Genomic DNA, 72,089 nt, shown 5'->3' with positions numbered 1-72,089 from the left:
ATCGTCTCGATAAGAAACCTATGGTTAAAGGAGAATCGACTCTAGCAATACAACTAGTATCACACAGAGGTGTGGGGATTAGGTTTCCCAGTTGTTAGAGTTCTCCTTTACATAGTTTTCAAATCAAGGTTTACAATCCAAGTTACCTTGGTAACAAAGCATTCAATAATCACCGTTATATGAAAAACCTGATTCAACCAAGCTAATATCTTTCAACCGTTAGATCGAACTTAGCTTGTTACACACAAATGAAATGTACCCTCATTTAGGTTTATGTAACTGTACCCAAACATGTACACTCATGTTGGCTCAAATAGTTAACCGAGATTAGCCATATGTTTACTCTCATATTAACCTTATTCATCTTACCTGTAACTAGTTCAAATGACTCAAATGAAACTAGTTAAAGTGTTGTTCAATTATATAGAAGACAGAATTGAAATCAAATCGGTTTGATTCACTCGAATCAATCATGAACATTATAGCCACGGTTTGCAAAGATTGTATTCCTTAAGATTTAAATGTTTAAGTTCATGACCGATTTGAAAAAATAACCAGCTTAAGTATGCATACGGGTATGCGTAATTAAGAAACCAGATTTGAGTTTTTTAAGTTTCCAAACTCAGCAGAAATTCTCGGTACGAAAACTTCCGCCAGTATGCGTACAGGTACGCCTACTTAATGTGACTAGTTTAGGATTTTGTAATTCCCAAACTCAGCACATATTTTCGATTCGAAAACTTCCTCTAGTATGCGTACGGGTATGCATACTTAAGGTGACTAGTTTAGGAGATTGTAATTCCTAAATACAACAGATATTTTCGGTTCGAAAACTTCTACCAGTATGCGTACGGGTACTCATACTTATGTTGTCTCCTTCACCAACTTATACACACATATGCATACACTTGGTTCCCGGTTTATGGATTTATACACTAATGTACAAACACACTATATATACTTATATCCAAGGATGGTTATATCATCAACTCTTAATTTCAATCATTGAAACTTTTTTAGAGGACGTTATATAGTTTTTGTTCACAAACTATTTTTCGTCAAAGCGATTTTCAAGTTATTGAAATTATCATAATAAATCATTCCAAGGCAACACCAACTGATTGTATCACACAAACCATGTGATATTATTCAGACTTTAGTCACGAATGTAAGATGAACATGGCTAAAGCGAAAGCTTTCCAACACATATTTCGAGAAATATATAAGCGAGATAAACTCAGCTCGAAATCTCAAATGTGCATAGTCGAAAACTATATCATAACACCACTTATGTCTCAATATAGGAGATATAATAGAAATAGACTTTCCAATTGATAGATTAGTTTAAGTCTCCACATACCTTTTTTTGATGAAGTTCCACAAGCTCCCCTTAGAAGTTCTTCGTCTTCAAATGATGAACGCCGAGAGATCTAAGATCAACTACACTATCTATGTCCTAGTCCGAGACATCTATAAATAGGCTAGAAATCAATACTTATAGTTTTGATCACTAACATTGACAAACATGCTTGAGATAGAAACGCATGCGAGTTCGACCGAGCAATGCTCTTACAAAAGGTAGAAATTCTAAGTCCCATGAGGAGCCAAACTCCAAGAGTTTATCTCTGTTGATACTTTCTTAAGAGATTTTGATTTTGGAGGCTTTTTATTTTTTAAACTTGAAAGAGAGCCATTAGGAAGCATAACTGTACCTTTGGATTTAATACTCAGTTTCGTACCAATTCCTATAATTGGCTTAGACGATGACGGTTTTGTGATGCTTACCTTTGGATCTTCCAAAACTGACTGTGAAGTGGCTACCTCCCCTTCTTCATACTACTTCTTTAATACTATGAAACATGTTATTGGATTTAAAACCAGGGGGAATGTCGGGATCAAAAGATGAGGTGGTTGCACCTTACACGCAACCGGTTGAACTGAAGGAGTCTCTAAGTTGTTTTTTTTCTTCTTTTTGCTAGCGCCTTTCTTCTTTTTGTAAGAATTACACTCACCAAAAACTTTTTCTTGTTCAATTTCCCTCTCAACATTCACACACATATATGCGTGATAGACACATTTTTGTGTCTGAATTGTCCTCAGTGTCTCTATTGCTAGTGCTTGATTTTGTACTTATTATGGTGTTTTTATGTTTGTGTAGGTGTTTTTGGAGAAATACACTTGTGTGGAAAAAGTTGCTCAAAAAGTGCTATTTGGACCCCTGGAGGACATTTGTTATACGGACCCCAGTCTTCTCCATATTTTTCATATCACTTTTATTTAAGTTTCCTATATTTTTTATTTAAAATTAAGTCTAAAATCTGCTTTCACAAGTCTTGAACGAATCTTATTACTACAACAACTTTGAAAACAAATCAAATTTTTGGCGCCGCCGAAGCGGACTTGTCTTTAGATTTTTTTTTTTTTTTTTTTATTTGTTCTTCTTTACGTTTTTGGGTTTTTGTCTTTTTCTTACAGAATTCGGAATTTGGAGCGAAAGAAAATTTTGCCAAAGCTTTTGGTGAATACTTAAAGACTTCGAGTAAAGGCAAAGCGAAAGGAGCGAAAGAAGAAGATTTTATTTTATTTTATAAAAAAGAGAGAAAAAAAAAGAGACATTTTTATTTTTGTAGATTTTTATTTTTTTTTAGACTTTATTTTTCTTTTGCACTTTATATTTTTGGACTTTGGACTTTAAATTTTGGGACATTATTTTTTTAAACCCTACGGAAGAGTAGTTTAAATATAAATTGTTTGCAGAGAAGGACGATGATTACAATATCACCTCGGCCCCTCGGGTTCGTACATGACATAGGAGTCGTGGCCCGAGTCGACTACAAAGGTTCATCCCCCGTCTGGTACGGGAGGTAAGTTTGTCGAAACACTCGCGAATCCCCTGTCAGCGAGTTACTGTCTTCCTTCGTATGCATATATGTTGAGGACTTGAAAACGGCTGCTTTAATTTCCTAGTAAAGGGCAAGGACTGGCCATACAAGATAAGGGTTCGGATTTCATCACCGTTCTCTTCTTGCCCGCCTTAGGAAAACGACACCAAACGCGAACCTAAGCCTAAAATTTTGACTAGAACGAGACCGATAGGGTAACGAGCTTAACAGGAAAGTCATTCGAAAAATATTGGTTACTCTTTTAAGCATACTTCGAAGTTCTTGACGGTTTCTGTAAGTTGAATGCGTGACTGCGCCGCCTTGTAATACCGGTGAGGCCTTGGGTATCAAAGCTCCACCGAGCTTCCCTCGCCTCTATTCAACTTACTTTACTCGGATTGATTCCAGAGGGGTTTGCTTAAATTGTAACGAATTCCCGTTCGAAGGATTAGAAGCTGGTCTAGAAACAATCTAAGTGGAGCCATCATGCTTTTTGTTTGCTAGAAATCAGTAGGTTTGCTGTGGTGGAGTCAGCCTTTGTGTTTGCATAGAACATCCCTTCCTTTTAGGACTTTTCTTTTTGATTTTGTTTTTCTAGTGTATGCCCGAAGTTTTTAAACGGGCTTGGAAAAGAAACACTCTAGGTCGTTTGATTAGTGACAAACCTAGTAGTTCTTCTTGTGAAGGCGGGGAGCTCGAAGACTCTTCTTTTGAGAGCCCCGTTTTTGGAAACTTCAGTTTTGAGAATCTGTCTCTTCGTGAGGAAAGTACCCCTAGTACTCCTAGTCCTTTGGTAGTGCCAGAAATGGCAACTTTGAAAGCTTTGCTAAACCCAACTAGGACCTCTCGTCCGTCTTGTATCAAGTTAGCTGAAACCGAGGCAAATTATGAACTGAAACCTGGGACTTTACAGATGCTCCCAATGTTTTTAGGGAAGGAGAATGAGAACCCCTATTTTCATGTTAGGGAATTTGAGGAAGTTTGTAGTACTCTGAAAATTAAAACCTAAGTGATGATGCGTTGAAACTTAGGTTATTCCCCTTTTCCTTAAAAGATAAAGCCAAATCTTGGCTGTATAGTTTGGACTCTGAGTCAATTGAAACCTATGACCAACTTACTTATGCCTTTATACATAAGTTTTTCCCAAGGCATAAAACATCGTCTATTAGGACACAAATATGTACTTTTGCCCAACAAGAGGGAGAATCTTTATATAGGTACTTAGAAAGGTTCAATGACTTGATATCTCAATGTCCTCATCATGGTTTGGAGAAGGTTAGGTTAGTTCAGATCCTCTACGAGGGTTTAGATTATTCAACAACAACCATGGTTGAGTCCTTATGCACAGGTGGGTTTGAGAATAAAACTGTTGATGAAGTGATGACATTTTTGAATAAAATCGCCGATAAGACCCAACAATAGGAAAATAGTAGGGAACCCCAGAAAACAACTCTTCTAAGTAGAGGAAATGTTAATAGGGTAGAAGGATCTCATGAGTCAGATGCCAAAATAGCAGCTATAGCCAAAAGGTTAGAAGCCTTAGAATTAGGTCGTTCTAGTGGTAGTAGTGGAAGAAATGAGCCTTTTTGGGAAGGCCATGCTGTTGAAGAGCAAGCCAATGCTCTTTATAACAACACCAGGTTTGATAACCGACCGAAGTTTGACCCATATTCAGGAACCTATAACCCTGGCTGGAGAAATTATCCATACCTTTCTTGGTCCAAGGGCCAGAATTAAGGTCAGTCTAGTAATGCTCAGGTTTCCCCGGGTTTTGTCTATACTAAGAATCATTCAGCACCGGCACAGTTTCATAACCCTTCGGATAAGAAGATTATGAGTTTAAAAGAGTCTCTTGCTTTGTTAATTCGTAACACTGTGCAGTTTTAACAATCTGTTGCTCAAGTTTTAGAAGAAAATAAGAGAATAGGTCAGGCTAACTCTCAGGCTATTTCCGAGTTGAAAACCCAGGTTCAGATAAATGAGTCTTTAAGAGAAAGAGGTAAGTTTCCTAGTCAGACTCAACCCAACCCTAGAGGAATTAATGAAATAGGTGAAAGACCATCTGATCATGTGAATGCTATTAAAACCCTTAGGAGTGGTAGAGTGATAGACAACAAGATTTCCATGCTTGATAGTTAACATGTTGTAGTTCACCCTTCCGAACCAGAAACTGAGGAGACTGATAGAGTCTCTAAAAAGACCAATGAGGGTCATATTGAGTCTGACTTTGTCCCTAGATCCCCATTCCCACAGCTCCTAGTTCCAACTAAGAGGGAGTCCAATTTTAATGATATATTAGAGATTTTTAAGAAGGTAACTATCAACCTTCCACTACTAGATGCAATTAAGCATATTCCCTCTTATGCCAAGTTTCTCAAGGATATGTGTACGCGAAAGCGAAAGCTTAATGTCCAGAAGAAATCCTTTCTAGCTAGTCAGGTAAGTTCTATTATTCAGAATACCGCTACTCCTAAGTATAAGACCCAGGGTCCCCTACCTTTTCTTGCATAATAGGTAAATACTGTGTTGAGAAAGCGTTGCTTGACTTAGGAGCTAGTGTGAACTTACTACCATATCATGTGTACCTTAAGATAGGACTTGGTGAGATGAAACCTACCCATATGACACTTCAGTTAGCTGATAGGTCCGTTAAAATTCCTCGTGGTGTGATCGAGGATGTTCTCATAGAGGTTGACAAGTTTATTTATCCAGTGGATTTTGTTATCCTAGATACCCAACCTGTCCCTGACCCAAAGAACCAAATACCGGTAATTTTAGGTCGCCCGTTTTTATCTACATCTAATGCGATCATTAACTGTCGAAATGGTATTATGAAATTGCCTTTTGGTAATATGACTATTGAGCTGAACATTTTTAATATTAGTAAGCTACCCTCTGAACTAGATGAATCGAACATAGAAGAGGTGAACATGATAGGAACATTAGTCGAGGAGTCATTACCAAACACTTTGTTAGAAGATCCATTAGAGAAATGCCTAGCTCACTTTGGGATTGATTCTGATGATGATAATGTGATTAATGAGGTGAATGCTTTGTTAGATTCAACCCCTTTGTTAGATACTAGTAATGGATGGAAACCTAAAGTCGAACCTCTACCAGTTTCTAAGTCTACCCTAGTTCCTTCGTTAGAAGAGCCTCCTAAGTTGGACCTAAAACCATTGCCAGAATCCCTAAAATATAGGTTTTTATGCACGTCTGAGACTTTACCTGTGATTATTTCTTCCGTCTTGGATAGTGACCAGGAAAGTAGGCTAGTAACCGTCCTTCAAAACAACAAGGAAGCTTTAGGGTGGACCATAGCTGACATTAAGGGTATAAGTCCCACTGTTTGTATGCATCAGATCTATTTAGAGAGTGATACCAAACTTTCTAGGGAGATGCAACGTCGACTAAACCCTAATATAAAAGAGGTAGTTCGAAACGAGGTCCTTAAGTTGTTAGATGCAGGCAATATCTACTCCATTTCAGACAGTAAGTGGGTCAACCCCGTTCAGGTTGTACCCAAGAAATCCGGTATTACTGTAGTCCAGAATAATAACAATGAGTTAATCCCGACCCGAGTGACCACGGGTTGGCGTGTTTGTATTGACTATATGAAATTGAATAAGGTCACTAGGAAGGACCACTTTCCCCTTCCCTTCATCTACCAGATGCTAGAGAGATTAGCTGGACATAGTCACTACTGCTTTTTAGATGGCTATTTTGGATATAATCAGATCGTTATTGCCTCAGAAGACCAGGAGAAAACCACTTTTACGTGTCCCTTTGGTACCTTTGCGTATAGACACATGCCTTTTGGGATTTGTAACGCCCCTGCGACTTTTCAGCGTTGCATGATGAGCATATTTTCTGACATGGTAGAACGGTTCTTAGAGGTCTTTATGGATGATTTTTCAGTGTTTGGTTCGTCTTTCGATGAGTGCTTGCATCATTTGTCAATAGTGTTGACTAGGTGTAAGGAAAAAAATTTAGTGCTTAATTGGGAGAAATGTCACTTCATGGTTCGTTCAGGAATTGTTTTAGGGCATATCGTATACTCTAAGGGTATAGAGGTAGATAAAGCCAAAGTTGACCTTATTAAGACTTTACAGGTCCCAAAAACCGTAAGAGATATTAGGTCATTCTTAGGGCATGCAGGTTTTTACTGTCGATTCATTAAGGATTTTAGCCTAATTTCTAGACCTCTTTGCAATTTGCTTGCAAAAGATGTTAAGTTTGTCTTTGATGATGCTTGTTTAGAGGATTTTGAGAAGCTTAAGAATTTACTCACTACCTCCCCCATAATCCAGGCACCCAACTGGAACCTACCCTTTGAGATCATGTGTGATGCTTCAGATTATGCTATTGGTGTTGTGCTAGGTCAGCGAGAAAACAAATTACTTCATGTGATTTACTATGCTAGAAAAACTCTGAATGATGCCCAGTTGAACTATACCACAACCAAGAAGGAACTGTTAGCCATTGTGTTTGCCTTAGAAAAGTTTAGACCCTATCTCTTAGGTTCTAAGATCATCATATATACTGATCATGCTGCTTTGAAATATCTTTTGTCTAAGAAGGATACAAAACCTAGATTGATTAGGTGGATCCTTTTGTTGAAAGAGTTTTCTCCAGACATTATAGACAAAAAGGGTGCCGAAAATGTTGTAGCAGACCACTTGTCTAGGCTAGTTGTTAGTTCCCCTGATGATTCCCTTCCTATAAGGGATAGATTTCCTGATGAACAATTGTTCTTTGTTACCCAATTACCTTGGTATGCGAATATAGTGAACTATCTTGTTACTGGTTGAATTCCCCAACATTGGGGTAAACAAGATCGTTCTAGGTTTTTAGCTGATATGAAGCACTTCTTTTGGGATGATCCTTATTTATTTAAGTATTGTCCAGACCAGATTATTAGGATATGTATACCTGAGAGTGACCAGTCCAGTATTATTTCCTTTTGTCATGATCATGCTTGTGGGGGTCACTTTAGTGCTAAGAAAACTGCTACTAAGATATTGCAGTGTGGATTCTATTGGCCTTCGTTGTTTAAAGACTCCCACAGTTACTGTGTGACTGGTGAACGTTGCCAGAAATTTGGAACCATTTCCCGTAGGAACATGATGCCCTTGAACCCTATTTTAGTTGTGGGGGTCTTTGACGTGTGGGGTATTGACTTTATGGGTCAGTTTCCTAATTCTTTTGGTAACTTATATATCCTTGTCGCTGTAGACTATGTCTCTAAGTGGATTGAGGCGGCTTCGTGTAAAACCAATGACCATAGGGTTGTGATTGAGTTCTTGAAAAATAATATACTTACACGTTTTGGTACACCGCGAGCTATAATTAGTGATGGAGGGTCGCACTTTTTTAATGGACCTTTTAGGCTTTTGATGAAGAAATATGGTATTGCACATAAGGTAGCTACTCCGTATCGTCCACAGAATAATGGTCAGGTAGAAGTTTCCAATAGGGAGATAAAACGTATATTAGAGAAAACAGTTAATCCTAATCGGAAAGACTGGTCTTCTAGGCTTACTGATGCCTTATAGTCTTACCGAACTACGTTTAAGACCCCCATTGGAATGTCACCTTATCGACTTGTGTATGGCAAGGCATGTTATTTACCTGTTGATCTAGAACATAGAACTTATTGGGCTGTTAAGCAGCTAAATTTTTCACTTGACAAGGAAGGAGCCCATAGGAAACTCCAGCTCAATGAGTTGGAAGAGATTCATAGAGATGCATACGATAGTGCTAAGGAGAATAAGAACAAAATGAAACTTGTGCATGATAGAAATATCTTAAGAAAGACATTTTCTCCAAGTCAAAAAGTTCTTCTGTATGATACCCGCTTGCATCTTTTCCCTGGGAAGTTACGTTCTCGGTGGACGGGTCCTTTTTATTATTCGCACTGTCTTTCCTCATGAAGCTGTTGAGATCGAGACACCGGATGGTAGTAGTTCTTCGAAGGTTAACAGTCAGAGATTGAAACCCTTTTTAGAGCCCTTTCCTACAGGTGATATTGAGGAGGTCCCTCTGGAGGACCCTGTTTACCCTTGATTGACCATCGAGGCGATTGTATGTTGTTGTATATTAGTTTTTGATTTCTCTCTTCACCCACGTACTATCTTTCCGACTTCTCTCTTTACTAATTCCTCATGTTACTTTACTGTTTGGTATTGCTCTTTCATTAGAAACATTGAGGACAATGTTAGATTTAAGTTTGGGGGTGGGGAAGAAACTTTTTGTTAACTTTTAGTTGCAATAAATAAACTCCAGATCCTAGAAATTTATGCTTATTAAGGTTGGCACTAACCAATCTAAGTGGAGGGAAACATCTTGGTTATAGGAGTTGAGGAACCAATCTGATTAGATGGAAACATCTAAAGAGTCTATTCATAAAAGCACAGAGCTCAGGTGTGTTAGAATTAAAAAAACATGGTAGTTTCGCCATATCTCGTTGAATCCTAATCCTTCTGTTTTTATTTTTTTAAGTGATTTGGTGGGGCACACGATTCAAGTTGTTACCTTTGCTAGGGTGGAATAGAGTGATTGAGATACCAAAAAAAAAGAGACCAGACCATTAGACCAACCGGAATAAATTCAATAAAGTCGACCACTGGTGCCCTTGTATATGCCAGTTGTGTTGACCTAGAGTTAGGTTTATCGACCACTGATCCCCATGTATAGCCAGTTGTGTTGATATAAGTCAGATTGGTATCTCAGTCCATTAGGATAGGTTCACCTTGGCAGAGGCCTTCAGACAGTTATGGGAAACACCGTTCACTTTTAACCATCTCTTTATCCATCTTCTTAATCTTTCCATGTGATTGGTTGACTTCGGTTGTGATGTACGGAAACTATCTGAGTAGAGCTCTGTCACTTATATATGAATTTTAGTATGCTGAGTGCAAACTCGTGTACAACAATTGAAATTTCGCATCAGGGTACTTCCTCCTGTAGTTAATGAGAGTATGCCAACTAAGGAGATTCTTTAGTGCTTTCCAAGGTTCTGCGTAGATAGCTAGGGTCTGGAGTAAAGGTTTTGTGGGAACACCTCTGGTAAACCCTCCGGAGACAACATTCCGCCACTAGGGCCACCTAGTGGTTTAACGGCTTGCTGCACGTGCTAAGTGTAGTCATTTTTATTTTCTAGATTAGATTTGTTCGAGGACTAGCAAATAATAAGTTTGGCGGTATTTGATAGACACATTTTTGTGTCTGAATTGTCCCCAGTGTCTTTATTGCTAGTGCTTAATTTTGTACTTATTATGATGTTTTTATATTTGTGTAGGTGTTTTTGGAGAAATACACTTGTGTGGAAAAAGTTGCTCAAAAAGTGCTATTTGGACCTTTGGAGGACATTTGCTATACGGACCCCAGTCTTCTCCATATTTTTCATATCACTTTTATTTAAGTTTCCTATATTTTTATTTAAAATTAAGTCTAAAATTTTCTTTCACAAGTTTTGAACGAATCTTATTACTACAACATCGAAAACACATCAATGCGCATGAATCAACGGTAGTAGAATATTCTTTGGGAACAAATTAACTATCAGTTGCTCCACTATTTCAGGCTCCGACTCTCTCTCAACAGATGTTGAGAAGGATAAAGGAATAGAATCAAGTATTAATTTATCCTCCATTTCACGCTCGAACCCTTTTTCGGAATTTGCAATCTTCTCAGAATCTTTTGATATTTCCTTATGAACTTTAGAAACCCAGATTTCCTTTGATATTTCCTTATGAACTCTAGAGGATGGGTTTTTCGGACACTTACCAACTGAACGACTAAAAGTTGAACAATCTAGACATCTTGGAGGTTTCAAATAGTATTCAACTTCCACCTTAAATTCTCATCCACCAAAAGAGACATGAATAAAATCAGGGTAATCAAAGTCAATCCCAATTTCTACACATATTCTTGCAAAACTCATCCTAGTTCTACCAATAGTGTGTTTATCAGCGATGAAAGGTATTCCTAACCCACTTGCAGTCGCACTAATCCCTTTGGTGTTCCGCAGATGTAAAGGGATGTTCTTCAAATTCAACCAAATTGGAATAGATTTCATCTCTTGAACAGGTCGCTCAACAAAAAGATGCCAAGGACGAATCAAAAACAACTTACTGGATATGAAAACATAACCTTTCTCCATTGTTGTCAATCTATCTTCTTAAAGGTCAAATTCGATGATGAAAATGGACTCTCCATTGATGGTCAAACGAAAATTACCTTTGAGATTCCATATCTTCTTCAAATCTAGCTTTCTCAACTATTTCCAAAGAAGCACGACGACCCATGCACAAAATATCCTACCAGAAAGGATTCACAAGCCCTAATTTCTTCCACAAAATTTGAAGGAGGAATGGGAATTTTCTTACCTTCGGTTGTAGGTTTACGGTAGAAAAGTTTGTGATCAGAAATATCTTCACAAACCCCTTTCTAATTTTGGAAATATAGATAGTGATTTCCAATTTGCAGCTTTAGTTTTTTCAGATGTAGCTCCGTTTAAACTGCCAGAAGATTCAACAGAACCAATCAAAGGAGGAAAATTATTCTTCCCTACGAATAAGGTAAACAGAACACTTTTCTACTGTATCATCTTGCTAATTTTTTGGAGATGAATAAGGTAAACAAACCCCTCCATCCATGGATGTGAAGACGAAGAAGAAAGGGGATTTGAAACCCTAAAAAATCGCCAGTCAAACTTGGCCTCAGTGGTCAACTTAAAACCAGTCTTACAATATGAGCGCATATCTAATGGCTAAGGATTTCATCCACACTTGTCTCTGCATGTGTAAACAATTGGGCTCGTGGCTGAGACAGTACTTTTATTATTATTAACAACTACAGTTGGTGGGTCAGATTTTACATTTTTCTTTCCGTTTACCGACTTGGTATGTTTACAGATCAGTCGATAGGTATGGATACACGGCTAATTTGTTGTTAGAAATGGTTCAAAGATATCGAGGAAACTTGGAAACAACTGTGTTGATCGAGATCCTAGATGAAATGATGACAACTAAAAAATATGAAGTGTTATTTTTCTTATGTGGTAAATTTTCGTGTCAGGGAATGAAGTATGTGTCTGAGAGTGAAGATACTTAACAAGTTGATTCATTTTAAAATCGGTGAGGTTCTTATAAATAAGTTATAAATTCACACACCAATATGTACGATGGGTAAGTTCATACAAGACACGACCACACAAAAAAGAAAGTCCGACTAATTTTGTAGAGATGATGGAGAAAACCGATCAAAATAGGAAAGTTTGAAATGGATATCCATTCCTCCAAGTTTCACATGTGACAGAGAGTTTGCGCCTCTCATGTTTGTGTTAGCAACAACAATCATAGAAAGAATTATTTATATTATTTGTTAATTGTTACGGTTATAGCTAATAATCATAGAATTATTTAAATTATTTGTTAGTTGTTACAGTTGTATTATTTTAACTGTATGTTTTTTATGCTTCTTAGTTCTGATAGTTTGGGAGGAAGCTCCTATAGCGGAGATTTTTGGGTTAGTCCATGTATGGGACAAGTGGTGGTGCCCCTGGGACCGTAGATCAGTATGGAGCTGTTTTTATGTGTCCACGGATGGGCCCCATATCACTTACTCTCTCCCTTTCTTCGTGTCCCATATCTGAATCATGTTTTTTGCCTCTCCCTTTCTTCGTGTCCCATATCTGAATCATGTTTGTTGCCTTTGTTTATGTCTCAGCTTTAGTGTTTTCGGTTTTGGAAGAAGTTCTCACCTGACTAGATGATGTTGAGGAAAATCATGTTGTCAAGCAATTAAACTATGGATGAAAAAGTTGAAAAAATAAGCATTTGAAATCTGACTTGGGCCGACTTAAAACCTCGAGTTAGTTTCAGACTCTAAAATCTAGGATTAATTACTTAAATTACTTAAATTATTCAAAGCAACTTGATTTCTGGTATGAGATTTAAAGCTCTTTCTATAAGCAAAAATCTAGGATTAATTACTTTGTCCATTATGACAAGAACACTCAGCTTTTTCATAATACTGTCAAACTCAGAAATATGTACAACATCATCCATACGATTAAGGATGAACAAGGTAATTGGTTGGAGTCTAGAGAACAAATTGGTGCTCTGTTTGAAGCTCATTTTAAAAAGATTTATCACTCTTCTCATCCTTGATCTGCTGATATCCAAGAAGTTTTAAAAGATATTCAGCCAATTATTTCTAATGAAGTCAACCTCTCTCTTGTGTCCATCCCTACACCGGAGGAAATTCTGTCCACCATCAAAAATATGGAGCCATGGAACTCTCCTGGCCCAGATGGTTTCCTTGCAGGATTTTTCGGTGATAATTGGGATATTGTTTCTGTTCAGGTAATTGAGCATATTCAAAAAAAAATATTCAAAACTAAGTTCTTACTCAAACAGTTGAACTGCACTTTTATAGCCTTAATTCTTAAAGTTTTCAATCCTTCTTCGCCTAATGACTTTAGACCTATTAGTTAAGCAAACTCAATTAACAAAATTATCTCTAAGATCTTAACCAATAGGCTTAAACCTCTGCTAGATTCGCTTATTTCCCCTTTTCAGTCGGCTTTTGTATCTAATAGGCAAATTCAGGATAACATCATAATAAGTCATGAGATTCTACATTCATTTAAAAGAATGAAAAAAGAACTAAAAAGGTTATATGACTATTAAACTTGATCTGTCGAAAGCCTTCGACATATTAGAATGGCCATTTATTATTGATGTTTTTCAAAAACTTGGCTTTTCAAATGATTGGTATCAACTGATGCTTCAGTGTATCAGTACTGTCTCTTATTCGATTCTTACAAATGGTTCTCCGGGAGAAGTGTTTTCTCCTTGTAGACATTAGACAAGGAGACTGTCTTTCTCCCTATATTTTTATCTTTTGTATGGAAGTCCTGTCACAGATGTTATTAAAATCATAATTGGATAATCTTATTCAAGGCTTTAAACTTAGAGCCAATAGCCCTTCTATCTCGCATCATTTCTTCGCAGACGACTGTACGCTTTTATCTAAAGCATCTTTACTGTATGCAAAAAATATGTTGCATATTTTAAATAAGTTTGCTAAAGCTTCGGGTCAGGCTATCAATCTGGAAAAATCGGGTTCTTTTACAAGTGCGAATATGCATCACAAACACATTAAAATTCTATCTAGATCCTTAGGAATCAAGTTTCTGTCAAACACAGAAAAATACTTAGGAACCCCCCTATTTGTTAATAGAGACGAGACTAAATCCTTTCAATTTCTTATTGATAAGTTCTATGCTAGACTTGGTAACATGAAGAAAACTAATCTCAATGGTGCTGGTAGAACTGTTGTTACTAGACATGTTCTGTCAAGCCTTGTTGTGTATCATATGTCTTGTTTCCCCCTTCCTAAGAAGCTTACTTCAAAGTTTGACTCCATTTAGAGAACTTTTTGGTGGGCTAAGAAAAATCCTCGTAAGGCAGTTTATTTTCGATCTTGGTCTGACATTGGTAAATCTAGAAAATATGGTGGTCTGGGTATTAGAAATTCTTATGCTCTGAACAAAGGTATTTATATCGACAATTGCTTGGAGAATTACTCAGTTCCATGGACACTTGATTTCAAAATTTCTAAAAGATAAATATTTTCCTAATCAAAATTTATTAGAAATAGATAAGGTTGCTGACACCTCCTCCTGGATTTGGAAAGGCATTGTAAATTGTCTAAGCTTTCTAAAATCCAATATTGTTTGCAAAATGAACAATGGAAACTCTACTAGAATTTGGACTTCTATATGGCTTCCCTGTTCTTATGCTCCTCCTTTATCTATTGAGCCTAATTATAACGATTATACTTTTGTTAGTGAGCTTATAGACCCTTATCGTAACACATGGAACCTAGATATTCTGAATTCCTTGTTTTGTCCTGAAAATGTTATCAAAATTCGTTCGATTCGCCTGAATACTTCTTATGAGGATAAGATTATGTGGGCACACACTAAAGATGGTAATTTCACAATTAAGTCTGCTTATAAAGTGTATATAAATGAGTTTGCTACAGCTGAAGAGTCTTATTTTTGGTCTAAAGTTTGGTCGCTGAACTGTCTTCCAAAAGTTAAGTTCTTTATTTGGAAGGTTTTTGCTAGTATGTTGCCAGTTAATGCTACTATGAATGCGTATAACAACACTATTGATCAATCATGTCCTCTCTGCAACAATGATTCTGAAACTGTCCTTCATCTCTTTTATCATTGTCATGTTGCGTCTCACATCTGGTTTGCTTTATCTCTTCAACATCTGATATATTTTGACTTTTATCATTATTCTGTGGCCTGATGATTACTTTCTGAAATGGTTTGATATAAGACTAGGTCAGTCGCCTTTCCCTGTTGGCTGGCCTAGTGTATGTGCAATTATTATGTGGTGTATATGGAAGCTGCGATGTGTAGTAGCCTTTCAGAAAGTTGAGATAAATCTTGACAGAGTTATCCTCAGCACTAAAAGAATGTTGAATACTTATATTCTTCCTCCCCTTGCGTCTGTCTTTCGTGTGGATACTAAAACTCCCACTTCTGAGGTTGATCATATTCTATTCATTGATGGCTCTTATAAAAACTTTAACATGGGAACTGGTTTGATCTTATGTGATGCTGCAGGAAGAATAGTTTCTTGTAATTCGAACTTTGGGATTGCTCCCGATGCAGTTAGTGCTGAAGCAATGGCGCTGTTTTTGGCTGTATCCTGGCCAATGGAGTTGAACCTGTCCAAAGTTCTTCTTGTTAGTGACTGCCTGCAAGTAGTAGATTTTGTGAATGTGGATAGTCACTCGGCCGGATGGAGATGCAGTGACATTCTACAAGACTGTTGATGCCTTCTGTCTAGTAGTTCTGCTTTTAAGCTTGTATATATTAGGCGTACTACGAATAATTTTGCAGACCGGCTTGCACGTCGGGCTAGGAAGTTATGTGTTAAAGAAACTTGGGTTTCATGCCCTCCTTTTTTGAACTATCTTGAGAGGCAACAAATTTTGAATGCTTGTAACTTCCTTCTTTGGCAATGAAAAGTTTGTTTCTTAGAAAAAAAAAGTTTCAGACTCTAAAAATATATAATAAATAACGAAAAAGTTGAAAAAACGGACTAAAATCATTCTTGGGTCGAGTTAAAACTTCAAGTCAGATTCAGACTCTAAAAGTATATAATAAATGAAACAGGACGTTCGATCCTATTTCCTAGTGCCTGTATTTTTAAATTGGATCCACTATTCGTCAACAATGAAGGCGCAAAAGTTTTCGTCCATTACGTGATGTTTGATTAATAAGGTGTGAATCCAAAATCCAACGCAATTTTTGTGAGAGTGAATCGAGATTTGAAAAAAAAACACAAATAATCAGTGTTGAAAATCCACTAGTCGATCGTCATAGATCAAATTATAGAGAACCCCATAACATGCATTTGTTTCACTCGCATATTAGGAGAAAATCACTGACTAGTAAGACATTATTTCTCCTTATAATCGACGGACTTGGTACTTCCTGCAAATGTCTTAATATGGGTGGTACCGAAGGAACCTGGCAAAATGTGTTATTGAAATAACAAATGGCTTTTAGTAATCTTTTTTCTATGGTTATCTTTATATCTCTTCTTCTTTTAAATATTGTGATTGGATTTAGTTTTAGCAACTCACTTTCAATTTTTTGTTACTAGATATATATTTTATTGTTGTTTTTGGTATTTATTTAGAGGCTTCTTCTATGTTTTTGTTGTGGGTTTTAATCCTTGTGATGAAGCTCAAGAGTTGGTGTCCGGTTCTCACTAAGACTACCACAATAACAGCAACAAAAGCAAGAACTCCGTCAACAACTAAAACCTCAGTAACAACAATTGAATCAGTTGTAGACACCAAGATCCTAATAATCGCAACTTCAGATACCAAGACAACAATTTCAGACACCAAGACTCTGATTCAGATGCAGACTCGGAACGATATAGCCTTTTTCACTCCGATTCTAACCGATCCAATAATTCTTTGTTACTTTAGTTTAGTTAGTTTAGTTGATTATATTTGGTTAGAAAACCGTGCGAAAGGTTGAACTGTTTGCTAATCCATATAATTCTACATTTTACAGCTTTTTATAGATTGTTTTTGTTTCAGACAAAACATATACGGCCGCTAAACCTAATCCTGTTGCATGATTCTTTGAGTACATAATGATATAATTTGAAGTAAACTCAGATCCTACAATAAGTATTTGAAGAGAAAATCTTGTGATGTTGATAATGTATTGGTTTATGAAGTTTTATTGAACGATGTGACCTATAATGACGATTGTAACAATACCAATTTCAAAACGGAAGTATTATTAGTAGCTGAACGTGCCTCTTTTTTGAAAATAGAAAAAAATAACATTCGAATAAGAAATCACTAACAAGCTAATCCATACAAAAATTTATAATAATTACTATTGTTTTTGTGGTTTACTAGTTGGTATGTATGGTAATAAAGACCGGTCAAGTTAAAGCAATTTTTTGTTTGGTTATACATTTGCATTTGCTAACTTTATACCGTTAGTCGTTTGAACCTAGAACTAAACTGAGATGATGGAGAATATTGATACGGACAACAAACCGTAAAATTTAATTCTCTACTAAGTTTGAAGTGGATGTTGCGCATATAAGCGATAAAGATGAACCCATATTTATTAAAGGAAGTCATATACATCAACATATAGATCTGCAAGGTTCAGATATTAATGGAAACCCTCTTTTATCAACAATGAATTTAACTCGGAAAAATACTTTCATAAATTAAAATGACCCTCCCGTAGAACTCATTATTTTCATTTTCAAGTAATGATGAGCTAGTGACTTTTTTAAACAAATTTTTAGAACTGTAATTCTTTTGTTTAATTTGATTTTATTAGAAATAATTTTTTCCCTTAATTCGTTGCATAGCAATTTAATATGTCATAGTCAATGATTCGTTATATGGAGTTTTGATACTATGTGCGTTGATCCTATTGCCAAAATTGCATCAATATTTGTCCTCCCATGTCCAAAATATGGGGCTTGTGGCTCAGGTGGTACTTTTCTTCTCAGACATTGATTGCTAATTTTTCCGACTTGCTTGGTGAGTTTCACAAAACCAGGTTACACAATAGATGCGAGCGTACACGGTAACTATGTTGTTACAAGTGGTTCAAATGGGGTGATATGAAGGGAACATGGATAAGTTGATAGAGATGATGTGAAGACTGTTAAATAAAATGAAGTGTTGTTCTCGTAGAGCGGCTAACTTGCATGAAAAAGAGTCAAGGAGTAAAGTGTGTGTGAGAAATTGAACATAAACAACATTGGTCTATTTTAGAGCTTTTTTTGTTCTTATAAAAGGTGATTCGCACTATCACATGCAAATCAAAGTCAACTATTGTTTGGTGGTATATATTCGCTCAACTTTATATTAAAAATCCATTTGGAACCAAAAATTAAACTGAAATGATGGAGAAAACTGAGGACAACGGAAAGCAAAAAACTCAAATCATCCCAGAAACTTCCAAAAATGTGGTGTTAATGTAACATGGATGCACCTATCGTTCTTAAATGAAGTCGTATGTGGATGTAAGAGCATTTTACGAACGTATTTATTTAGAACGTTTTTAATAGTTTCTTTGTATAGGCATAGCGTTTATGTCCATAATCTTATATTTTGTTATCAGGGTTATCTTTTAGTATAAATAGGCTATTAAATTATTTTTTTAGGAGGGAGACTTTATTACTTTATTATTGTTTTTTTAAGAAAATAAGCGTTAGACTATCAATGTGTAATTCGGCTACTAGACTTAGTGAAAAATTGGGAGTACAACAACCTCGCCCAACTTTTTCGTTCAACAACCTGTATAGACTAAGACTTAATAATATTCCGAGAGTTACAACTTAATGATACTCAATCAAGTTATTTCGGAATCACAAAGTCTGAGACGATGAACTAACTAATAGATATTTCAGAATTATGACTCCCGAAGAGCAGCCTAGATTATTATTCACCTCACCATAACTTAACTAATAGATAGAACAAGTTATTTCGGAATCACAAAGTCTGAGACGATGAACTTTGTAATTACTTTATATCTTACCTATCGGAGATAAACTCGAGAAAACTCAGAAATAAGATAAACTCAAAATGATAGAAGTGTAAGATCAGGATACACGAACTATCAAAGATAAAATAATCGGACTTGGCTTCACGAATCCCAAGCGAAGTCTTTAAGTCGTAAACCTAATTATGTTTCACTGATAAATCTGGAAACCTAAGTTAAGAGAAAATCGACTCTAATATGCAACTAGGACACACAAAAGTGTCGGGATTAGATTTCTCTGATGCAAGAGATTCTATTTATATAGACTTTCAAGATCAGATGTTGCTTACGATTTAAGCTGAGATAGCTTTGTAATCAAGCAAACAACATTCACCGTTAGATGAATTTTTGACTTGAGGTTTAAGCTAAGGTAGCTTAGAAAATAAGCAATCATATCCATCGTTAGATGGTTTAGCTTGAATTTCACAGAAATGAAATATACATTCTTAGATAAGTATGAATCGTACCTAAACGTATACAATGAGTAGGCTCAATAACTGTCAACCAAAGTTAGTCATATGAACGTAATAAGCCTTTCGTCATTTACGTAAAACACTTTAGATCTAACTTGATAATCAACTAAAACTAATTGGCGATCAAATATATATCTAACATGTGTTTTGGAGAGTTATTTAAATGGTCGATATCTCATAGACATATTTTCGAATGCATCTGGATATATTCGACTGGGTAAGTATGCATACTGGGTACGTGTACTACATCCAGTTCATGAGTTGTAATGCTAAGGTATGCATATAGGTATGTGTACCCTCACGACAGTTATAGTTCCGGGACTCTTGTATGCACACTGAGTACGCATACTCACTTGAGTTCACGAGCACATACGTTTTTGTACGCATACTGAGTATGTGTACCAAGGTGTCTTTAGACGAACATAAACTGATTAGTACGTCAACTGAGTACGCATACTAAAGTTCCGGGTATTTCCTAGTCTTGCTGGTACATGTAATAAGTACGCATACTACAACTCCGGAACCATCACAGTTACGCCAGTACGTGTACTAGGTACGCATATGGTCTTGTATATAGAAGTCAGTATTTCTGTAAAACTCTCGATAATCGATTTGAAACATTCTCGGAAGACGACAATGGTAATCTCACACATACCACTTGTTCCATGTAATTCTCAAAATAATTACTTAATCAATACAAAACATCCCAAGTTAACATTAGATGATTGTCTCACAAGGATCTTATAAAATGTTAATATTAGATGATTGTTTCACATGATTGAAATGAATCAAATCAAAACATTCCTGAGTAATGGTAATCTCACACATATCATTGTTTAAGGCTATTTTCAATTGATCATTTTCAATAATAAATTGTTCGAGTGACATATAACTTAACTCATATTTCGAGAAATATATTTGGAATAAAAACAACTTGAAATTTTCATTGTGCAATATTTTAAAGTCTACTTAGTCATACGACTTAGTCTCATTTCATATAGAATAAAATATATCTGAGTGAATCGATAGTTTAGTCTTCACATACGTTTTGTCGAAGAAGGTATCCAGAGTGCTTCAGTTGATCTCCAATCTAAAGTCTTGATCTTCTTCTTCAAATGGGGAATGTGGTGAAGTCTGATGCTCAACTACACCCTTATATCCTAAACCGAGCCATGACTATGTAATAGACTAGAAATCAATATATAGTTTTGATTAACAAAATTTGAGAATAAGCTTGAGATAGATACACTTGCAAGTTCGACAAGGAAATGCTCTAACACCTACACTCAATTTATCAACGTCTTGTTGATTTCATATTATTCCATTCTCCAGCTTTCTATCTATTGTTAGTTTATGCCTTCACATTGCTAGAAAAACCTCATCAATTGGTGCTAGAAACAGGGGTAATATTTTCTAGAGTATATCAACATGAAGACGTTGTAGTCGATGGAAATATTTTTCATAGACTTGTTATTCATGAGGAAACACCATTTTCAGTTTATGAGAGTGAAGAAGAACTTGTTGTTGTTCGTGAGGGAACACCATTCTGATTGTGTGAGAGTGAAGAAGATAGGGTTGTTGTGTATTGGAACTTACACCAGTTTACGATAACTACCCATAAGTTCAAAACGAAGTTGTTCTTACATATGCTGGTGTTGATACTTTTATCGGGGAAGAGACACGCATCGTAATTATTCATGTAAACTAAACTCGTTCGATTTATGAGAATCATACTAGTTTAATATGTCAAGCTTTATGTACTATTGGAAGTCCTAAGTTAAGATCATATTCTTATAAACAAATGCAACATGTTGTCACAAAGAAACCAGTGGGGGAAACTATACAAGTAAAACTCGTGGGCGAATTTTCCTTAACACCGGGAGGAATATTATAGCAGAAGATTTGGCAAACTATGTAAGTATTTTACTACTATGTTATGAATATTCTATTCATGCAACAACTCAAGATTCTCATATGATAGAATATATTACGAGTTCAGACTTGGATAATAGAATTGGTTGTCATAAGGAACCTTGTCCCCAAAATTATACAAGTAGATTTTGAAAATGAATTCTCTCGAGCAATGGTAGAAAATTCATAGATGAAATAGTTATCTAAAAATCTGGATAGTATCATGTATTATTCAAGTGCAAGTGCAGCAGATCCCGATACTGATATTCGGATCGAATAATTTTATATACAATGGCCTGCAACAAGTATAATATGGGAAATGATTATCCATCGTGATGAACGACATGCAGAAAATCACATGAGTAAAATCCGATAGATTTTATGGAAGGCTAGCCGAAACATTATGGAGGTATATCTACTGGAAACACTTGGAATTGAGATGAAAAGAGTATTGTCATATCTTAAATCTCACAAGGAGTCACTATATGGTGCAATCAAAGGGGTTTAATCTGCAACTAGTCGAGGAGTTTCCATCACAACTAGAAGGAGCATCAAGTGCTGAAATCGTTTCTGATTGGAATAACTCATATGCTCTCGACAATTGTGATATTGTTGTTGTTAGAGCATTGCTCGGTCGAACTCACAAGTCTTACTATCTCAAATTGGTTGTCAAATTTAGTTGTCAAAACTATATATTGATTTCTTGTCTACATTCGGTCGGTCTCGAATTAGGACAGAAGTGTGTAATGAGATTAGGATATCACTGCGTTCTACCGTTTGAAGGCGAAGATCAACATGAGCTTTGGAGAACTTCAACATCAAAAGGCAAGTGAAGAATGAACCACATATATCTCAAGTTTTCACCTTTTTATCTTTGAGACATTGTCGCATGACTAAATTGGACATCAGATGCATAATAATAATTTCGAGTCAAGTTTATCTTATATATCTTCTCAGAAATATATAAGCTTAAAAACATTTTTTTCATATTGATAAATTCATTTGAGAATAATTTATTGTTTATAACCTAATTATGATTCCGGATTTAATCATTAGAAAATAGTCAGGAACAGTGATACGTGTCATTCATGTTATTCAGGAATGCTTCATATTGATTATTAGAGAGACATAAAACTACTGTTAATTTGGATACACGAAAATATGCATACCAGTGCACATACTGGGACAACTATTATAAGTCCAATGTCGCATCACATGTACCCAGTACACACATCGGCGTAGCTAGAGTTCGGAATTGACTTTTTGGTAAGCATACCCGGTATCCATACCATAAAAGTCTGTTGATCGTGAACCAGGAAAGGACCGGAAAAGATCCGTTGGTTTCAAAACTGAAAACGTTACGCATACCCAGTATGAAAACCATAAAAGATCTATGAGTTCCTGAACTCGTTTTTATCTTAAGGTTATCCATACCTGATACAGGTACTATGGAAAGAACATTGCAAAACAGGTTTAGTACACGTACCCGATACACGTACTTACCTTGTCGAATATTTTCAGATGCATCAAAATTATTTCTATGAGATATTAAACTCTCTAAAAAGATTATCTGACATTTTCGATCATATGTGTGATTCAAGAAAAGTCTCAACCTTTTATATGAAAATGGTTAAGCTTATCGTTCAATTGGATAGTTTCGGCTAACCTACATGAACAAGTCATTGTACATGGTTCGATTATGGTTCAACGTAACCAGAGTGTATATTCTACCATGTTAATCTCAAAGTCAAGTTTTTCATGTAACGATGGTTATTGATTTCTTGGTTCCAAATATATCTTAGCTTAATCCTAGAGCAACCTTGACCTTGAAAGTTATAAAAGGAGAACCTCAAACAACTAGGATCTTTGAATCTCTGTCATTATTCTTTTGTGTCCTAGTTATAAACTAGAGTCATCCTCTCCTTCAAACCCTTTTAGGATTTAGCGACTAAAAAGACTTCACCTGGGGATTCATCAAGCCAGGTCCAACTATCTATATCTTGATAGTTCGAGTATCCTGATTTCGTTTTGATTGTTGTTTTGCTCACTCAAACAAGATAAAAGAAATCACAAAGTATCTTCGTCTCAGACTTTTGTGTAACCAAGAGTTTCGACTTGTGAGGTGAATAATAATCTAGGCTGCTCTTCCGGAGTCATAAGACCGGATTTTGAGGTTTGCTAGACTTTTTCTATTATAATCGATTTCCTACCTCACCTTGACCTTTGATCAGAACGGAAATCACATATAGGCTTATCTGTGGGAGGAAGATTGGTTTAAATTATTCAATTGAGTTGAAGAAACTCTTATACTGTAAAGGATGTCAGCTAAGGGAATCATTTGCTCAGAGTCCTGCTGGGTAAGGAGTGTGACTGTAACTGAATTATTGTCACAGTTTAGTTTAGTCTCAACTACATTCAAGTCCGAAGTTCTGATAGTAGGATAGTGTCTATAACGGATTAATACAATTTGGTGTTCAAGTCTGGACTAGGTCCCAGGGTATTTTCGCATTTGTGGTTTCCTCGTTAATAAGATTTATGGTGTTTGTGTTATTTCTTTTTCTGCTTTATATTGTTTATCTTTATAATTGAAATATCACAGATTGTACGTTAATCAATCAACATAGATATATACATCCTTGTTTGTTGGATACGACTTGATTGATTCTCAGATATTGATCTTTGGAATCGACCAAGTACTCTCATACATAATCAGGTTCACGGATTTGGTTTTGTAAACTTTCTGATTGTGAGAGAAAGAGATATAAGCTTTTTATATAATTCCTTGATTGAGATTCATTAAGTTGAACTCTCAGAATCGTATCCAGTTTAGTCCATACAGGTTTCCTAAGAAAAAGTTGGTGGTGTATTTTGGTACCCCGACGTTTTCAACTGTTGATACTGTTAGAGCATAGCTCGGTTGAACCCACCAAGCGTTGGTATGTCAAGTTTGGTTTTCATATTTTAGTGAACCAAAACTTATTTAAAGAGTCGCTTGATTATGTACTAGAGTCAACTTCATATAGGTTAGCTTGTAAGTATTAGGATATGAGACATTACAAGTATTGGGAAGACTTGAAGAAGTAAGGAGCTATAACGAAAACATCATCCTTCCACTTGAGGTTAGTGATATTTGACTTGAACTGTTTCATTCCCTAACATATCTTTCAAGTCGTGCATATTAAAAACATAACTGCTAAGCATGAATGATTACACTCTAGTTAGACGTAGTATTACGGAATACAATACGAAGTATAATGCTTATATTTTGAACTTCGTATATAAGACATCGACATAATCGTTTGAATGCTATTGTGATTATGTATGGGTATGATGTGAAGATTCCATCCTAGGAAACAATGTTTTACATTAGTTTAAAGGAAGTAAATTCATGAACTTGTTTCGTGAATCGAAAGGGAAATCGCTAGGCTTATTGGTATTGTTATTCATTGCATATCTTTTGAACTACCAATATGTGTGATTAGTATAACCGCTCATGACTTTTTATGTTCTTGGTAAAACTATTCAAGAGGCCTAACTTTTGCATTGGTATGAGTTTTATTAGTGAAACCGATCTTAAGTAATCACCTGAGATGGTATGATCGATTTAGTGTTATTGGTATGACCAACTCTAGGCAAAGGGGAACCGATCCTATGAAGAGGTGCAACACGTTTTTGGTAGATGGGGGAACCGATCCTATGAACATGTGTAACAAGTTTTTAGTGAAAGGGGAACCGATCCTATGGACATGTGCAGCAAATACAAGTAGTTACCATAAGTATGTGGGGAACGGATCCTAGTACCTAGTCAACCATAAGTATGTGACTATACACAGTACTCACATGGAGGTAGAACCGAAACTTATTTTGGTAGAACCGTGAAACCCATGATTTGTGATTGAGTGTTCTTAATCAATCACATAGTTCTTGAAAGTCAGATGAACCAATTCTAAACTCGTTTGGAAGTGTAGCAAAAAGGTTTCAAGACTGTATGTATGAAAGAGGACTTACAAAATAAAGATGTCAACATACTTTGAACATGTGCAGTAAGGATTATCTTTTATTTTTCAAAGGTATTCCTTAATAGCTAAAGGAAAATCCCGGATCGAAAAATAAGTTGATAATATTTTAATTAAGGTTTTTAATTTTATTATTGAAAAATGAAAATTGGTAACGTGCATTTACTAATTGGAGATTTTCTAAGAGATTTTCGGTCAATGTTTGGACAAAGTATTTCCAGGACTTATGGAAACCGAATCTGGAATATATTGCATATCTTGAGAATATTTTCGATTTTGGAAATTCCTTGGTGTCCAAACTTCCTTGGATTATAAATATCAAAGTTTGCATTTCTAGCAAACTTATCCTCAAAGCCAGCAAAACTACCTAGTTGTGTTGTTAATGGTGAAGCCGCCTATTCGGAGAGGAAAGTAACCTAATCAGGCTAAATCTCTCACGGCTGCTCAGTTTAAAGACTTCTTTGGGATTGAGAAGCTCTATTAGTACCGTTGGTGGGAAACTAGATAATTGCAGTATATTATTAGTTTTCGATTGATTTGATTGACTAAAGGTTGTTGAACTTTTATTGCACCTAGTTTGTTTATGCTCGAGAATCTTCTCTTCTGATATAAGATTCACTCAAACTAGATCGAAGTTTCGACAGGGATCTTTAGACTGTTTGTAGATCTAAAGACGTCTTGTGATAATCCATTGTTAACAGACTCCTTTCTGTGCGTGATTGATCACAAGAGATTCAAGTTAATTGTGTGCAGGTGTTTATTGAAGATCCAAGAAGATTTGAAAACAAAGAAGACTTTGAAGATTTCTGATTTGGGTTCATAATATTTGGTGTACACAATACTTGTTTCGATGAAGAGGATCCAACTATAATCAGTTTATTCTTGTGGTAGATTGGATTGATTAGTTGAGTAGATCGGCATCAATACGTTTCTTTGTGATTCAAAGTATTGATTGAAAAATCTAGACAATTACTTCGGTAATTGTTAGTAGATAGATCTAAGGACCCGACAAAGGAGTTTATTGAGATAAACGGAAGACCCTTTTATCGAACTCACATCACTTGGTTGAAAAGAATTGATACCAAACAGATGTGTTGTTCCTTTACTGTTTGGAATACGAACCAAAGGAATTGTTCCAAGAACGTGACTTATTAGAGGTAGGAGGCGTGGGAATACAGACGGAACTAGGTGAACTATAGGTTTAGTTGCTTGGTCTCAACTATAAGAAGTTGGTTTGATTTTGTATAGTGGCTTAACCCTGAGAGTATTAAATTATGGACAAGGTTCCGCGGTTTTTCTGCATTTGCGTTTTCCACGTTAACAAAACCTTGTTGTGTCTTTTACTTTTCTATTTCCGCGATTATAATTGTTTTTATAGTAATTAGAAGTAAAATACACAAACGTTAATTCCTATTTACTTGATAGTAATCCTATTGCGTTTGGTTAAGTACGAACCTCTTATCAAGTAAACATATTTCGTTGTTGTATTGTCTCGATCTCGTATCCATAGACGATCACACGAAGTGTGAACCGATTAGTTGTATTGTCTCGACTCAGTTTATAGACAATCACTTTCGGAGAAAGGACTTATAGGTGGAAAAGTTGTAGATTGAGGTATATTTGGGTACCGTCGTATTTTCAGATACGTTAAAATTATTGGTACGCAAAATCTTCTGTTGGAAAAAGGATTTGAGAGAAATGTCATCTCCAGGTATGTTTTCTTTTGAGAATTGCGAGCCTTAGTCCTTTAGTTGTGTTCTTGAGAAACTGATGTCTTAGACGATTTCAGTTTATTGGTGCATGTGATATTATGCAAATTCAGCTGTCAGGGTGCTTATTGTGGCTCTATTTACATTAGGACGCGTACTTTTGTTTGCTACACAGAAATTTGTTGATCAAGATCGAAAAGGGATTACAGTTTGTTCTTGGAAAACTTCTAACTGGATTCTAGAAGATTTATGTTTCGATTACATGTTAAAGTCAGTGAGTGCTCGAAAATTAATAACAACCAAGTTGTTCGTCTCCAGAAACTATGAAATGAGAAGCGACTAGTAAAGAAGTTTGAAAATGAGCTACTTTTCAATCATGCAATTCAACTTATTGTAGTGGAATAATATATCATGTTTTCCTTAGAGACATCAAGCTGGATTATCTTATTACCAAAGGCAATGTTTTAATCGAAGTAGAAGGTGGAATGCATAAGATAATGGTTGCGACTAAAATGGTTATCACTATCACCACCACTATTCACGTGGCTTTTTTTTTAATCGAGAAAAATCAAAATAGGACATTATGGTTACTGGTTTGACATAAACAAGGGAGAATCGATCTGAGTGTGAGGAGTGTATCTCAGTCCTAGCTAGTGAATCTTCATAATTCATTCAAAGAGCTTGTTGTGTGGAGGAAGTGTTGGTGACCAACAAAGGCATCAACTAGGTCAAGTAACTGTTTTGGATAAAAACATTAGTAATATTAATGGGATGAATACAATAGAAACACATGCCAATCAATGACATAGAGGGTTACAAGGGAAACCAGGAAGAAACTTGTTTCTTGCGTGCCATGGTTCAACATCTAGCACGGACCAGAAATTAGCATGTTCAGAATATCAAGATACCGTAGTAGAGTTAATGATTGTTACTGGGATCATCAATGACGGTTTGGGTTTCATGTTTGATCATGGGAAAACAGTAAGGATATTATAGAGTGCATTGAAGTTGGGAAACATTTGTTGTTTATTACCTTTTAAGATCTCTAAGACTAAGGCTTTTGTTTTCGATGGTGGGAAGGCAGAGTAGACATCGTAGATGCATGAAGAATCCATAAAGCATCTCATCAGAGCTTAGATTTCTTCAACTGGGGTGGTTGATCAGGAACATTTTATGAATGTCTTTTATTCAGGACGTTTTTAATAGTTTTTTCTATAGGCAGGTTATTTATGTCCTTAATCTAAGATTTTGGTATTAGGGCTATCTTTTAGTATAAATAGGCTATTAGGTTCTTTTTAGGAGGGAGACATTATTATTGTTTTTTAAGAAAATAATCGTTAGATTATCAATGAGGTTTTCGGCTTGGATCCCTAGACTCAATTTACCAACGTCTTGTTGATTTTCTATTGTTTTATTCTTCAACTTTTTGTCTATTGGTAGTCTGTGCCTTCACGTCGCTAGCCAAACCTCAACATATGGGTTCTAAAATTGAAGTGAATTTATATTCTTGTGGTTGCATGACCACAAATGAATTACGCGTAAGCAAGTAAGAAAACACTACCAAATTGATACATTTGAAAGTTCTTTAGGTTCTTACTCGCCAATTAAAGGTAACTTTTTATTTTTAGTAATTCAAATAAATTTAGCTTTATACCCTTGTAACTATTTGAAACCTAAATTTTTGCCGAGATGATGGATACCCATTACCTCTCAGAATAATGTATATGAGTTTTGCAGAACTGGATCGCACAATAAATGCTTAGCTACACTCTTATTGGGATATGGTTCAAAGGGGTGATATCTAAAGAACAATGTATTGATTGAAATGAGCTGTGGACTTACTAAACAAAATGAATTTTCATTCTTTTGGTGTGGTAAATTTCCATGCCAAGAAATAAAGTATGTGTGGGAAAGAAACCACCAACAAGTGTGTGAGAAAGAAACACCTAACAAGTTGATCCGTTGATCTTCTTCTCTCTTTTTAGAATTAGTATTATTGTGGTTCATATATAAGATAAAGACTCATCAGCTCTAGTTAAAGAAAATTTTTGTTTGCTCAGCTGATTCACTGACTTTAGAGCATTGGTCCATCTAAAACCCAATTAATAGTATTAGATCATTTGAAACCAAAAATCAAGCCTGAGATGGTGGAGAAAACCGATAAGAATTGGAAAGCATAGAATTTAACTTTTACTTAAACTTTGGATGTTCTTGATATAACAAAGATGCAATCATACTTCTTAGTGGGAGTCATATGTGTTGGCCGATTGTAGAAGAAAGTTTATGGACAAATTACCCCGGGCTGTGAAGTATTCTTTAATCAAAATAATACATAGAAGATTACTTTCGGTCACTGTTTTCCAAAAAATACAGTAATGGAGCAATTGATCTTCGCTTTTTCCTTAGAAAAATTAATCATTTTTTATATATTGCATTACCTTCATTGGTGAAGACTATAGTTTGTGTTACCTCCCTAGTAGAAATAAAATTAACAAAATCTCTTATCGTTAAAAATTGCGTTAATATCGTTAGCTGACTCAACTTTATCAAAGCCTAAACCGTAAGAAAATCCAATCAAATTGTATGAGACATAGAGATTGGAAAGGAACCATCGAATCACACTGTACGAGAGATAAAGATAGGAAGGGAACCATCGGTTTACTAATGGAAAGTGAGATTATTAATCTGGTTTAGGAGAATTAAGGTCTGGAATTTGTGTTTGGATTTTGATTTCTTCCTCCTAACAGTCAATCGACCAATTTTAATGTTGTTGTGGTTGCGAATTTGATCGATTCATGAAGCTAAAATTGGGTCATCAAATAGCATGCGAATTTGATCGATGAACTTCTCCTGCTCTCGGTGATTGATTGATGATGAGGCTGTTGGCTGATGAGACAGAGTATGGAGCTGATAAGGCTACGTTCTTTGATGCTGGGAACGGTGATGAAATGATGGATGTTGTCATTTTCAAGAAAAGAGAAATGCAGAGAAGATGCTGCTCGAGATTATCCGGTGAATAATGGGGTTTGGGTTGCTGCCATTGTTGGAAGAGGAAACAGGGGCTAATGGTGATGCTGAACTTGGTGATCCAAACAGAGAATGCTGAGATTTTATCTCGTTCAAATATGATAGAGGAGAAGAGCTTAAATACGAGCAGCGATGATCCCTGCTTCCGTTGATTGATCATCACGAAGACGTTGAGCTGCTACTGCTGACTAGAATGATGCGTGGGAATTGAAGAGAACAACGATTAGTGGTTGCTTCCGGTTTTGGTGATGGAGCATAGTTGTTGATGATGCTCTGTTCTCGAACTCAAATAGAGTAATGAAGCTGTAATGGTGGTTCTCGGTAATTCGGATATGGCTGGAACAAAAGAAGAAGCTTGGTCACTGGTGAGACCCGTCTAGCTTCCGCTTTCACGTGTTTTTTTTTTTCTTTTGTTCACAAAAAAAAGAAGACAGAGAATCGAGAAGATGAGGTTATTTTTGGTAGATAAAGACCACGTGTTTGATTTTGTACAGCTGTACACACCCGGTGACTCAGCTAACTGATATTTGGACTGAATTTTTAATTGAACTTTTTATTTTTATAAAAGAGTTAATTCAAATTATAATCTTTATCAGGGGAGTACCCTAAATTACCTCATTTTCATTTTACCTTTAAGATGCACGTTTATCACCAATTTTCCCTTTTTACCTTGTGTGGTCACAATGTAAATGTTCATACTTCATGCATTAAATTCCAATCTGTTCGCTCTAATCAAGAAATAATCACACAACGAAAAAAATGTTCCCACGCCGCTCATTTGTTTTCTACTTTGTATGTCTTGGTCAATCATTTGATATATGGTTGAGAACCGGTCTTAATTACAAAAATGCGTGCTAATCAAATCGCTAAAAATTTAACTAACACTTGTCTACATATGTGCACAAGATCTAGCCCGTTCCTAAGGTGGTACTTTTCTACATAACTGCAGCTGGTGAGTCGGATGTTAGATTTTTCTTCTCCGTTTACAAATGTGGAATGTGAGTTTTATAAAGGGATAATTGGGAAACTGCCCCGAAATAAAATGCCACGTAGGAAAAATGTCCCGTAAACAAAATTTATAGAAAACTGTCCCACCGTTACATTTTCCATCCACTCCTCGTTAAAAAGATGAAATTGTGCAAACATGCGAGATATATGTGTAAAAACAAAAACGTGACCTTGTAATCCAACGGCTACAGGTACGCCATCTACATCTCAATGTTTAGTCGTCTTCTTCTTCGTTCTTCTAATCCCTTAAGCAGGCAACTGAACCTTAAAAATCTCCAAATTTGAGGAACCCAAACAAACTACATCGTTACAAACCATGCAACAACTTGATTACATGTTTTGCAGAAAAAACCCCAAGCCCTATAAACCCTAAAAATCTAATTACATCAATTGAACCACAATCATTACAACAGAACATTCAAAATCAGTAATTCAATTTTCTACATCCACTGCAGCCAATTTAATACCCTTATTACATGTTTCAAACTACTCTTAAACCTAAAATTGCATGTTCCAAATAAACAAACTGTGGAAAATGGAATTCTGTTTGACTTCTCTTCTTCTTAACCTATACCTAGAATTCAATAATGATTTTAACTGTGGGTATTGATCAACGGCTGATTTAGAAGCTGGAGATAATGAAGACGTCTGATGATGTTGATCAGATAAGTGTTATTGAATTAAATGATCGAGAAGAAGGTAAGCATTGGAATCAAGAATTGGATATGTGATTTGTAATGAACCGATATCATTAATTAGTATCATCATTGTCATCACTAGCAGGTTTAGTTAAGGTTTGAGGAGGTAAAGGGTAGGAAATAGATGTAGTAGAGGAAAGGTGGTGAATTATCAAGGCGTGATGATGAATAGTTGTTAATTTTTAATCATTTGTTTTAAGGTTTAATCAAGAAGGAGATGCAGGACGTGGAGAGAGGAAGAACATGCTGTTATTTATTCTCGCCAGACACGACACCAAATTCTGGATTTAACAACCTAGAATAGCAACATTCCTAGAGCAGTTGCTAATTCGCAACTACAAAAATCAGTTTCTAATTCTGTTGCGAAACTCGCAACTGCTTATCTTCAGTTGCTATTAGCAACTGCGGCAAATTCACGCATGCCACTCATCTGCGTGCCAAGTAACACCTACTGTTATTTTTCTACCCAGTCAACTTAAACCATTTTGAATCAGATATATGATTCCACCCTAACACCCATAATTTCTCTAACCCTAGACTTCAGAAAACTTATCCCTTCTCTACTTTCTATTTTCATTCCTTCTTTTCGGCAGTAGGAAGAAGAAAAAGAAGAAGACGAAGAGATAAGAGCAGTAGATGGTGGTGAAGCAAAAGATATTGGTGCTCAGATCGCACCTGTCGTTAAACTTGAAGAAGTTTACAACTGTGAAGAAGTTCTTATCTAAATCTCAATAATTTAGTTTTCTAATTCGAATTTGATTTGATTTTTATGGGTTTGATTTTTTGTTGTTGATTGTGTGTAGAAAAGAGAAACTATACCGATTTGATTAAGATGAAAATCAATAGAAAGAGGAGTTTAAACTTTGAAGATTCTTAAACATAAACATACTGAGAAAGTTGGGTTGGTTATGAGACAATTCAAGATCTGTGCTAATCATCTAGGTTTGTTGTTTTTTGTTTCCGAATTGATTTGGTTCTACTTGAGGTGTTGATTTGATTTGTGAGATTTATTTAGGTCTTTTTTTTTTGTTTCTGAAATCCAGAAAATAGTGCGGCTGTGTAAGAGAAAGCTGAGGAGATTGAGAGAGTAAAATTTAGTGGAAATTCAGAGAGATCGAGAAATGAAGATGTTAGGGTCTGTAAAGAGATTAGGGTGTTGTTTCCAGTAAGAGAAGATCTGTTGTTAACGATGAGTCTCGGTGGTTGTTAATTGAAGCAATGAATCAACAAATCAGAGGAACATGGAGAAATTAGGGTTTCAAAGGAAGAATTGAAGACACCAATAATGGGTTTGTTCAATATCAAGAAAAGGAAGACTAGTTGATGGCACCAGTTTGCTCTAGAATTAAGGGTTCTGTGCGATTCAACATCGGTGATTGATGGCAGAGATCAAAAGGGTATTTTCTGTTCGAGTCTCAGACGAGTTTGAGAGAAATTCAGTGAAGAAGAGATGCTGGTTACAGCTGGGAAATGTTGTTTGCTGCTGAAGAATTCATGTTGTGTTGCAGGAATTTTGGGTTGCCCTTAAATTTGACTTTGGTTTGTGTGTGACTGAGTTCTGATGGGAATTGGTGCTGGTAGTTGCATTTGAGCAAGAACAACACAGGGTATGAGTTGCTGCTATCGAGATCTGCAGGGGTTGAACTGCAAGAATGGTTGCAGTCTCAGGTGGTGCTGTGTATGCTGGAATTACAGGAAAGTTGGTTTGGCTGCTGCTGGGAAGTTTAGTCAAGAGTATGGAGATGTAATTTCATCTGCAATGAAGTGCTGATGGTGCTGTGACAGTGAGACATGAGCGGAGTGATGCAGTGGTGAGATGAACTAACAAGAGCTGAGGGCAAGCTGTAATTGCAGCTGCACTGAAGCTGAGTGAGCAACTAATACAACTAAAGATGCAAGTGCAGTGATAGTGGATATGGAGCTGTGAGCTGTAGGGAATTACAGGAATAGACGGGTGGTCTTGCTGTTGTATGTAGCTGGAGAGAATGATGAATTGAAGCTGTTGCAGGTGATTTATAGATGAAAGCAGCATGAGATGAGTTGCAGGCATGTGCAGCTGCAAGTTGAAATGATTTTGTTGGTCCAAGAAGAGAATGGAAGTGCTGCAATAGATGTATGTTAGGATGCAGATGAAGCTGGTATGGAACTGGTGGTGAAGAAGCGAGTTGGCAAAGAATGTGACAGTGAGCTGAAATTACAGAAAATGGGTTGTTGCTGCAGTTACAGATGGAGTTTGCAAGCATTTCATCTTCAACTAACAAAGAAACTACTTCTGTTGGAGTCACCCTTCAGCTCGTATCACCTCCTGCACCTCAGATGTATATTTTCCCCATGATTGCTATTATGTTTTCCTTTCTAGCTCTATTATACATATAAGTATGTGTTTATTCCACTTGTTTATGTGTGCATCTGTACAAGTACAGTGTGACCCTTATATGTGCATCTCTACAAGTATAATATGACCCTAATTTGGAGAACTTCTAATAGATTAGAAGCATTAGAAACGTGTTAACGTGTCTAGATTAGGGCAGTTTGCGTATTTTTATTTTGTGCATTTTGAACTACGATCCATGAGTATTATTTTTTGGAGCTAAATGGCTTCTTATGCTGCTGTATAACGATTTTTTTTTTCATGTTGGAATTCGTAGAGGGATGCAACTCAAGCTGCCTCAAGTTTTGAAAATAAGAACCATCTCCCAGAAAGTTTACAAGATCAGATGCTTTCCCATCTGTGTTTGAAGTTCAGAACTGACTCCGAAGGGTTGCATCAGCAAGAGACTCTTGAATCCCTCCCTAAAGCCATCCGTTCTAGCATTTCACATTTTCTCTTCGATAATCTCGTTAACAACGCGTACTTGTTCCGCAGGGGGTCAAATGACCTTCTTTTCCAGTTAGTAAGTGACCAGGAACTTTTTGAAATTTCTGTTTTGCTTCTTGAATAATTCTATTTACCCCATCATCTAAGACTCTATCACTTTGAAGGTCTCAGAAATGAAAGCGGAGTATTTCCCTCCGAAAGAAGATGTTATATTGCAGAATGAAGCACCGACAGACTTCTATATACTAGTTATATGCGCTGTGGTAACCACTGAACTCATCCTGTGAAATCCGCTTTGTATTTACTTACAAAATAGAAATTTTCCATTTACTCTTCAATGTCGGATCCGTTTTTTATCGAGTACCATCAGTTCAGTTTTCATTTTAGAGCCATGGATTGTGTTAATTTTGTTGTAAGTCTTCCAGCTAATATGCTCAAAAAAAAAAGTGATAGTGATCTTGGAATATTAATGGTGGAGATAAAGGTGAGCACAAGATCACTTTTTCTTTTGAATAGTTTGCTTGCTAATAAATAGGCCGCCAGAAGTCTCCCTGTAAGAAAGTAGCAATTGCGTTGTAAGGCACAAAATTTTACAGCGAGCAAGCCGAAGTTATGGGGGCGAGGAATCAAATCACCGTTGGCCACAAGTTTGAAAATTGTAGTGAATCATAGTCATAGTTAGCAAACCATACCAGAGTGCTCTGTAAGAGACCACTGATTTGGTGGGATCTAGTGAATAGTTAATGTTAGATCTCTTTATGATTCTCTGGTGATACGAGTTAAAGGACTAATTCAAGGGTTTCGATGTGTTATCATTTTGCAGGCTCTAACTGAAGGTAAGGAAAAAACCTGACCAAATGTACATCATCAATCTAAAGGTTAATTCTCTTTTAGTTCTTATTTGTCTCTAAATTCTAATTATCATGGCCATCGGATTACCATTATCATAGGATAATGTCATCACAAAACCTCAGAAACACAATCCAGAAATCGTCGCGAATGAAGAGATGGGATGGAAGAACTTAAATTTGATTGGAGCAGCATGGGCAGGTACTTCATGTATCTGTATTTCAGTTACTTTTTTTTCTTCCTTAGAGACATCCAACAATGTAGAGTTCATTTTCCTTTAAAACATTTTGTAAGATTTTTTTTTTTTTTTTTTTTGAAAGCATTGTATGATTCTCATGATGTGATGCTAAGTTAACACACATATATATATATATATTCAAATGATAATTCTTGTTGTGTCGTGAATTTTTTTGTTGTGTTTCACAGTTCAATTATGATTTCATGTTGAATGTGAGGGTTATTTGATTGAATTATCAGAATAGATACAATCAGGATAATGAGAACTGGGTGTTGCATGATAAATTGGTGGGGTTATTTGATTGAATCATCAGAATAGATACAATCAGGATAATGAGAACTGGGTGTTGCATGATAAATTGGTGAGGTGGGGGTATGGATTCTGACTAGGTCAAAGACTAGTTGACTATTTTTTTTCTTGTTGCGAGAATTTAGCAACGGAGAGAACGTGTTGCTAACTTTAGAGTTATTCCAGGATATTTTTTATTAGAACAGGATATAGTTGCTAAACGTTAAATGGTCAAACTCTCTATATTTGACTAGTCTCTCACTACACCAAATTTAACGTTTAGCAATAGTGGGCTTGCAACAGATTTACGCCAGGGGGCATTTTCCCATATAACTTTTTTTCCATGGGACCTTTTCCCAACGGGACATCGATATATGGGACACTTTCCCAATTTTCCCTTTTACAAATAGGTGCATGCACGAATATTTTGTTGTTGGAAACCGTTTAGAGAGGGTGAACTGGGTTGATAGAGATTTGAGATGACATGACGCGATGATGAAAATAAAAATGAATTTTTGTTCTTTTGTCAAGGAGTAAATATGTGTGTGAGAAAGAAAACACTTAACAAGTTGTAATTTTAGAATCGATGATCAAGTTCATATAAATGGTAAATTTGCACATAAATATCTATGGTTCTTCCAGCGGTTTCATACGTACGACCATACACAAATCAAAATCGACTAAATTTACCGAGATGATGGAGAAAAATAGGAAAGGATGCAGTGGATTCACGTTTCAAGAAGTGACAAATGCTTCCGTTTGGCATCTTTACGGTTGCTTTAGTATCAAAAGTCGCAGGAGTAATTCTATCATTATGACCGTTGTTCTATTGGAGTTCTCTTAATCACAAAATTGATTAAAAAGACCAAAATTAACAATTCTTGATGAAAAGGATATTTAGATTTTGATACTGTTTAAATGGATAAAAATGTAAAAATAGCCAGGATGTAAACAGTTTCATCCTATCCATTTTCAAATACTTTTTTTATTTTTAATTTACATCAGGAAGCATCCAGTTTCATTCTTGCTATTTTTTAAGTTTAAGTCAGGATAAATCCAGTTTCATCCTTACTATTTTTTTGGTGTCTATTTTACCTATAATAATTTTTACTCATCCATTTGAACCATGTTTTAAAAATATTTCAACAGATGACCCATTTTCCGTTTTTTAATTTATTTTGAAGCATTTTTCTATTGTAGTTGACAATTTTTTATAGGTATAAATTCTAATAGCTTTGAGAGAAGTTCAAGGCACCTCGACTGGCTGATGAGGATTAAAATCATGTTGTCAGGTACTCTCTCTGTCCCCAATATATAGGCGGAAAAGTGAATTTCTCTTAGAATAAGAAATTTTATTGATTTCCTACATTTCCATCCTCTTTCCTGTTTTATCCTTTGTACAATTTCCAACATTAGAAATAAAACTTAATTATATTTGTAACTATCTATGATAAATAAAGGTAATATATGGAAAACCCCATCTTGGAATTGAAAGTCTACCTATCTAATGGGACTACAATTTTTTACAACTCCGTCTATATATAGGGGACGGAGGGAGTAATAAATTAGCATGGATGACATGTATGTCTATCTATGAATTTGACCTCTAATGTTCCCATTTACACGCATACTTTCCATCTAATGAGATCTCCAACTATAGATATAATTTTTTGTAATAGATTTGACAATTTAAAAAGATTTGACATCCAAGTTCAGTCGAGTTAAAACCATGAATCAAATACAGACCCAGGATTCATTAAAAAAAAGATTTGACAATTTAAGTGCTTAATCCTGGCGCACGCCTTTATAAATCAAGAATTATATGTGGACGGGCGGGTCTAGTCTCCCACACAAAGAGGGGACCCATATCAAAAAACGCCCCTATATCATCCACGATTTTTGGGGGTGTGTGGATGGGTAGTTGAAAGTTTTGTGAGAGTTAGAGCAACTGCAGTCGTACGACTATACCCAAAGATCAAAGATCAAAAAACGGGACCAAATTTGAGTTTACTCTGTACTGTGACGCTACGGGATGAAGACCAAATTTGATCGAGCGGATAATTTAGTTACGTTTAAAGACGGGCGGATAATTCAGTTACGTTTGATTTGTGGGCGGAGATTTAAATTACGTTTGAGACAGGCGTAGGTTAAATTAACGCCTGACGACGGGCGTAAATATAAATTACGTTTCACGTGGGACGGGTTTTTAAATTACGCCCGTTTGTCAGGCGGATGATCATCTCACCGTGCCAACGCACGTAAAATAAAATTACGCCTGGCGATAACACGTTTCTTTAGCACGTATACATACACACGGGCGGAAGCATTCTAGTACGCCTGAATGGGGAGGAAGGACCATTGTACGCCTGCTAATGAGGCGTAAATTTTTTTTTACGCCTATGTGGGACGTAAACGTAATTTAGATACGTATGATAAAACTAAAGATCAAATAGGCGTGATTTTAATGTCCGTTTCCATGATCATCTCAGCTGGGTGAAATATTTCCTCTCTAATGCGTCGATATGGTTGTGGCTAACTCTTTCCTATAATGTGTTCCACCCATTTTCCTCCATGTATAACTAAACGTTTGCATAGAACATTTGGTTCTTTCCCTGATACTATTTTTTTCTTGCCGAATACAAACGAATGATATGAAAATGTGAAAGGAATTCATCTGGTATATATAGGTATAAAATAAACCCGTTATTAACATTCAATGTCAAACGTTCGAAAGATATAAATATCTTACCAACGGTCAAAAATCTGCTACGCAATCTCCAATGCCAACGTTCGAAAAATTTATCATTCTAACGTTCGAAAATTTTCATTTCATGTTTCATAATTTTGCTGATAAGGCGTAAAAAAAAAGTCCGTTTGAGAGGGGCGGAATTTTGGTGTCCTCCCCAGAGAGGCGGAATTTTGGTGTCCGCCCCAGAGAGGCGGAATTTTGGTGTCCGCCTGGCAACGCGCGGAATTCTTCTGTCCGTCTCATCAGGCGTAAATTTATGTTACGCCCGCAACAAACGTAAATTTAAATTCCGCCCCACCAACATACGTAAATTTGGTTTACGCCCGTTAACAAGCGTACTTTAAATTTACGCCCAGCATCAAGCGTATTTTAAATTTACGCCCGACTATATTAGAATTTGGGATTTGGTCGCGACCATATTTGGTCTGGAATTTGATCTTTGGTCCAAATTTGATCTTTACTCCGTCCCACTGTGTTAGGATCTCATCCCATAAATTTGGTTATACTCGCCCACTGTGGATGCTCTTAGGATAACTCTTTTCAATCTCCAAAGCAGATGGAAAGGAGATGCATTAGGGCATGTTTTAAACTTCTTTAATTTTCAGCATTTTAGTGACAATATATCATGATTCGATCATGATTAGAATGATGAATGTGTAATGTTAAAGGGTTCTTTCCTCTTATTTTATAATTATGAAAAAAAAGAGGATAACTTTCGAGGCCGTTAGTGTAGCACGACCGTTTTTAGATTTTTTTTTTTTTTGAAGAGAAAAGAGGTAATCTTTCAGTTTCATTAATATTGAATGAAAGATTGTATACGTCATGTTCAGATACATCAATGAAAAATATAATAAAATATATATTTTTTGTATCACAATAATAAGCAAATTGTAATACAAACGTACTAAATACATGAATTTCAAAAAGGAAATTGATGATACTGGAGGGATGGTCTTTGAATTAGAATTCTGCCATTTTGATTTGAAGAATTTATCTTCTTCTTCACTGTCTTCTTCATTAAGATGTTGTCCCAAAAGGGAGTAATAAGCACAAAACATCATTATCACAATCAAATCTGGTAGCCATAGATCTTCATGAAACTGTAGATATACATCAAGCCGGAAGAAATTGTCCTTGATGCATTTGAAACAATTGTTGTAACAATCGCTAGAAATACCTGTAAGGCTACAAAAAACCTTTGATGGATTTAAGAGAACCATTAAAGAGATAATGAAATTGAAACTGGGAAAACCCATAAATAGCATACAATTGTGATGTTTTTATTTAAATAAAATACTAATAATATATTTACGTATTGTATCCAAACCTATTTGGAAAATCTGAATAATTCAGATAATATCCAACAGATTTGGATTACAATATCAAAGAATCAAAGATTTAGGAAAATTTGTTTCACAGAGTTTTTTGGAAAAAACGGTTATGGAGAATGGGGAGAAAAATTCCTTTCCTTTCCCCCTTTTTTTTTTCCCGACCATTTTTAGATCGGAACCATTAATCGCGGCTCAAGTTTTTCATCCATTATGTGACAACGTTTAATGAGATGTGGATCTAATGCAATTGCACGAGAGTGAATCGTGCTGTAATATGCATATTTGGGGTAGCATCTCCAACAGAAGATGGAAATTTTATTTTTTCATGACTTAGATCTTCATTTTAAATAAGTCCATCTCTAATAATTAGTTTAGATTTTAAATTAGTTATAACCATCCATGAATTATTGCTTACAAGGTTAGAACCTTATACTATTGGAGATGCTTTATAAGATTAAAAGTAATACCTTTGCAAAATGTATAAAATTCCAAAAATAAAGACCTAAATCCTACCTTTACATAGGATTTTAGCATCCACTGCTGGGAATGTCCTTACTAAAAAAATTTCATCGGCATTTACTTTAATTTATTGGCTAACGAAAAATTAATTGAATACTGCTGACATTGAAAAGACAAATAATAAACTATGTATAATATACTACAATCTGACGAGAGATCGACGATTGGTGATATTGAAATATGTCTTTTATTACAGTGATTTTCCATAATAAAACACAAAAAAATCATTGTTAAAGATCTATTTGTTATCTATTATGAAAAATCATCGATAAACTTACGAATGACCCTAATAATAGATTTGTTTCATGTGTGACAACATAAGCATTATGTATTTATTAGGAGATACAAACTAGTTCTCAAGACGGTTAAAAGCCAGTGGCTATGCAAGGAACTTATTATTCCATCTGTTTCAAAAAAATTGGTTTGTTTGATGTTGCATAAGAAATAAAAAAACCAATCATTTGAACTTAAAGAAAAACTTGGTCCTCTCGATATTTAAAAAAAGAAAAAGAACAGGAGATAAAAATGGTATCCAAATTTGCTAAAAGAGAGATATGTCCCCCTAATGTGGGCAAAGTAGTAATTTTAGAACATTTAACTTTACTTTTATGGAAACAAGCCTATATTTTTGGCATACACATATATAGAAACCTTGTCTTTTATTTTTAAGCGGAAGGAGTAGTATTAAGACATTAACCCTCGAGTAATTGACCAACTTAGTGTGTGAGATTTACAAAACTAGGTGATGCTTATATTGTTCTTGCAAATGTTTAAAATGGGTGACATATAGAATACTTAGCAAAATATGTCAATATGGATTGTTATTATTGTGGTTTAGTGAATTTGCATGCCAATGATGAAGCATGTGTGAGAAAGAAATCAATATTAGATATGAGCGAGAAAGAAATACCTAACAGGTTGGTTCATCGTAGAATTTGTAATCAGAAACAAAGTGGCTTTTCTGATGCGGACATTATGCTATAATGGTGCCTCAACACTAGATATTTTAATTATTTGCATATCGCAGGTGTGACTCAAGAAAATAGAAAAAAAGGAAGCGAGAGTACCGAATCACTCCGAATGCTACTGTTATTGACAAGACCAATTTTCCTAAGGTAAGGAATTTTAATTCTATACTATATATCTATTGTTATCCAAAAGAGTAATACCTAAAAAATTATTTATCTATCTTGTTACCTAATTAGGTTGTAAAGATATTGAAAACATTTATTATTGTCAATTGTTTTCTAAAGTTTTCTTTGGCTCCGGGTTCCCTGTCTCCCTCTTCCGTGTGCCATGGTGTCCTTCCAATTAGACGTTGCCATGTGGCGTTTATTTCCTTCCCATTTAAAAACGTAACAAAAATCTATTAAAGTCGAGAAAGAGAATATATTTTCTTTAATTCTTTCAGGAAATCATATGCAAACCAAGATCCAAACATTTCTTTCCTCCTTGATGAACGAGTTTTCCATCAAACAATGAAACAAAAAAAGACAAAAAAATAAGGGCTTTTCACAAAAATAGGCCCGTTTTTTTGGTGCTTTTCATTTCTAGGCCACTTTTTTTATTTATTGCTAAAGTAGGCAAGTTTTGACCAAAAGTGATGGATGGAAAGTTAGCACCGTTAGGTGCACTTAAAATGACAAGATAGTCCTTTGAATCGGTTATTTCGATCCAACCAGCTACTATGACTCTTTATACGTCATCACCCACTGCGTACGTGGCACTGCTTACGTGGCACTCTTATCTTCTTCTCCATAAATCATAAATGAACGTCTCCACAACCACATACTTCTGCTTCTCTTCATTTTCAGATCTGAAAAATGGGTGGTGGTATGAATGATAAAGCAAGTTCTTCAACTAGTATGCTAGTGTGTTTAATGTGTGAAATGGAAGAAGATCATGAAACAAAAGCATGTCCATGGGTTTATTCAAGGTGCAAACATGTACCTTGTAATGGAGTAAGAGCTTTGTTGAGGTCTAAAACAGATGTAAGTAATGGAAAGTTGTTCTTGAAATGCTTGAATCCTACCTGCAACTACTTTGAGTGGTTTTCTCAAGCTTCTACCCATTTTTCAGCACTTCCAATCAAGCTTCCATCAGGTCATGGTTGTATTTCCTGTGGAGAAGACAATCACAGTGTTACAAGTTGTCTACTGAAGGTTCAAAAATGCTTTAAAGACAACTGCAACTCTCAATTAGAACTGAAGATATGCAAAAATCAACATAATTTCAACATAGCTTACCTTGTGTGTAAGAAAAAATCCTGTGATGCATTCAGATGGGCTTCAGATGCTCTTGTCATTTAAATCAAAGATACAATGAAGGGTAAAGTGTATGAAATATGCAAGGAATTTAAGAAAAATCTGAAAATGTAGCCTGCAACAATTTTATAATAAAATTTATCCCATTTCAGAACTTGCATTGTCTTACAAAAGAATCCATTCATCCATTCACAAAAGATAACCAAATTGAAACATAAATAGTATCAACCATATTGTTCAGATCCAGTCACAGAAAAAAAAACAAAAGAGACAACCAACCCATCATAGTTTCATGTACTTCTTTGGTTTCTTCTTTCCCTTTGGATCTGCAACTGTGAAGGTGACTTTGTTGTTGACAGATCCAACATGTTGATTAGTCTGATTGAAAGCAGTTTGAGAAGAATCCTTTCTCTTTTCCCCTTTTACAGCACCTTGTTTAGAAGATTCTGAATTGTTTTGGTTCTTCATTCCATCCTTAGCAGTAGTAGATGCTCCTGCAGAAGCACTAACAACCGGTTTCTTTCTATTGTACTTCCTTTTTGGTGGTTCAGGGACATAAGTAGATGATGTTGAGCCATCAACACAGGTTCTAGGTTTTTCTCCCTTTGGATTCTTTCCAACCTCTCCACCAGCACAAGTTATTGCATAGTGACCATAAACTCCACACTTCTTACACTTTCTCATTTTCTTCACACTTCCAGCTTCATCATAAGAAGGAATTCTCTTCTTTCTTGGCCTTCCATTTTTTCTTATGATAACAGGAGGATTAATGAACTCTACCAGTATATTCTACACAAAGAGAGGAAGAAAGAGAAGATATTTGTTAAGATATGAAACCCTTAAAGGTTGTGTATTATATAAAGCATGTATGAAACCCTAAAAGAATCCAAGAATCTTTGTTATTATTAAATATTTATTGCACAATAATCAATATATTTTTCTTTAATAAAACTAGTGGTCTTACCTAGTCAATTTTAGCTGACAATGGTTCAAACTCTGGAGCATATGTCTTTTTGTAGTATTCCACACTGTATACAGAGTCACAGTAGCTACAACATGAAATCATGGAAGCATATCCACAAATTATCAGTTTACAATCAAGCTTGAGCAAGGAAAAACAAAGGGAACATAACAAACAAAACATTGGAGTGAAAAGAGAGTGTGACTTACTCAACCCAGTTTGGTTTCAATGGTGTTAAAGCAACTATAGCATGTTGACAGGGAAATCCCCTCAGCTGCCACTGCAAACAACTACAACTCTTTTTGGAAAGATCCACAACGAACACAGCATCATGAACACTCCTAACCTCATACACCCTTCCCCTTACAGCTCCAGTTAACTCAAACAGATGATTTGAGTCCCGCATCTTTGTAATCAGCTTCATTTCCTTTGGAACTATCTCACCATCCTGCCAGTTTTCACTTTCATTCCTCCTCTTGAAGAAAAGACCCATCACCAGTTTATTATACATTTGTGCAAGTGTAATGATTGGATTATCTCTAAAGGGCTTGGCCATGTTGTTGAAAGACTCTGAGAAATTATTGTTGATGTGCTCACACTTGCTGTCATTTGAGAAATGAGACCTAGACCAGCTTTCAGGTTTTTGATCTATGAGATACAGTGCAGCTTTTTCATCCTCAGCAAATAATTTATCCATGTGTTGCTAAAAACAAACATGACATAAATAGTATCAAACTCATGTATGTAATACTTGAAATTACATTATATTGTTTTGAGAAATGAGCATACCTGATAGTGTCTCTTCTTGTAACATTTGGAAGCATTCCAGAAATGAACATGTAAGCTGTATGACTTGAAATTCTTCATCAAATGTCTGTCAATTTATCAATAAGAAACAGTTAGTCATTGAACTTATATTATTAGGAAATATTAAGGATATAAAAGTTAACCTGAAACATAATCTGTGCTCATCCAAGCAGAAGTATTTGTCACAAGATTCACTAATCCCCTTCTGCTTGTCTGATATAAAGGTTAAATGCAAGTCTTCACCCAGTATAGCTTTCAAGTCTTTGAGAAAAATCTTCCAGTTCTCAATGGTTTCATTCCTACACACCATTATACCAAGAGGTACTAAACCATTCTGATCATCTAGACCTGTTGCAACCAGTAACACACCACCATACTTCCCATACAAATGGCAAGAATCCAATCCAATGATTTTCCTACATCCATCCAAGAATCCTTCTATAGCAGGCTTGAAGCAGAGTGTCATTGACAAGAATGTGTTGTCTGTGCTTCCATATGAGAAACTACCTACACTGCCAGGCATTTTTTCCTGCAATTACAATAAAGTAATGTTAATGCCATATAATTTGTAATATTAAGTCATGTTGCTCTAACTAAAGACAAACATTAACAAACAAACAACAAAACAATTAATGTTACCTTCACCATTTCACATAATGCAGGAAATTCTTGTACTACTCCTCATAGCTGCCATGAAGATTCTGCAACACAATATTTCTTGCTCTCCATGCTGTATGGTACTTAATGTTCACTTTCATTGTTTTGTTGAACTCATTTTCCAATGACACAAGATCAGGGATTTTGTTTTTGTTACCAAGAGTCTCCAACCTTTGCATGTACCAGTCAGCTACAAATTCTGGATTTGCACATCTGTTCTCCCCTTTAACATTTCCATTGCATGTGTGCTTCACATTCCAACTTCTCAGAGTAAATGTAGTTCCTTCACCCTTCAAAACTCTTCCATAAATGAACATAGGACACTTGGTCTTCTCATGATGAATGCACTTCACCGGTTCACCCTAATCTTGTAGTTGTTTGAATATTTAAACTTGACCTGATGTCTATGCTTCACACAGTAGGCCCTCAAATGCTTCTTGAAAGCATTCTTGCTGACAAACTTGCTTCCCTTCACTAGGCTGTAAGGATCCACTTGTTCAAAAGTAATTCCCTCAGGGAACATCTCCTCATCTTCCTCATCCTTAAAATGTTGTGCATGATCTTCTTCAAACTGTGTGCTATCATGAGGCTTTGAACATTTAGGCTTTGAACAATTAGGCCCATCAGTCTTGTTGCTTTCTGATACTATAAGTTCAAACCCATCATTCTTGTTGGTTTCTGATACAAATTCCCAAAAACAAATGACTCAGTTAGAGCCCTTCAAACAAACATAACAAACAAACTAAGAATAAGAAAAACAAAAGACTACAAAACAAATGACAAATTACCTTCTTCTTCTCTGTCAGAGACCAAGTCCCCATAATGGTCCTCTACAAAACCACAGAGATAAGGGCATTAGTACTAAATAAATTAAACAAATCTACAATCAAACACAACAAAGTTTAAAAAGAGACAGAAGCAATCACATACCTTCCTTGTCATTCTCAACCTCCACCTCCCCAAAGTTTGGATCACCAGCATCACTATCAACATTATCACCATCACTTTCAGCATCGTTATCAACATTATCACCATCACTTCTCTCACTTGCAGTACCATCTGAAAGATACCCATTCTCAACTTTTTGTAGAAACTTATTGTAAATCTTGATATCTTTCTCTTCAATGTCATTGTCATTCATCTTCAGGACATCCTCATCATCAGGGTTATATTCATCTTCTTCTACATTTTTCAAGTGCATGACATACTCAACACTTTTCTTGTACTCTTGGGCAACTGCAAACAAATCTTCCACCACTTCTTCCTGTGCTGTATCTTCAACCCAAAAGTCATGATTGAAATAATCATCTAATCTAGGTATCTCATTACCTTGTTCAGCTCCACTAGCCTCCAAAACAGGATTATTCTCAGCTACACTTGCTTGTGTTTGTTGAGTAAACTGTGGAATATAAACATCTCCATCATCATTCTCAGCTACACTTGCTTGTGTTTGTTGAGTAAACTGTAGAACTGATACACCTCCATCATCAACATATTCATCAGAAACATCTTCTTCACTACCAGCTAAATCAACAAACACTTTAGTAGGATTCTTCTTCTTCATCCTTGGTATTCTTTGACTTCTTCTAACTGACTTTCCATGCCATCTCTTAGGTGATGAACCACTAGTAAAAACTGGTTTAGGTGGAGTCTTAGAGACTGGCTTCTTTGGAGTCACATTCTTTTTGGGTGTCATCTGTGGTGGAGGAGGCTGTGAATCTGCAGTAACCTGAGATACATCTATCTCACCATTCTCATCTAGTGGCATCACTTGCAAATACAATGTAATCCAACCATGTTCATCTTCAATTGCATTTTCCCAGAAAAACCAAAATTCTACATCATTAATGATGTTTGATGGTAGGCATGGATCAACAAACCATAGAAGGTCCAATGTCTCCCTACTGGTTAATCTCAACATAGGACTAATCCTAGACTTTAACTGATTTATACCCATATCTTCTCTGGACAAACCCTTAAACTCAAAACACATAGCAGTGTTGATTAGATCCTTTACCTTAATATTTCTGGTTGGAAATATGTCATGTTGAACCTCATTTATAACCTCTTTAACCACTTGCTCTCTACAATTAAGAACAACAAAATATATATCAGACAAATTATGGAAAATCCATCTCAGACAAATTCTAGAACCATAAAAACCCTAGAAATCAATTATCACGCAAACCATAAAAAACCCTAGAAATCAATTTCAGTTAATCATTATCAGCAGAACCCAATTTTGAAATTAAGAAACCCTAGAAATTTATCAGTAGAACTTCATTGTCAGCAGAACAAATTCGAACTTCATAAAAATTCTATAAACAGAGAAAACCCTAGAAATATAAACACCGACAAACCCAAATAAATCAACCTTACAAACAAAACACATAATATGTTCATCACTGAAACGTTAAAATCAACCATGAAACCTAAAAAACAGATTAGTGTTTTTTGTTACCTCTCTGTAGAACGCTTCTTCCTTCTCGTCAGCTTCACCAGCAGGAAATCTTCAATTTGTTCTTCGAATCTCAACTAACAAAACATTGTTTCACTGATTTATCTCTCTACTAAAAACCCTCTCTGAAGAACAAGAAAGAAGAAGAAACTAAATGAATCGATTTCTCTCTGTGTCTTCTGTTATTCCTTACACCTTCACGCTCTGTCGATAATAACAATGAAGAACTATCTTGGCCGTTCAATTCATCCTCGAGATGTCGTGTTAGTTAGATTAGGCTCTCAGATAGCAACACGTGGAGATCTTATCGAGACAGGTGAACATCTTAACGTGTGTGACTGACACACACGTGTGAAGGACATTTCAGTAATCTTACCACATGTATGAGATCTCCCTATATGATATTTTGGCGATATATTGACAAGTCAACGCGATAAATTGATCGAGATGGTTAAAGTGGATGGAATCCGTTTAACTTTCCTAGTTTTGCAAGAAATAAAAAAAGTGGCCTAAAAATGAAAGTGAGGGTCCAGACCATGCCTACTTCTGCAAATAATCCAAAAAATAATGAACAAATATTTTTATAAGAAATTCATAATATCACTTGATCTAGTAGGTTAAGATGATCTTCCTATAGCTCATTAGACTCCGTCTATTATGAAGGATCCATGGGCTGGTAAAAAATGATTCGGCTTTCACGTTCAGAAAGGTTGTGTATTATACCTATCTTTATTTCTCCAACTCCAATTCATAATCTGCTTGATTATCTTCTCTGTTTTGACTGTAAATATTTATATTTTATACTCTTTCCCGATTTAAGTAGATTCATTTAATGATAAATATACGGATAAAAAATTAAAACCACATGGCCGCGTTTAATTGGAGGAACACCATGGCACACGGAAGAGGGGGAAAGGGGATCTCGACCCGTTTTCTTTGTGGTTGAGGTTTATATTGGTTGAGACGAGAGTTATTAGTTTTCATGATCATCCAATTTCTTGTATTTGTATTGTATTGTGGATCTGAGCATGTAAGCAAGGTAGACAAATCAGTTGTACTAGATTTAGCCCCGTGCTACTTAACTTCTTTTAAAATACTATTACCCTTGTCTTCAATTTACTTTTTCCCTTCCTTCACTTGTAAATTCCAACACATCTGAACAAAAAAAAATGCACGCAAAAGAAGATAATGAAGATTATGAATCCATAATTCATAAAATAAAGTTGAACCCATATGCTTAATAAAATAAAGTTAAACCCATATCCTTAACTGAACAAAAGTTAATGTTGCATATCTTCTGTCCCTGGAAGAATCGAACCTCAATAAAAGTTGGACCATGAACTAAAAATAAGTGGAATGAACCAATAGTGTAACTCATAAACATATCCTACTCCCAAAATGAATCGTTCTTTATATTTGCTATATCAGTTGCGTCGTTAAGCCGCTTAATAACAGGCAGGGGTCTTGCGCTTCCCATATTTATCAATACATTCGATGTTCCAGAGCATTATATTTGTTTATTACTTAGCGGCCATGGAATCAATAATAGGGAGAGAAATGAAAAAAATAGAGAATGCCACATTGAACCTCGTCCTAGGAGCATTGCAAGACCCTTTTACATTAGATCTTATTGTGTAAAAGCTAAACAAAAACTGTACACACAACAAACATGTACAACTAACAGAATTTTCACCAAGTGTAAGCCATGTTAACGACTATATTTATTTCATGGCAGCATCAACGAATAGCTTCGAATTACTACCAATTTGCATGCTTACTGTTAATTCTAAATCCCCCACTGTCCCTATGCATGTGTATCTTTTCAAAACCTTTTGATAACTTCGCAACTATAGGCACAACAATAACTTGGTCAATCGATCTAACCCCTCATAGTTAGTAACCGAGAAACTATCTATAGGTTCCCACATAAGAAGGATGCACGTCTAATTTGTGTAAGCCCAGATGCTGTTAGGATGTTGACTTAGTTTTAGAGCTATTGTTTAAGTGGTCCTGTGTAGTTTCTCCATAACATGCAATGAAGTGCTTGCGCAGGTATCAATTGATTGGTTGTAATTGTATCAAAGTCCCGTAGAACCAATTATAAATATTTTGATTTTATCAGCATACATTGAATAATTTAGTTTGTAAGAATATGAAAGGGGTTTGCAACTTCGGATCAACATAAAACAGAAACTCTATTGGATATAAAGTTCACTTTTTCCAATATCAATGAATCAATGTTATTTCCTAACCATTATGATATTAATCACCATCCTACTAAAGATTCAGCTTCTTATCATCTGGTTACCAAAACATAGTTCAACAAAACGAAACATAGAAAATTGAAGGATATAGATGTACGATTTCCGTGAAGCCTGCTGAACGTCGAACTCTAACTTTAGGGTAACAAAAGAACTATTATGAGAAAAAACTTGGAACTCTTCAGTAATTCTCTCTCACATTTCTTACTACTATAAAGATATCAACTTGAATAGAGTGGGAATATGAAAACTTACAATAACGGTGAAAGTTTTAGACTTCCTTTGAATAGGCATGGTAATACCCATTAAGATGAAGTGGAATTAGCATCAAAATGTCGGGCATCACTGGTTATCTCATCAAAATTCGGCAGCTGCATTAATGGGTACTGACCAATGCATCCTTAATCTGCTGCATGTAATACAGTTTACATTTGAGTAAAAGACCACTCGAGTACACGTGGAAAAGTATAATGACACTGAGGTACATGTTTTTAATGAGAGGCGACAATAATTATTTTGATGCAACGATGTTGCTATCCACACAGGAAAGTTGTGGTGACCATTGACCAACGTAGAACTTGTAGTGTGAGAGGAGAAACTATCACAACTTGGGTCTGCAAGGCTGGTAAGGCTCATCACAATTAGAGATAACTACAACCTGAATTCGTGGCAACACAATTCAAAGAAGCAAGTTTAATGCTTACATACATGCTATAAATGTTGTACTGGTTTGTAGATACAGTTAAAATTAATCTATGAAACATTATTATTTTTCTCTCATGCCATGATCCTCGTGTATACATAGAAATGTAAAACCAGCGGCATGAAAATAGTAAAGAGATAGGACTTAATTATATAATAATATACACCTTACACATAATTAAGGAAAAACTCCTTTCTCCAAACAGTAACTTGTGCATGGAGACGACATGAAACCAACACACTGATCAGGAGCAATAGTTTGAGGGAAAACCATGAGTAATCACTGTCATTGAGTTAATTTTGTAATCAAACTGCACTGCAGCACATAACACTACAAAATCATTATTCACTACCAAGTATAAATCAAATAGACTACAACAAAGGATGCGGAAAATATTTATAGCACGTACGTACATCCTCCCTCAATATATTTGAGGCGTCACATAGACAGAGCCAGCATTTGTGCCGGTAACAGTTTCGATAACCAATGAAACAAAGCAGCAGCACCATCACAAAATTGCCATTCACCAAGACGTGCCGATCGATGCTTGTTTCTTTTGGGCGCTTGGCTTGCCAGCGCCCTTTACTATGTAATATTTTTTTTCTCGGATTTTGTGCAAGGCACTGTTGCCGAATGGATCTTTTTGTTTCACCATTTCTCTTCGGTTTATTTCCATCATCAATCTTCTTCGTTGGATTTGAGAAGAATTTTTTTATTTGTAAATATTGTCGTTGTGAAGTCTGAAAGATCTTAATGCGACATAGAAGGACTTGTTGAGTAACAGAGAGAGTCTCAAGCTCCTGGCGATCCTAGATGTTTCTTATTGAAACTGTTTGATTATTTTTTTTGACTGGTAGTCATGTTCGAATTCTTAAGATTGTTTCTGATCGTAGTACTTCGCAGTGTTGTATTAGAGTTCTTATATATTATCAGATTTCCGTTTTCAGCTCTTTTTTTCCCCTAACATACGTATTCACAGTTTCATAACATAGTCACGTCTTGGGTTCCAGATTGTCGCGACTGGGTTTTCAAGGGTTTTTTTCCCTAATACGGCTTGAATTCCAAATTTTATTTGGTTTCTTTTTTTCTTTTGGCAATTCAATTTTCATTAATGGAAATTAAGATTACATATCTCTAGTACATCAAATTCAAAAAATAAAAAGAAACAACAAGCTTGTAGCGGTATATGATTGAAAATTCCGACAAGGAAAAGAGAAGGAATTCCAAATACCGACCTAATACAAGAATGTAAGAACCGATTGAATCAGAGAGAAGATGTTCTTCATAATATTCATGGACCATTTGATAAATCGTCTTCCTGATGAAGTGATGCTCCAATGGTATAGGAGTAATCTGCAAATTTACTGACCGGAGAATAGAGAGTAATCTGAATCCGGCGATGCACTTGAACAAACATATAATCAAGATCAAGTAACCATTAAAATAAAAGAGAATCACCATTAAGATGAAAACAAGAATCACCATGAACGTGAAGATAAAAATCACCATGAAGGTGAAGAAAATAAGCCTAATAGGAAAGAATCCTTTTATTCTAAAACTAAAACACAAAAAAAACTAAGATCCTTGCTCAGATCTAGTCCCAAATGGACCAGATCTGAGCAAGAAGATGAAGTTGGGTTTAGTTTTTTCTCTTGAAGAAGAGGAGAGAGAGAGGGAAGATGAAAAGAAATGTGGGATTAGGCCGGTTTCTTTTTTTTCTTTCTCCTATATTTGTAACCAATCATACGTTACCAAATGTCCTCACGAAAACTCTCGTTTCACAAAACTCAAAAAAAAAAACCTTATTTCGGCCAATAAGAAATGAGGGTTTCCTCACCGTTCAACGCGGAAGCTTTATTTGTCTAGGCCTTTAAGTCTTTAGATTTTGATTGTGTGGCTCTTGGTTTGTTACGAGCCTTTGACTCTCTTTAGACTCAGTAATATTGAAGGTGCTTTTTTTGGCATCAAAGCACTATCACATTGAGTTGTATGTTTGTTGAATTTGTTGTTGTTTTTCTTTTAGATTTTTGTGCTTTTTTTGTTTTTGATGTGCATGTTTGTAGGCTTTTTATTTCCATTGAGTTGTTAGAAGTTATTGGAGAACATCATAGTAAGAATAATGAAATCCCTTTTACATGTTACCCACTTTCCTTCTTTTGGTAAATTGTGTCATTTGTTTTATGTTGCATCATGTGTAATTTTGGCAAGAATGAATTTAACATGAACATATACCATAGTTGAAATAATTGAGCAAACTACGATTGAAAGACTTGTTGTTTTAGTGCTTTTGGAGTTGCTTCCTTAAGTTCTTTTTTGTAGTTTACCAACGATATAGAGATTTACCTAAAATTGAAAGGCTTATTATTGAGAGATTTTTTTTTTTAAAGTAAAACCGTAGGTAATTTTATCGGTGGTTCTATATGTATCGCGGCTTCAAACAAGATTAAAACCGCATACACACAACTGGGTGGGCCCCGCTCCTAGGGAGAAATGCAGGAGTCCCCTTAGAGTTTGGATGTGAGCGTGGTATTTTCATTGTTCAAAACGACGGTACAAACAAAATTTTTGTTCTATTATTGCTTATTCACCTTTTTTCTTCTCTTAGTAACATCCACGTTTTTGGGGAGATGCGACATTTCTCATGGTTTTTGGCACAGTCAATATAGAATCGTTGATTTTTCTTGCGATCCATCTAACCTCTTGCCCCATCTATTCTTGCAAATGGTTTAAGGCTGTGTTTGGCATGGAAGTAGTTTGAATTCTAGGGAGTTCCAACTACCTAGAATTCAAACTACCTAGAAGTTGAGTTCCATCTTTCTAAATTTATGTGTTTGGAATCATTATTAATGAAATTGTAATTACGGCATTCACCTTTTTCAAATATTTATTTTTTCAAAATATTTATTCATAATATATTATTTGCTGGTAAATTTATTCCTGAATCACTGAATTTCTTCAAAAATTTATATTTAATTATTTTTAAATAATTTTTAATTTAATTATCATTAGTAATGTATATTTTAATAAATAACTACATAAAAGACTAGTAAATTAATAAATGTGATATTAGTAATTAATAAATATAATATTATTTAAATTAATTTTAAATATAATATTAATTAAATATGACATAAATATAATATAATATTAAGTAAATATATCAGCATATTCATATAATATAATATTAATATATTAAAATATTAATATATGATAATTTTAATGTATATAATATTGATATTAATTATTAAATATAATTTAATATTAATATATAATATTATTTTATTATAATATAAATGTGATTTTTGAAGTGAAAAAGTTATTTAAATTATTATTTAAGTATTAATATTAATAATAGTCAGTCTTGACTGGTTTAAATAAAACTACTATTTTTATGAAAAATAATTTACCAACAATAATAATTAATTAATTATGTAAATATAATTTTATTAAATAATTATATTTAATCAAAATTTTATTTAAATTAGTAATCCAAATAAATATAATATTATAATAAACTATTATTTTAAATTTTATTTAGGGTTTTGGTAATTTAAATAAACTATTATTTTAAATTTAATAATTTATCAACATTAGTAATGTATTTAAATAATAAGAAAATATTATTTTTCCATTTTTTAATATGCGAAACAAACTAAATATTATTAAAGTATTAAATATTACTAATTAAAAAATATTATAAATTTTAAAAATAAAATAAAATAAAATATAATTACATTTTTATTATCATTGTAAATTTATAAGTATAGGAAATTAATTATTGTTTAAAAAAGAAATGTCAAAATGGTCAACGAGAGGATTTGGAAGGATGGAGTTCCAAATTCCATGGGAAGGTGTCATTTGATTTTCCACTGAATGAAGTAGTTTTAACTCCCTGGAATTCCAATTCCACCTATGCCAAACACCCTTGATATTCAACTTCATCCTTGACTCCTCCCGTTGACTGAACTCTACCCTCAACCACCTCCGTGCCAAACGCACCCTAAAAGAAGTGAATTGAGAAAATTTGGCGAACTGGGATGAACACAGTTAAGCAAAATGAATTCTTATTCTCGTGGTGTTGTTAGGTTGCTTGGGCACAAATAAAGTAGCCGTGGGAAGGAAAGATATCGGAAATTTTGTATGGTTCACATAAGAAGTTCATACATTAAAAATAACTTTTGCTTGGTGACTAATATAGAGTATATATATAGCTTTATCCCATAATAATAATCTATTTCAAACCTAAACTTTTGTTGAGATAGCGGAGAAAATTGATGAAAATAGTAAAGCATGAAAATATTTTATAGTAGCTTTTCTCGACCTAGACAAAAGCAAAAATAAAACAATAGAATTCACTGTTACTATTTGGGATATTCGGTTCAACAAATATTATTATTTCTAATAAAGGAAACTTAATAATTTTTAATTTTGAAACTATATTTGGTATTTTCTTTATTTATTTCAACGAATTTAACATCTATTTATTTATTTTAGTGTCTAGTCGCATTATAGTTTATCAAAATTATCGTACATTCCCTAATTTGTGTATCTACTAGATTATTCTCTACCTTTTACTACTAGATTATTCTCTAATTTAGATATAAGATGAACAGAATAAAGTCAATTTGACATAAAGAAAAAATAAACTTATACATTATTGTTGTGATTGTTATCAATTATCAATTCAGATTAGCTAGTGTTAGGCAGAGCACGATGGTGCAACGTTTATCTTTTTGGTTTGCTATACAGTATATTATAATTGGCAATTACATAAAAGTCTTTATAAGGCTAAGACGATCTGATAAATCATTTCGTGAGAGGTTTATCTTCGATATTCCCGATGAATCAGTAATGGGTGTTAATGTTGATGATATTGACAGTACTGAGTTTCTTGATGAAATAGAATCCAGTTCTTCTGATTCTGATGCTGATGAAGTTCCCTTATCTGGTCGAAGGAAAGCCAAGAAGAAAAAGCCTCGCGTGCATGCTCCTGAAAAGTATGACTGGGCTAATGCTCGAGTCCTAGTTCAGTTTCTACAGGACACCGATTGATATGGATCCATCTACATTTGGAGCTGAAGAGAAGGAGGATGACGTCTTAGAGTCAGGTACACGAATTTCCTACATTTATTCTCCTACATTTTTCAAGTCTCTGTTGTTTTCAGTTTCTTAGAATATAGTATAACTATTATATGTCATATAAATGATGATTATAGTATAACTATTATATTTATACTTCATGTAAGTATTATAACTATCAACTGTGACATGAATTGTTAGCTTCTTATAATTTGAAAATAGTGTCTCAGACTTGGAGTCCTTGGAAAAATCACCAAAGAACTGATGAAGTAGAATGATCACCTGAGTCCTGACTCTTAATCGAAATCATATTTATCAGAGTTTCTTACATTCTGTTACAAGATATGGAAAATACCAGCGCAAAACTAACAAGTCTCACTCAAATGTCCAGAGCCTGTCACCAACAGACAGGACTGCGAATATATCTTTGAGAGTTCTTACACCTTATAAGCTACCAGTAACTTTATACATAGTAGTCTAAATAAATACCTAAAGATATATACATTCATTATTCAAGATCGTTGTTGACATGTTGTTGGATTGGCATTCTATAGATATGGATACATCTGACTGTGTATGCAGATCCAAATCCCAGTGACTACCACCACCACTACTTCTTCACTGCCTTTTGCTTTTCTCCTACATTCTTTTTGGCCGTCTGTTTTATGGAGTTGTCTTTATATATCTCTATAGTGTCACACTTTGAATTGATTAATCAAAAACCATTATGGTCATTCAACTAGTACTCTAAAACTCTTTTTGTTTCTCTCTTTACTCAAATTGTTGTGATATTACTTGTATGCAGATTTATTTGGTGATCTTAGTACTTATTCCATCATCGTAGATGATGATTGAAGAAAAAGGTCAATATGAAGAGCTGCAATGCTTGTTAGTTGTTGGCTAAGAAAGCTAAAGTTATGGAATTTGTGGTCGCGTTGGTGATGCTGGAGGTCGGGGTGGTAGTGTCACTGGAGGTCGTGGTCGTGGTGGTGAAACTGGAGGTCGTGGTCGGGGTGGTGGAAATGTTGGCGGTCGTGTTGGTGGTGTAACTGGAGGTCGTGGTGGTGGTGTAACTGGAGGTCTTGGAGGCGGTGAAACTGGAGATCGTGTTGGTGAAACTGGAGATCGTGGTGGTGGTGGTGGTATTTGTGTTTGGGGAAGAGGAAGAGGAACACCAACAGCAACACCCATATCTTCGACTCCTTCTCCTCCTTCAATTTCTGAAGTTTTTTCATCTTCTGGATCACCAAACGTAGATTTACTTGCTCAAGAAGTGCAGAAAACTCTTAACTGTGCAACAAGAACCAGCAGTTTCTCTTGTTAGTTTAGTTCCTGTAATTCACTTTCATCATCTCAGACATACCCCATTCTGTTGTACTTGATGATGTATCTGTTCCTGCAGAAAAAAAAAACGGTTATACCCGCCACCCTACCCTATCCGACCCGCCAGAGAATGAGTTGGGTAGGATCTTACCCGTTTAATGACGGGTAGGGTGGCGGGTGAAATTTTTCTTAACCGCCAATAAACGGGTAGGATGGCGGGTATAGGTCATATCCTACCCACCCTACCCGTTGTGCATATACTATAGCCAAGTCAACCGAGGGAAAAAGCCTCCACGGAAAACTAATCAGTGTTGACGGGAACTGATTTCGTCAGGTTTTTTTTTTTTTTTTTTTTGGTCCCCACCAACAAAAAAATAAATATTTAACCTAAATGGCGGACCCAAGATACTACTTTGCCGATATTGACTTTCTATAAATTTTATTAGGGAAACTGATTTCCGGTTGTTCATTTTTCAACTTGAATGAGGATCAGATCTCTTCCCCCTCACCGTCTAAGCCAAAGTTTTTGTCTACATCGCTATAGCCAAGAGATACGCCATAGTACTTTCCTATAATCTTGTTAAAACCAAGAAAAATCATACACCATAATGCTTGGCCTTAGCATCAATCAATATATCTTTGGTATGGAGTATAAATTTTATTTATTTTTTTAACGACAACTTCAATTCCGACCTCCTGGATGAAATCGTTGCTAACGTCATGGCAAGGTTGCCAATTCTTCCCAAATGACGTGCCCTAAATTAGAGAGATATTCAGGATGCCATGTTTTTATGAGAAACTACGAAAATCGAGGCCCAATTATCTGGAGGTTTTTTTTTTCTTTTTTTTTTTTAAGGTTTTATCGGGAGTTAAAAGAGATAAAACTCTTTATTCAACCTTACATTGCATAAAAATATGGTGCTAGAACTTAGAACTATCTCCAAAAAGTATACATAGACCTTGCATGTTAATTCCTTTATGGTGCAACATATCCAACGGGTTTATTCTTCCATGAATTGAACAACACATTTGAAAATTAATCTTAGGATGAATACTAGATTTCCTGATGAAGACATATGGAAAATTCTCACACTATCTTCCGAAGTAACTTAGTGTACAAAGCCTTGAATGAAAACATACTAGATGAGCATAAAGCCCATCTTTAAGTGTCAGATGGTGATTGATTTTGATACACCCTCAGACAAATTGGTAGATCCTATTAGCAATGTTGGCAAGTTTACATGCCAGTGGAGGAAAGTATGTGCGGAAAAGAAATCACTAACAAGTATGGGAATGAAATACCTAACAAGTTGATCATCTGGAAATTAAGAATAAGCATCCTTTTAGTGTAGAAGGTAATAAAAGACTCTCCTACTCTAGTGAAATCGAAGATGCATAATTTATTTGGCAATGCATTTGCTAATTTAGTTTATACTATTAATCCATTTGAAACCAGTAATTAAGCTGAAATGAGGGAGAAAACTGATCAGAATAACAAAGTGTAGAATAAAATTCTTTACTTAAACTATTAAGACTTAAGAGGATGTTGCTAATGCAAACAATAAAGATGCACCTATATATATTTCTTCAAGAAAGTCATATTAGTTACAACCAAGATCTGCAAGGTTCGGCTTGTGTGTACATATTTCATCATCAAACACGTGTATACAGGAAGACACGTGGAGAGCATACGGACAAAGTCATCAAAACATGATGACACACGCCCACAGTCAAGAAGCCCGTCCCGTCGACGTCGGATCTTTGCCCGAACAAATCTAAGGGCAGAAGTTAAAAGATGTATCGAAAACACGATGTACTGCGGAGCACCAAATAACTCCCGAAGAGTTACTTTATCTCATCCCCAAAAGAAGCTAAGATCAACGGTGAAGAGAAGGTTAACTGACATGGATGTGACATGGGCAGAAGACACTTGTCTGACACGAGCATGCATCTCAACTACCCGCATTAAACACTCTGAGCAGTATACGTGTCGATCAACCCGTGGAACGAACGAGGATTACTCTGAGTGATTAAGTAATAAACGAAGACCTCCGTGTGATGGACACAAAGCACAAGAAGATAAGGTTCCAACGGCCCTCAGAAACGGGTTCCAACGGCCCTCAGAAACGGGTCCCACAATCGCCAAAAGTAAGCTGCGCAAAGATCACCATCAGGATCTGAGAGATATATTCGAAGCAATGAGGAAGCATCACATGAAAGTAAACCCAGATAAATGCACCTTCGGTGTCACTTCAGGGAAATTCCTCGGATATCTGGTAACAAAAAGGGGCATTGACGTAGACCCAGCGAAGATTCAAGCCATAGTAGAAATGCCGTTAAAAGAAGTGCAGAAGCTCAATGGGTCCATAGCAGCCTTGGGAAGATTTATTTCCCGATCCTCGGACAAATGCAAACATTTTTTCAATATTCTCAAAAAAGGGAGTAAGTTTGAATGGACCGCAGAATGCGAAGAGGCCTTCCAGAAAATCAAAGAACACCTCGCTTCAATTCCAATCCTGCAGAAGCCTGATCCTGATGAGGTTTTGGCATTGTACATAGCAGCGACGGAAGACGCAGTTAGCGCAGTTTTGGTTAAAACCAATACGAAGATAGAACAGCCTATCTACTATGTCAGTAAGACCCTCAATTCGGCAGAAAGGAACTACACGAAGATCTAACAACTTATCCTAGCATTGGTATGGGCTACTCAAAAGCTGAGAACCTACTTCCTAACTCACTTCATCCGGGTCCCATGCAAAGCACCACTGGAAGCAGTCCTTAAAAGCGCAGGAAAAGTGGGCAGAATAGCCAAGTGGAACACCCACCTGGATCAATTCAACATCATCCATGAAATTCAACATTCCCGAAAATCCCAAGTTTTGGCGGACTTCTTAGCAGACCTCCCCCTGGACAATGACGAGGAGATTGAGGGAATACCAGAAGCCGAGGAAGAAAGCAAGGATCCAATGGATATCCTCTAACCTGCGAGTCAAAGACAATGGGAAGTCTTCGTCGATGGTTCCAAAAATAAGGAAGGAGCAGGAATAGGCATCGTCATCACCACCCCAACCGGAGAAAGGATCGTACAGGAACTCAGGTTAGAATTCAAAGAGCATACTAACAACATCGTCGAATATGAGGCAGTCGTACATGCCCTCCGTTTAATAATAGAATGGGGTAACCGATGTAAGACTGACAAGTGATTCGCAGCTTGTCATACGAAATAGGGCTCGAGTACAATGTGTACGACGACACCCTCTCAGCTTACATGGCCTTGGTCCAAACATTGGCATCACAAATTCCAACATCAAGTTCCGGCACTTATGCAGAAGGGATCTCAGGCACGCGGATGCCCTAGCATATATCATCCATGCTGAAGGACAAAAGCGTCGAAGCTATTAATAACAAGGGTATACGAGCCTTCGATTGCATCACAATTCTCCTTCGCTACCAATCAAGATACAGTGGAAAATATCGAAGACCAGGTAGGAGAAGACATCCATAACGATTTTGACGAAGAGACATCCTGTCAAGAGCAAATCAAGACGAAGATTTCAGCAACGAAGATGATTGGAGAAGGTGATCCATGCGTTTCTCCAAGAAGGAACTTTACCCGCGGATCATAAACAAGCCAGGAAAATACTCTCCAAAGCAGGAAGATATGACCTTCGGGATGGAATCCTGTACAAGAAATCCTTCCTCGGACCGTTACTACGTGCTTGTCCAGGAAAGAGGGGCATCGAATTCTAAACGACATCCATTATGGTGACGCAGGGAATCATAGCGGCATGAGATCACTAGCCGACAAAGCAAAAATGCAAGGATATTACTGGCCCACAATGATACAGGATGCCGCAAGAATGTCCCGACGATGTGAAGAATGTCAGCGTTTCGCCAAAAATACACGCGCCAGCAACAACGTTAAATTCTGTAGAGCCCGTGGCCATTTGCAAAATGGGGCATAGATATCGTCGGGCCTTTCATCGAGGATCAGGGAAAAGACGATTTTTGATAGTAGCCACGGACTATTTCAGTAAATGGGTGGAAGCTAAAGCCTTAGCCAGGATCAGAGACGTGGATGTGTTTACTTTCATATTCCAAAACATCATTTGCAGGTTCGGCATACCAGCAGAAATCGTGTCCGATAATGGTAAGCAGCTACAAGGGAAAAATATAGACATGCTCTTCGATACTTTCAAAATAAGGAAGAACAAATCCACCCCCATATACCCTCAAAAACGGACAAGCGGAAGCCACTAACAAGACCCTCGCCCTTATCCTCAAAAAGCAATTAGACGAACATAAGGGGCGATGGTGTGAACAGTTGCACAATGTGTTATGGGCATACAGGACAACACGAAGATCTGCCACTGGGGAATCCCCGTTTCTCCTCACTTATGGAGCTGAAGCGTCATCCCAACAGAGATCCTCATGCCAACCACAAAGACTGAAGCATGGGAGAAAAATCTCACAACAGACATGATGTTGAGAGATTGGACGACCTGGAAGGAAGAAGGGAAGCAGCATTGCAGAAGATGGAAAATTATCAACGAAGACTAGCAAGGGAGTACAACAAAAAGGTAAAACTTCGAAATTTTGTAGAGGGGCAGTATGTGCTAAGAACAATCCCACAGTATCAACGAGAAAAGAAATGGGGAAAGCTAGCACCTACGTGGGGAGGACCTTTTATAATACACGACATTGCGGGAACGGTTCCTACATCTTCGCAATCTGAAAGGCGAGGTTCTCCGACATCCTTGGAATGCTAAGTGGCTCAAACCATACTACCCAGGTGCAACGCAGCTTTGCATCTGCGTGAAGAATCCAGAAGAAGAAGGCAGCGTAACCGCTCTACATGTTTCTATCTCTGGACGAGGAGTAGCAGCCTCAACCTATCAATCAAACAAGCTTTCTGAAATTCGAGTAAACAAAACTATCAACAATATTGGGGAAAGTAGTCAACTACAATCTCTCAGGGCTCCCCATCAGTGTCCATAAGTGTAAGACCGGGGAAGGCACCCAGCAGAAAGAGATACCCAACCAATCTTAAGGCAACGGGTCGACGGAATGGGTGTATGTAAATATTTTAACCCCATATCCTAGAACGTTGCCTCGACCCCCACCGTCTGGGAATCCTCTGGCCAAGGGTTCGCCAGCGGGGTGACAGGTCTCAAGACGATCACGAAGGTACCTCCCTTCGGTATCGCACCCAAACACTTAAAACACTCTTCTTTTGTTTTTAGTGTCCTTCCTCACAATGCTTAAAATAAAACAACAAACTGATATTGCAGGTATATCAAAAGAAGATCCATTTCATAAAGGTTGGTTACAAAAAGCGGCAAGGCCAATACAAGGAAAAACATCAAAAATATTCTTTTTACAAAATACTAGCAAAATCTAACGGAAGGCTAATGATGCGCGGTCTCTACTTAGATGATGCCGCCCCATCAGCAGGGTTGTTCCGAAGAGTTGAAGGGACGCTCCCACCAGATGAGGGTCCCGAGGAGCCAGGCAAGGAGGCAGGTACAGGACGACGCGGATAGCTCTTCACGAGGCCATGCTCGGTCTTAAGGCCAAGCTCAATCTTCTCCAGCATCTTGTTTGTCTCCTCAGCCAATTGACACCGAGCCTTATGCATAATAACTGTCGTCCGCTGGTGGGCTTGAGATAACAACGATAGACGATTCACTTCTTTAGAAGCAGCACCAACGGCCTCCTCGCGGGATGCCGCCAAACTCTTAAAATGATTAGTCTGTTCTTCCTGCTGCCGCTAAGGAAGATTGAGCCTTTTCAAATTTTTCATTTGCAACGCGGAGTTGTCCCTCGAGCTCTGAAAAAGACAACACAAGGGAGTTAGCACAGAAAAGACACAATCACACTCGACGAAATAGGTTATACCTTCGGCACAAGCCGAAGACTCTTCATACTCATTAACAACCGCATCTCGCGCTTCATCAAGATGGTCATATTCCTCGGATAATTTCTTATAATCTAGTTGAAGGTTGGTGAGAGTAAATTGACTGGAATCTAATTCTACCTGCTTCATCGAATCCATGTGACGAAGGTGGTTGACTTCATTGTTTATCTCTGTTACCCCTTTGCTAAGTCTGTACATACATACTTCAAGATTCCTCTCAGACTCATCCTGGCGGGCTAGTTCAGCGCGAGACGCTGCAAGGGCTTTGCTGAAAGCCCCAACTTCGGCTCTGGCATCGTCCCTTTCTCTAGTAAGGCACAACATACTCTCCTTAATTCCTGGAAAAGGAAGGGAGAGAGCCTTTTGTAATTCCTCTTCCAGAAGATGTATTCTAGACTCCAACAACGAAGTACGCTCACGGGATTCCCGCAGATTCTCACGTGTCCACAGCAGCGTACCATTGAACAAAGTACGGTCATGAGTATACAGATTCTGCATATCAACCATATGAACATGCCTTGCGCGCCATCCCTCAGCTCGAGCGTCCCACTTTTTGGCTTCGCTCTTAATTTTTTCGACCAACTCTTTGATACGAGATTTTTTCCGGGCCTTTTCGTTTCGAAGCCATATCAGCTCGGGGACGCCACCCACTGAAGATAGGGTGGGGAGGATCAGACAGAAAAACTAAGTAGTATAGAGGAATTACGAGGGATAAAAGATGAAGAAGAACCAAACCTGTGAAAGCTGAAACTTGGCCGCGAGTTTGCTCTAACTCAGCACGAACGGCGGCAAGCTCTGAACGAAGACCAGCCTCCGCTTCACCCAACATTTCTTTATCTTTAAGGCTTTTCTTCAGTTCTTCTATCTCCACCTCAGCCGCAGATAATGGCTTTTCTCTGTGACGAAGCTTAGCTTCCAGCTTCAAATATTTCGCTTTAAAGAATTGATACAACACATGGTTACAATGCTCACTCCTCATCATCTACACGTCAAACGGCAAACATTATTACACCGAAGGATTCAATTGTCACGAAGAGATACGTACGAGGAATTACCTCCAAGACACGCTGCTGGGGAAAACCATATTGGTACCCATCGTCTATGGCCATCATGTCAGCAGCAGAAGAGGGAGAGTAGCCTCTGGAACACTCAAGCTTTTCCCCCATATCTCAGCAACACGCGCCTTGAGAGATAGTTCCATCATCCGACGGGTATAAGCATCGGAATCTTTCTCACCAGCAACTACCGTGGCAGGGTGAGGAACAAACAACAGACTCTTTTTCTTGAGCCAATCCATTATGGCATCCTCACCCTCAAACATCAGCGAATGAGGGAAATCCTCGGACGGCAAGTCAACCACAGACTTCCCCTTAGCTGACATTGCCCCAACGGCACAAGTTTCGTCATCACCACGCGCATTATGATCATCCGCGCCCTCATTCTGAACAGCAGCATCTTCCTTACCAGAACCCCCGAGCACATCCCAATCATCATTGGGGGAAAGCAAAGAAAAGTCTTCAGGAAAATCAAGGGCATCGTCAAAGAGTTCCCCCGCGGAATATATCTTGTCAAACGAGAATTCTTGAGAAATGGTGGGGAGAGTTTCCGCAGCCTCACCAGCAGGAGAAGACATGTCCGCGATAACACCTTCGTCAGCCACCACGGCGTTATTCCTCCCTACAACACCATCACACCCCGCACCAAATTCTTCCTCGACATCAGGAGGGGAAGTATTAGTGCGTTCTTCCCCATCGAAAATTTCTTCATCCTCGGCAAACTCTTCGTTCACCGGACTGGTAACTTCTTCATGAACCTCAGCCTCACCCGTTACAATGGTAGAAGACTGCTTGGGCCCAATCTTTTTCTTCTTCGACACCTGCAAACCAACACACGTTCCACAAAAAGAGTTATTTCTTCATAGTTTGATTTTCAAAAAAGGAGGGGCACGGCCAGAATCTACAATAACCATACCTTGGCAGTAGTGGCACTCTTCGATGGAAGTATAGCACCAGAACCTTCCTCCTCGTCTCCTTCAACGACGTCGAGAGCATAAGGAAAGTCCATGCCTTCGAAATTTAAACGCCAAGGACAGAAATCTCCATAACGAGCAGGATGAGATTCCCGAGGCCTGCTGCTCTCAGAAGGACGCCAACCGCGCGGACCGGGAATCCAACCATACGCCCAAGGACCAACAATTTCAATAACAGTGGCGTGCCACTCATAATCATGGTCACGCTTGATCCTTTCGCGCGCGGGAAAAAGTTTCCGCTGACTCGACCCCTCGGTGCCTGGAACATATTTCAGTTTGGCATCGCTCACCTCACTTAACAGACGAATTTCGCCCCGAGGAGCAGCGAGGTTCCGAAGGCTAACACTCCACGGTTTACGGTTCCTACTATTGACATAATCCCGAAAGGAGTTGTTGAAGTTTTCAGGAGTATACCATTCCCTCTCAGCGGTATTTGGAACGTAACATGTCATCGTCGTCTCCCCATTACTCCGCAGATAACATTCCCTCAGTGCACGGAGATAATTCCCCGATAATTGCGACACGGAATGACTGTGAGTATTGGTGGAAGAGCCTTCACGACCAGACAGCACATCGTAATAAAAGAATCACCAGACTTGTACAACGGCAGCATAAGACCTGCCTCGAAGGCTCCAACCGTAGTCAACAGGTGAAACTGATCAAACTGATACTTCGAGATGAGCTCGTAAGTAATATCATCCTCAGGGGCATAGAAACGAACCTCGAAGGCTTGAAGCTCATGCTTTTCCTTGAAAACTTCAAGGTCAATGTGCTTGAACGTGACTTTCTTCTTGCTGACCGAAACGCTGCGTATCACCGGGGCAGAATCATCCTCTTCCGCGGGATCGGACAAACCAACAAAAGCTTCGGAAGCTCTTCTTTTCAAAGGAGGATTCTTAGACGATTCACTTCTCGGCACACCACCTTTGGAGTTCTTCCCTTTGAAAGAAAGTACTGGAGGAGGCGGCAGAGGGTGTTGCACGGGCGCTACAGAACGAAGAGGAGGAATATCGAAGGCGCCACCACGAGGAGGTGCCTGCGTACACCTAGAGTCATCACGAGGACGAGAAGCAACACGACCAGCAGCATATCGAGATCCGGAAGGACTCTTCGATGGATCCCCTTTCCTAGGAGGAGAGGCCTTCGTCCCAGAAGAAGACGAAACTTTACTTCCGCGGGGATCCATTTGAGACAACCTAGAGAGATCTCCCCCAGGTAGATATGTATCAGACTCTCTACGAAGAGGGGATCTCGGTAGACTGGATGCCGTAGTTGGATAAGGAAGCCGCGGACGATCAGACATGGCTGCGAAGATGTACAACATAAACAAAGTTAGAACCAAACACGAGGACATCACCAAAGATCAAAAAACCACAAAATTAGAAGTTCATCTCAATATAACCCAGAAACCCTAAAACTAGCATACATGCTTGAATTCCCCAAAACCCTAAAACCTTAACCTTAAAAATCCAATCAAAACAAAACAATGGCCTCCTCGACTTGAGAAGAAGAACAGGGGCAAACTAACATACATGTATCAAAAGATGTTCTTCATCACAAACAAGGGACGACAGCAGCAAAAAATTTACAATCAACACAACTTAAAACTATAGAAACGAAGAAAAGAAACCTTACCACCACAAACAAAATCCCGAAAGAAGACAACAAACCAGAAACAAAGAAGAAACGAGCGTGGTTAATGCTAGGGACATAGAGAATTTAATGGTTCAAGAACAAAGAATGAATACTGACAGGGAGAATGAAATTAATTTTGTGGAACGTTGAATGAAATTAATTTTTCTTCTCTCCTTAATATACTCGAAAGAAAGAGAAAGAAGTTAAAGGAGGAATGGGAAACGTGCCCGTTAAATGAGCAGTTAATGCACAAGTAAGAAACATGCCCAAGTATCTAGGAGAAGTTATTAGGAGAGAGGAAGAATATGTAACGTCTGTTTTCTTCAATACTCTCACTAAACACTCAAGCCCGAAGAAAAGGGGCAAATTGTGTGTACATATTTCATCATCAAACACGTGTATACAGGAAGACACGTGGAGAGCATGCGGACAATGTCATTAAAACATGATGACACACGCCCACAGCCAAGAAGCCCGTCTCGTCGACGTCGGATCTTTGCTCGAACAAATCTAAGGGAAGAAGTTAAAAGATGTATCGAAAACACGATGTACTGCGGAGCACCAAATAACTCCCGAAGAGTTACTTTATCTCATCCCCAAAATAAGCTAAGATCAACGGTGAAGAGAAGGTTAACTGACATGGATGTAACAGAGGCAGAAGACACTTGTCTGACACGAGCATGCGTCTCAACTACCCGCATTAAACAATATTAGCAGTATACGTTTCGATCAACCTGTGGAACGAACGAGGATTACTCTGCGTGATTAAGTAATGAACGAATACCTCCGCGTGATGGACACAAAGCACAAGAAGATAAGGTTCTAACGGCCCTCAGAAACGGGTCCCACAATCTAACCCTATAAATACCCCCTCTCCACCAAGAGTAAGGGGATCGGAAAAAAAGAGTGGAGAAAGGGGAGAGAGAAGAATTGTAAGTGTAAGTTTATCTTTTACAATTCACAGACCTATGTAAACTCCAAAGTCATTCGACTACCTCTGTAATCATCAATGCATAGTGAAAATGACAACCCCATGGATGTAGGCCTTAGTGCTGAACCACGTAAATCCGAGTCTTATTTACATTTTAGTACTATACGTTCATTTGATACTCCACGGATTTTACTTTTGTACTACGTTTTCTTTATCTTCCTCTATGTGAACGCCTCTAGTGATGATATTAGATGAGGCTATGATAAACCCGAAGGTTTTGAGCCAAGGAATCAGTACAATCATTTCATCAGCACGAGTGGGTACATATAGAGCTGTCAATTAGTAACCCGGCCCGCGGGTTGACCCTAGCCCGGCTTGTTTCAACCCGGATTGGCTGGGCTTGTTTCCTAAACGGGCCGGGCTAGGTCTGTTATATCTGACCCTAATAGAAAACAAGCCGGGCTAGGTCTAACCCGCGGGTTACCAGCCAACCCGTTCAATTATGATAGTAACCTAGAATAGGAGGTATCGGTAGTATTTTACCTGCTACCCAGGTAACCGGGTACTTCTCATTCTTATCTAAGTTTTCCAAAGAAAGAGAAATCAGAAAACTTCTCTTAAGTTTTAGATCTGGACTGGAGGGTGGAGGCAGAGCAGAGCTGCAGAGGTATTCCGTATTCGTGTTCGTGAGTTCGTCTCTTTTTCTAACTTAAAACTAAATAGGGTTGTTTTTTCTATTCTAAGTTCTAGATTAGATTTTGAATCTTTGATCTTTAAGTTTACTGTTTAACTATAATGATCTTTTTTTTAATTTTCTAACTATCTGTTATTCTGTTTGATTTTCAGGGGTTAGGGTTAGGGCTTTACTCGTAATCAACTAACCAAGTTTTATCCTTTAGGTTGTTTTTTCACTTCTAAGTTATAGATTAGATTTTGATCTTTAAGTTTAACTTTAATGATCTTTTTTTTTTTAAAAAATTTTCTAACTATTTGTTTGATTTTCATGGGTTAGGGCTTTCTTTAGACTACCGTTGAAGAAGAATAGGAAAAATTGGCCGATGATTTTACTTCTACTTTCCTAATCTAAGTGAGTAGTTATAAGTTTTTAATGCATAACTTGTTTTAAGTACTGTTAGGTGTTTGTGGAAATGATTCTTAGAACCACAATACCCTTTTCACGAATTTGTGTCATTTATTGTTAACTCATGTCTCTTAATGTCAATCTATCTCTTAATGTCAATTTATAATAAATTAATAATGCATAGCTTGCTTACGTTATGCTTGTGAATATTTATTTGAATTACAAAGGTTTACTGATTCTGAAAATGGAAATGAACTCCATATGCAGCATGTCAGAATCAGAAAGCACATGTTTTATTTTGGCTTACATGAAAGTGTAAAAAAGCATACTTTTGTTGGCTTTGCCTTTGCCGGTTTGGGATGTGTACTTGTTGGGATTTTAATTATTGACAGCTCTAGTCCCCTGTGATGTAGCTCAAGGCTTACTAATTTTGATTTTTGAATTCTTTATGTAGCTTCCTAAAATGTCAGTTGAACAAGACCATGACGATGTCATGAGTGAAGAGGATATCAGTAGTAGAGTCGATGACAAGTCAAGAGCATGCTTCAAAGAAAAAGAAATTTACATCAAAAGTATGGAATGATTTTGATTGGTCACGAGACAAAGATGGTAAAGAAAAGGCTACGTGCAAGCATTTTAGGAAGGAATATGCTTATGACAGTCAGAAAGGAGGAACATCAACTATGTCAAGGCATTTAAAGAAGTGCCCTAGACTGAAGATGCAAGATGTGGGGAAACTTTTGTTATCTACAAATAATGGAAAACTGGCTACTCGTGCACGCAAAATAGATCAATCAAAGTTTCGGGATTTAGTTGCAAGACTAATTATTGGTAAAAATCTCCCCTTTAATTGTGTAGAATGGACTGAATTTAGGGAGTTATGTAGTTATATGAATGTCGATGTTGAAACCATATCAAGGAATACTACAAGGTCTGATATTCTTAAAATGCATAAGTTCCAAAAAGAAGTTATTCGCAAGAAATTACAATGTGCTCCAGGTAAAATATGTCTAACATCAGACATGTGGACCTCCGTCAACACCACTGGATACATAAGTTTAACAGTACACTTTGTTGATCAAGATTGGGTATTGCAGAAGTTTCTTTTAAATTTTTCTCCATTGCCACCACCCCATACTGGTCAAGCACTTTCAGATAAGTTATTTCTGATGTTAAATGATTGGGGAATTGAAGGAAAAGTAACTAGCATCACTTTGGATAACGCTGCATCAAATACTTCATGTGTTAAGATAATGAAGAGTCGATTCATTGCAAGGAATGTTATGTCGGATACTGGGAAAAGAAACTTTCATATAAGGTGTTGTGCTCACATAATAAATCTTATTGTAAGAGATGGACTGACAGAGATTGATCCAGCAGTAATCAAGATAAGGTTAGCAGTGAAGTACCTTAAAGGTTCACAAAGAAGAAAACAAAATTTCTTGGATACTGTCAGCGATTTAGGAATGTCAGTAAAGATGGGTGTTCGACAAGATGGAATTCTACTTATATTATGTTGCAAAGTTGTATTTCGTATGAAAAAGTCTTCACTCATTTGAGGTTGGTGGACCCTGACTATGCAGAGTCTCCTAATGGGGAAGAATGGGAGCAAATCAAAGTGGTCACGAAGTTTCTCAAGGTCTTTTATGACCTCACGACTCTATTCTCTGGAAACAAGTATCCTACTTCTAATTTTTATTTTGATGGGGTTTGTCAGATTAAAGTATTATTAGATCAAGAGACAACTAATGACATTGAGTTCATCAGAAACATGGCGAAGAAAATGCAAGAAAAATTTGCCAAGTATTGGAAAAAATTGAGTCCAATATTGGCAATGGCAGTCGTTTTAGACCCTCGATTGAAGTTTGAATTTGTAGAGTTTACTTTAGAAAAGGTGTATCCTGTTGAGCGTGAAATGAAGAAGGAAGTTGATATTATTAGAAAAAGGATGGCGGCACTCTATAAAGAGTATCATACGTCAACTTTAAGAGGTTCGACAACCAATGAAACTCAGAATTCGGGTACTGTAAATGGTGGGAATTCTGGACGCAATGGAAGTGCTTTTATGCAGGTGATATTTCTTTAAGTTTTAACTGCTTGAACATTTCTATAACTGTCCATATAGAACTGGTAGTTAATTGTTGAAGTTTTTTGATGCAGGAATTTGCCGCGGCAAAAAAAAATGGTGGTCAACAATCTGACAAGTCAGAACTAGAACAATATCTAAGTGAGTCATCAGGATCAATGTCAACTGATTTTGACATCTTGAAGTATTGGAGAAGCCAAGAACTACGATACCCTAATCTTACAAGAATGGCAACCGATATTTTATCAATTCCTATTTCAACTGTTGCTTCGGAATCTGCATTTAGCCTTGGGGGAAGGGTACTTGACAGATATCGCAGCTCCTTATCACCTGAAAGTGCCGAGGCATTGATAACAACTCGTGATTGGATATATGGAATCGGTAAGAGGCTAAGTGTCTTGAGTAATATTTAAAATTAGTTGTAAGTCTATTTAACAATATATGAGATTCATAATTACTTATTTTCAATTATATGTAGGAGCTGCATCAACTGATGTTGAGGAAGTGAAATATAATGATATTAGTGAGGATGTATTGGCATTTGAGCCAGCAAACAACAATGAGGCAGTAAGTTCTTATGCGTCTAATTAGTATCTGTACTTCAGCGATATAAAGCGGGTAATTATGAAAATTCTATTTATTTACATTAACACATCCTTTTGTTTGATATACTTTTTTCTGGAAATTACAGATTCATACTGGAGCATCTTGAAGTGATACACTTCTAGACACAAAATTACAAAGATACATGGAAAAAGAACATTTTTTGGGCACTGATTTAGGAAATATTTTGGACTTCAATATGATATTATGACTGTCTCCTATTTTTTGTATAAATATGAAGGGAGACACTAACGATATATATTGTATATGTGACTGCATATGAGGGTTTAGGTTGTGATTCAAGATTTCAAAGTCAGTTCAGTAGACGGTAGCTTCGGTTTGTACTTCAGTTTGCCCACTTTTGTATATAAAAGGACAAACATAGATAATAGTTACTGTCACTTTGAGGATACTTATATGAATCACAATCCTGGACCTATCCTATATCCTTAATTCCTTATTAATGAATATGATACTTTTTGTGCAGGAATTGGTTGTTATTATGGTCTCCTTTTCACTAGTGTAGTGATGAAGTGTTTTAGACTTTTAGTAGGTGATACTGTGGTAAACTGGTAGGCAGTAAAAGTGGAAGTTTGTATTTTTTTTTGGTTTTATATATGTATGTAACTATGTCTATATGTATTCCACT

The 72,089-nt window shown here is 36.6% G+C and overlaps 3 protein-coding genes and 1 long non-coding RNA gene across 5 annotated transcripts; 2 read left to right on the top strand and 2 right to left on the bottom strand.

The window, feature by feature from the left end:
• Positions 1-32,412: 32,412 nt before the first annotated feature.
• LOC113321304 lies at positions 32,413-35,870 on the top strand. 2 transcript variants are annotated; one of them, XR_003346602.1, is made up of 7 exons: positions 32,413-32,566; positions 32,657-32,795; positions 32,897-34,171; positions 34,502-34,747; positions 34,836-34,934; positions 35,495-35,507; positions 35,622-35,870. It is a non-coding gene; the product is annotated as an uncharacterized LOC113321304 (long non-coding RNA). The 2 variants fall into 2 exon arrangements; XR_003346601.1 differs by having other exon boundaries at positions 32,413-32,795.
• A 7,321-nt stretch (positions 35,871-43,191) lies between these two features.
• On the bottom strand, positions 43,192-45,325 carry LOC113324064. Its single transcript, XM_026572405.1, has 6 exons — positions 45,317-45,325; positions 44,821-45,206; positions 44,660-44,744; positions 44,080-44,573; positions 43,946-43,958; positions 43,192-43,698 (listed from the first exon to the last, which is right to left on the bottom strand). Exons 1-6 carry the CDS (start codon positions 45,323-45,325, stop codon positions 43,192-43,194), a joined length of 1,494 nt encoding a protein of 497 aa, XP_026428190.1.
• Positions 45,326-45,351: 26 nt separating this feature from the next.
• Positions 45,352-47,291, bottom strand: LOC113324063. Its single transcript, XM_026572404.1, has 4 exons — positions 46,265-47,291; positions 46,123-46,164; positions 45,732-46,012; positions 45,352-45,624 (listed from the first exon to the last, which is right to left on the bottom strand). Exons 1-4 carry the CDS (start codon positions 47,289-47,291, stop codon positions 45,352-45,354), a joined length of 1,623 nt encoding a protein of 540 aa, XP_026428189.1.
• Positions 47,292-69,275: 21,984 nt separating this feature from the next.
• On the top strand, positions 69,276-70,310 carry LOC113324062 (zinc finger BED domain-containing protein RICESLEEPER 2-like). Its single transcript, XM_026572403.1, has one exon. The coding sequence runs from the start codon at positions 69,276-69,278 to the stop codon at positions 70,308-70,310; it is 1,035 nt and encodes a 344-aa protein (XP_026428188.1).
• The last annotated feature ends 1,779 nt before the right edge of the window (positions 70,311-72,089 follow it).

This window comes from Papaver somniferum, chromosome 11, assembly GCF_003573695.1.
Source record: "Papaver somniferum cultivar HN1 chromosome 11, ASM357369v1, whole genome shotgun sequence".
NCBI classification, from domain to species: Eukaryota; Viridiplantae; Streptophyta; class Magnoliopsida; order Ranunculales; family Papaveraceae; genus Papaver; species Papaver somniferum.
This window is presented reverse-complemented; position numbering and strand designations above follow the sequence as displayed.

Coding starts and splice junctions, on each gene's coding strand:
- LOC113324064 (XM_026572405.1), bottom strand. Junction 44,745..44,820: donor GAGCACAGATTATGTTTCAG/GTTAACTTTTAT, acceptor ATAAATTGACAG/ACATTTGATGAAGAATTTCA. Junction 44,574..44,659: donor ACAAGAAGAGACACTATCAG/GTATGCTCATTT, acceptor GTTTGTTTTTAG/CAACACATGGATAAATTATT.
- LOC113324063 (XM_026572404.1), bottom strand. CDS start 47,291: ATGGGTATAAATCAGTTAAAGTCTAGGATTAGTCCTATGTTGAGATTA. Junction 46,013..46,122: donor CTCTGACAGAGAAGAAGAAG/GTAATTTGTCAT, acceptor AATTTGTATCAG/AAACCAACAAGAATGATGGG. Junction 45,625..45,731: donor GTGTGAAGCATAGACATCAG/GTCAAGTTTAAA, acceptor AGAGTTTTGAAG/GGTGAAGGAACTACATTTAC.
- LOC113324062 (XM_026572403.1), top strand. CDS start 69,276: ATGACAAGTCAAGAGCATGCTTCAAAGAAAAAGAAATTTACATCAAAA.